Here is a 52127-nt window from a genome sequence, read left to right on the forward strand (position 1 = left end):
TTTTGAATGTCGTAGAAGTGTTGCCATTTGCTAATGTATATATCCAAAGCAAGATTCCGTGATATGGAAAACGTGAATGTCCTAATTGCATGAAAAGAAGATATTTTCTATTTGCATGTGAATAGATTAAGAAGTGATGGCTAAATAGGCACAAATGTTACATAGAAATTACACTTCAACTGTGTCTTGTCAATTAGTAGATTAAGGGCAAGGCTTGATTTCAATAAAATCAGGTATAACCAGGGAAATACACACCAAAAAAAAAAAATCTTAAAGACTTAAAGTTGATGGACTGGTCACTTCTGTTATAACTGTTGAGGAGAAAGAACAATGTTAAAAAAAGTTGAACATGGGAAGTGGACTTCCTGTAGTCAGGGAATGCTGTTTTCAGACCAACTGTATTGTGTCCATATAGCTTATTTTAACTTTAAAATACATTTTTTAAGTAGGACTATTTTCATATAAATATTTATTAAGCCTATGTTTATAGCAACAGGATTTTTAAATCAGAATTTAACACTTAAATCTTGAATGTAAAAACCTTTTACCTTCAAACTTAACATGCACACACGGGTTTCTGTTACATCCAGATCTTTGCAGTAGAATGACAAGTTACATATTGTCTAAAATGAAGAATTTCAGCAATTTGAACATTTTTGTCTCTCCAAGTCTATTTTTAAGAATTTTTGTGCTTTATTTTTAATGCTCGTTCACTAAATTTTAAACCAGTCTTTTCACGATCAGAAGAGCTTCTAACTGAAAAATTGCTTAGTCTTAACATCACTGCCAATGATGTTCAGAAGTTACCTCATTTAGTAATGTAACCCAACTTTAATCCCTTACAAAATTATTTCCCTGTCTTCTCCATTTGTTTGATCTCAATCCAGCTACTTGATGTGTTTTGTTACAAAGTGAGATTGTAAGCTCTTTGGGGCAGGGAACTACTTACAGTATAAAAAATATGCTTTTATACTGCGAGTATAAATACAGACTTAAATAAGATGGGATGCAATTCATGTACCCAGTTAGGATGAGGGACAGTGGGATGCATTTCTTAAACACCTGCAAAATGTTTTCCTTCAGATTTTGTGATTGGAGGAGCATCTGTTTTGTAGTTTGATTTGCCTTTTCCTTGTTCCTCCTACTGATTTGCCTCTTCGTTCCAACTACTTGGACTATTCCTTTTTCTCTCCATTCGTTGTCCACCTTGAAACGGCAGAGAAAATTTGCAAAATACAAACGTGAAAAACTGAAAAGCCACTTTTTTTTAATCTGTGTTTTAAGTTTCCAATGTAAGTTAAGTATTCTCAATGTTTTTGTACTTCAGGTGCCCCTCATTTTAGTTGCAAAAGATTTTATATACTACACAAAGTAGAGGATCTCTTATTACTGAAATTGTCTTACATGGGATAAAACAGAGTTGAGGTTATAAAAACTTAAAACTAAAGAAAATAAATTTTCAGCATTGTTTCCTGTGTGAGATGTCTCTGTCCCTTATGGATGGTGTGTGCTGGGTGTCTGTCCTCCATTCAGGACTAGAGCAGGTCAAGTTACTCTCCTTGGCTCAGGCATGCACAGAGTTTGTCTCTAAATGCAGCTGACCTTGTTAGAATCACTTTTTCCTGAAAATATGTCAGTGTTCTCTTGATTTATTCCAGTCTTAGTTTCATATTCACCTAGAAACTAGTTAGTTTCATGAAATGGTAATATATTGCAAAAACATGGTTTCAGCTCCCTAGTGAATAATAAAGATGCAGTTCTTACTCTGTGGTGAAGATTTAAAAAGTTCTCTTGTACTTTTTAAATGTATCTGTGTGCTTATGTTGTTTAAATACTTTATAATGCAATCCATGTACGGCTGGAATTTTAGAGCATTTAACTGAATAATCATTTTTAGAGCCGTACAACTTAATTTAATAAGCAAAATTCCAGCATGTTTTACTATACATATTGATGTACACTTGTAATACAGCTCTTCAGAAGGAATTACATGAAAGCTTAGGACTTCATTCCCTAGTAAAAAATAATTTTTAAATGCTGTGTTCTTTTAGTGTTTGAAATGAAAACAAGTAACTATAGCTGTTGTATAGAAAAAACATTTAAAATGCCTGTGCGCGTATATATAGTGTGTGTATATATGTGGTGTGTGTATATATATATTTCCCTACACACACATACACACACACACACACACACATATATATGTAAACAAATCAGAGTGTAAAGTGTTATAAGTAGTACCTAAGGAAAAGGTAAACCTTTCTTCAGGGGATTCTTTGAACTGACTGCCTTTCAAAGTTTGATTATGTATTGGTGGGAGGGTTTAATACTACTAAGTTTTCTTTCAGTCATATTTCCTTAAGTAATTTGGCAAAGTGACATTTAAAGGTACAATTCATGTTTTAAGATATTTGACATTAATGTATTCCAAACTGGTTTGACAATAGGCCTTTTCCCCAGTTTGAATACCCACACGATCAGTAAAGTCTTTCATTTAAGTTATTGTCAGAAACAGTCCTTGTTTCATTATAATACTGAATTTAAAAAATCAGAGTTAAAAACTATAAAATACTGGATCTGTGTTCTCACATACAGCATTATATCTAAAGTTTTGGGAAGAATATTAGTACTATTTGTCACTGAGGTTGACAGCACACAGTAGCATAGAAAGCCATATGAATTTTCTTCTGTCTCTGGGAGAACATGTTCTTTGCATTTTGGCCTGTGTGGATATTGAGAATGCTGAAAGAAGAATTACTTTGTTAAGCAGTAAAATGGTTCTGGCATTTTAACTGGTCTTGATTGAGTGATGTAGGAAATGAACAAAATTTCAGAAATAGTGAAAGCAAGCTCAAACTGACTTTCAGTAGTATATTTATGAAAAAAAACAAATTTTAGAAATACTGCTGTTGAACCTTACATGACTGGAGTATTTGTTTCCCTGTCTACTCAGGAGTTCACAGAAAATACAGCCAACTGTGCAGCATATCTAATTTCTCTTTGATCTGTCCTGCACAGCAACAATGCTGTCGTCTTTTGCTATAGTGACTTTTGTTTCCTGTCATCTAACTTCAGGGAGCTAACTGTATTTCTCTGGCTCAAATGAGACTGCATTTAAACTAACAGCAGAAGGTATGGTCCATGGAATGGAACAAATTAAACATATATGTCACTGTAGGTAACTATTTTTAATCTAGAATGTTTTCTGAGGAGCCTGCTGTCTTTCGCATCTACTCAAAAGGCAAATAAAGACAACCATTTGAAATAAGAGTTGCATATTGAGAAAGGAGACACTAAGATCAATGATGTGTCCTAGCACAGAGTTGGGGGAGGAGGTGGAATGTGCATTACAATAATTCCTGTAAATTGTACAATATATGAACACTTGTTAGGGAATTCTGAAGGTCTAGCATAAGTTTTGGGGGATTATCTGTGATTAACAGTTAATGAAGATTTTCATGGTTAGTGTACCTGATCCAAAGGCTAACTTAGGGCTTGTTTCAGGCTTAGCAAAAAGGTATGTATGACAGGTAGCTTTAGCAATATATGATTTCTCAGTAAAACTTGAGGGAGATATTTTTGGAACCCTTATGGTATCTCAAAAGTGTGTTTCATTAAACATCATGGAATTCAGCACTTTGTACAAAGTTCATGCCTCATCTTGCAGATCTTTCTTCTTAGACTGAATGCATGCTTTATACCAGTTCAAGTATGAAAATACATTGTTTCTTCCCATGTATTTCAGGAAAAAAAAATATGAAAGAAATTTATAGGAAATTGTAATTCAATGTGCGTGTTATCAGCAAACACAGAAATGAAGTGCCTCCAACTTTAACTTTGCCTTTTCTGTTATGTATCTGTCAACCTTTGAAGGAGCGGAGTGCTGCAGTTTACAACCAACGCTCCTCCTAGAGCTTCAACCCTATTTATGCTTTTCACTGTCATCATGAATGAATTCAGTGACCTGCTTTCTGATCTGAAGGAACCAAGAGGTCCCTTTGCTGTAGAGGGTTACTTATAAGGAATATATTCTTTTTCTTGCTTCATACTTTGTCTCTTGGTATAAAGTAGGTGCTGAAGCAAGAAAATTCCTGTGTAATAGTAGTATGGTGAATTTACATGTTGTTATTTTATCAGAATTATGAGGTTTATCATTTTGATGGGTTTTAGTTTCCTGCAAGTCTCTTCTATAGATGGACTCTCTAACCAAGGAACTGACTAAAATCTTTTAGGACTTATCATGTTCAAAGGAGTCAAATACTACTTAGTGAATGGCTTTTTTCATACTTTTCTCCATCTATAGCCTTTTCAAACAATATGCTGATGATTTAAAATTTCCATTTACAAAAAAACTATGCTTATAGAGTAGCAAGAAAATTCTTGTTTCACTTGTGAAGAAATTTTTATTCATTGATTTAACTGGGGTTGTATTTCAGCTGTCACAGTTTGGACTGTCCAAACTCGAACTGATAACAGAGCAAGTACTGCCAAAATTTGAATTAAAAATAGATATGTTGATTCTAAGCTAGAATTTTGAGTTAAAATAAGTCTTACTGCGTATTTGCTTAATCTGTTTAAATGAGGTAGAAATAGGGTTGAGATCTGCAATAATAGGCTTAATTGAAACTTTACTATGATTTTATGCTGCTTCCATATGTTTTCTATCATGGAAATTATGTGAATAGTAATTATTATCATGCCTTCATAGGGAGTAGCAAAATAATGAAATGCTCTCTCTGCACTATGAAAAGCAGAAGTCAAGTTGTAACACTTACTTTATGTAGTCATCCAAGTTCCTCCTAAGGACAGCATGCTGTAACAGAACTTATTGCAAATGTACCTATCAAAGATGAATAAATCAACCACATTAGTATATCTTTTCCTCCCCTTAAAACCCTTTTTTTCTTCCAATAGTATATTAATGCCCTGAAGCCCAAATTCCAGCATTGTTGGTATTTTGATGTGCAATAAATGATGACTATGGGTTGGTTTGTGCTCCAGGCAATCCTACAATGCTTAAGAGTGGATGAAGGAAGAACAGTGAGGTACGTGTCTGGGCCTTGAAACTCAATGCCAGTCTCACATGCTGAATTTTATTAAATGGAAATATAACTACAATTCTAGAGAGCTACCTCTCTTAAGGGTGCATACTGAAATGAAAATATTTTCCCAAGGACTGTATAGTGCTAGTTAAAAGTTGGCCATGAATAGTGTTCTTTAAAACTCATTCTAGCTTGTGATATGCTGTGCCACTCAAAACAGCCATTAGATTTCCAGTAAGAACAAAATTCGGCAGCAGCTTGATTACTGTTTTTTTTGTACGTGTCAAGTGCATTAAAGGCAAGCTGATCATTTTAAGAGTTACTAAGTCAGCTTTTCAGTGAAGTATACCATAAATACACCAGTTAACATGCTAAATTGTGCATACCTGCTGCCTTCTTTTCAAGCAAATCTATTTTGCATTGCTGAAGCCTTAAGATGAAGGTACAGCCTGCTGCAAAGTCTTAGGAGTAGTACAGTACATCTAGTTCTTGTTGCTGTGAAGCTGCATAAAGTCAGTAGTCTGTATATATTTAACTCTGGAGTTTCATATGGATTTACAATCTGCCTATAGTTGTTTTTAGAAAATTTCAGTACTGCCATTGGATCCTGTGGAATCAAACCTTCATTAAAACTATTTCTTCTGTCAAACAAGCCGTGAGACGTTCCTTTCAATTTCCAGCAAAATAAATGTGGTTTTCATTGTTGACCCAGAGAGACTTTAACCTGTAAACTACTGAGCTTGCAGGATAAAGCGTTGCTGCTGAAAAAGTTTGTGCATGTTTGGAGATGTAGACCAAACTTACTGAATAACTTGCTAAGCTCTGGGCTCACTTCACTCTGGAAATGTTTCTGTTAGTATATCTAAAATCTGCCTAGGTTTCAAGTGAGAGCAAAACAAATTGGCTGCCTGTAGAATCCTAACCAAGTTAGTTGGGATAACTACTTTCTTACTAGTTTAAAAACATTTCCTTTCTACTTTAATTGGATAAAGTATTCTCATTTCTCTTTGTAGACTGATATTTAGCATCTGTTTAAGATACATTAGCCTTTTTCCATTCTTGAGTAACGCTTACTCTAGTGAGGGGTGAAATGGTTTGTTTTTTATTAAGATCTTTAGGATCTTTATGAATTTCAAGACATTCTTAAATGCATCCCTTTGATCTCTTAAACCTTGTTTGATTTGGTAGCCTGATCAGCCCTTTGCTACTGTTCTGACTTAAAATGCTTATAACTTTTAGCCTGTGCAGAGTAAGAAAAAAACTTTTTTCCTTAACATATATTCTTTTTTTTGTAATACTAGTGAAAGTTGAAGTAGGTTCTGCTTTGAACCAGCTGAACTGCCACGTTTTAAAACTAAAACAGGAAATACTTGCATAGAAACTGCAAGAAAAAAGTATTTTTTCATTTTATATTGATTTAGATTGAAAATCCTTACGTAAAAATTGAAACAATGTTTTTGGTAGTCTAAATGATTTTAACCTAGAGTACTGGTCTTTCATACTCATTTTCTTCTTAATACCTTGTATCTTTCATAGGTGCATTGTAATTATAAGGGTACCATATTAGTGTTTCATATGTTGGCACTTACTTAACTCTTAGACTGTATTCAGCCTAGTTTATTTTGCATTTTGGCCTTTAGCTTACAGAGCTGCAATATTGCACTGATCAAGATGGTCTGTTTCCTTGCAAACTAAATTCTTCATCTTTCATTTGCTCTGTGACCCAGTCTTTCAGTTTATAGAAAAGCTTGCTTTGTTCTAGATTGTTCCATTTTTTGTTTTAATATTATTAAAGGCCTGTATACTGGAGTTGCCATTTCATACTGATCTTTGTATTTTCAGATTGGGGAGGGGAGGGGAACCCATTGCAATCTGTTACAATGATTATTAACTTTTTAAGATTCAAAATTTAGACCTGTCAGATCATTAGAAATGTCAGACGGACTTTTTTGGCCTAGAATAGAAATGTACAGTTTTCATGGAAGTATAATACAAGCTCCTGTCTCTGTGTAGAGCCTTATTTCAATGAAGTTCTGTACTAATACGGAAATCTGTCAAGTCAGGTCTAATTGCAGAGCTGGAGCTGCAGTCATTTTTGGTGCTAGACCTCTTGACCTGTGTTATCTTTTGCTGTTACAGATAGTCATTAAAGAAAAATCACAGCCTTCTAGGCATATGGGTCTGAAAAGTCAGCAATATGAGCAAAATTGGGGTAATGGCTCCCAGCTTAATCCTGTGCCTCAGACAGCAATGTGGTTTCCTGTCACTAGAGATGGTGGATACCATCTTAGCAGCTCTTTTGATCAGATTCTTGCTCGCCTATCTTAGCTTCTAGAACACATGCAGTTGTAAGATACTGATACTGGAGAAAATCATTTGAGCATTAACATGACATAGGATGGCTTAATGCTGCTTTCAGTGGAATAAAATAAACCTTTTCAGTGGAATAAAATAAACCTTCATAATTTCCAGTATTTGCATATAGCTGCTCTTACTTGTAAAGAGTTGCCTGGCAAGCCTTGCTCATGTGTCTGCTGTGTCTTTGTCATAAAATCAGAGTAAGTTGTTCCAGGCTTTAGCTTTAGAACAGAGGACCTGTGACTGGTGAAGGACAGAACAATACACCATAAAACAGAAAATTGCTTTGCAAAACTTGAGAAGAAAAAAATTATTTTTTAAACACGTGTAACTAAAACAGAGGATGATGACCTCTTCATAACTGAAGTGTTGCCCTGCAGCTATTCAGATATAATTTTCCCTGTAATGGAGAGATCCTTAAAGAGCCTATGTTCCTTCCTAAGTAAATACAGGGCATCCTGTCAAATCAACAATCTAAACTTAAGTTTAAAACTGTATCAACAGTCCTGGACGTCAGTGAAATATGTTCATTAAAAACATTTTAAATTGTGTTCTAGGAGAGCTCTGAAGTTGTAATGAAAATGTCATGTTAGTGGTTTCTGAAGGTGATGCATTTTATATATTCCTGCATGGAACAGGACTTTTCATTCACTCTAAGGCTGAATAAATTTTTTTTTGCTATGAAGTCAGTAATGCTAAGTTTCAATAGAGTAGGGACTAGCAGCTGAAGTGTAGCACTACCTCAAGTTTCACTGTTTTTTCTGATCACGTTTAAAACAATCTTTTCCTGCTCGCTCTTATCTAGAGATGAATTTTCTTTGATTAGAGAACAACAGAAGCTTGAATTCAAGGCAAGGATTACTTATTGTTAAAAGTACACAAATCAAAATGATGTAGTCATTGAAATGCATTCAGTTCTGAATTCTATGTACATGTTCCAATGTAATCATGGTCTCTAGGCATCTACTTAGCAAAAAGTAACAATTATTAAAAAATACTAGTGTGAGCGTTTCTATGTCTATTTTCTTGGTCATTTTCACTTTCTAGCACTTGCATAATAAACTACAGATCAAAAATATACATAAAACTGTAAAATAACTTTCTACTTCCTGTAACTGTATCGGGTGATTTACATGTTCTTATTTACCCTGTGGCAAGTCTTCATTCAGAGGTATCTTATTTTCTGTAGTCTCTTTGAGAATTAAATATAAACCTTTTTGCATTTGAGTAGGAAATATATCATGTTTAAAGTATTTGTATTAAGCTTTTAAAATTATTCATTAGTCTAGCTATTATAGTTTCTGTCAACTTTTTGGACTGGTAAACATTTTAAATATGTGTGTGTTAGTTACAACAATGGCTGTTACAATGATCATGGTAAAGTTTTTAAAGTAAGAAATATTAGCAATGCAATCAAACTTAATGCAGTAATAAATTATTGAGAAAATGCTTTTAAGGCTCTACATCCCTACCAGTTAAGTGTCTCAAACTCATCCTGTATGACAGATTTTAGTTATGAAAAGCAAACTTGGCTCATATATATTCACACCTCCCTCCTATTTTAAGAGCCCCGTGGCAGGTTATGTTTCTTGTATCTAATTCATAAACAAATATGACACTACTCCAAACTGAGCAGTGGCTTTCTGACACAGGTGAATGTCCTTTAAGAAGGTAAGGTAGGCTGCGAAACATTCGCTTGACTTAAAACAGGCATGGAAGCTAAACCCCAAGAACTGATAGGTAAGTGCCTTATCCGACTGCTATAGCTAGCCTCTAGGTGGACATTATACTGAAAAGAGGACAGTATACCTGAAGGCATGGACCAAGTCTCACTTCATTCAGGAATAATGTCTCACTTCATTCAGGAATAATTTGAGTTCTCTCTATATAATATTTCTGAAGTAAGGAAATATTAATGGATTTTCTTTATTAGCCAACAGCAAGATATCCATTTTATCCACAACAGAGCAATGTGATACTTAGTTGAATTAATCATTCAGTGACTTATCCACAGTGACTTCTACACATTGTTTATGTTAACTTGAAGAGTTCATAAAACTGAGCTATGTTCATCCACTTTCTGTATTTATTTGCATGGGTTAAAAGTGCCAGATGAAGCTTTAACAACTTGCAGATTCCTAGACAAAACAAAGGAAATGAGCTAAGTTGTAAGTAAAAACTAAGCCAGTAACATTAGTTTTTCAAAAGATTTTCATATTTCCTAATAGTCAGGACCTATTTAGTTTGGGACTTTGAAGACAAAAGCGCTTCAAGCAATTGTTTCACTAGTCAAAAATAAACAATGTGAAAACTCTTTTATAAATTCAGTTTTGGGTCAAAATTAAAAATTCAGCTAGGAAATCATCAAAAGTAATCTGACACTCTGGAAAAACAAGTGGCATTATAAGAATCTGCAGTTAATCAGGAATCTTTCCCTTTGAGACTTGCTTAAACCAATTATAAAATACATTGTTATTACTTACAGGAAATTAATATTTAATGTATTAAATGTGGCCTTTTTTAATTCCTTAGTAAATGTTATGCAAACTGTGTTGCAATTTTTCAAAACCCAGCTGAAAAGGATCATTAAGAGAAGTACTAATTTAAAACTGATTTTTCTTTGCCTTATGTGCTGGTTTATTTGTAGTTTCACTTTATTGCTACTCAGGATCCAGACATCATGCGCTTATTCTGAGAACAAAACCACCAGTCAGAGATTATTCCTGGGGTATGCCATTCATGTGGGATCAGTCAGATGCCTTCCTGAATGCTTACTTATCTTGGTAATTTTAAAAGGAAAAAATCAAACTTGCTTGCACTGGTGATTACAGTTCAGGCTTAGCTTTACATGAGGTCTCTTCGCACAGGACAGCGGTGAGAGTTGCTAGTGAAGATCCATTGCTCTCCAACTTTCTCATCTTGGTAGAATAAGCTCTAGTGCTGCTCTAGCTGGAATGCTGATCTTTGTACTCGAGACAATCTTTTATAGACTGACCTTCTGACCAGAAGAAAATACTTGGTAAGCAGTAGCAGGCAGTCTCCGCAAGTAGTTTCTGTGTTCAGCATCTGCTTACTACAAGACACTGCTAATAAGGACTCCAATCTAGGTGTAAGAAAAGAGGAGCACCATGGTATCAGAGCCAGGGAGAATCACCTAACTAAGCATTCTATAAATATTTATAGCACAACAAAGTTATTAATTTAATATCTGTTCTCACATTAAGTTTTTGTTTCCTCCAGATATTAAACACTGTTTTACTCGCATAATTTTATCTGAATAGGTTCAATTAACCCCCCTACTAAAGTCTAGTCCAACTCTTGCTCAGTGTTTATTTTAGTTTTACTGTCGGTATCAAAGATAAACTAAGCTGAATGTACAGAACTGTAAATGTTACATTATTCACTTTAAATGGTTACTATATACTTGCCTTATGTTTTACTACTGGTAACTACTGTAGCAAGGCCAGTAAGCAGCTATGTGTACAACTAATATTTTGCTGGGGAGTGGTACACAGCACGTTGTTTTATCTTGGTACACATCTTTCTTGCAACTCATGGCATCTGCTGTGATTTAGCTCCAGAAGCCTTTAAATATGTTATTCTTGTATGGGTTATTGTGTTTTACGTGTGCACATGGTTTTTGTGCCTGCACTAGTGGTTTGAATTGGTGCCGCTAGAGTGAAGCATAGGTGACACCAAAGCATGTATGGGCCTTGCAAGGCACTCTAAAAATGGCCTTCTTGGGTTCCCTTTTTCTAGCCTATTCATGCTATTACAAAAGTACTCATTTTACAGATTTAAATTACTTAAGTGTAGAAGTGAAGACCAGAGACAAAACATCATTTCCCTGCTAGTATCCTGTTAGAGAGGGAGGCCTATTTGTCATTTTAAAGTTTGCTGCTCCTTAATATTTATCAAATTCTATACAAAGACTGCTTGCCAATCTAAACAGCCATATCCATGGGAAATAAGATTGATTGTGTTAAAAAGTTGAATAGTAACAAAGAACAACTTGTTTCCTTTCTTTACTCTTCTTGAGGGTGTCCCAGGTTTACACATCTTTCAAAATGACACTGTAAATTTCCAACTTAGTAATTTCCATTTAATGTGGTAAAGATTGGTTTAAAAATGTTTCTGAAACTCTGTCCAAACAAAGCATTTGTGGTGGTTCTTTTACTCGTGATCCAGTTTGCCAACGTTTATTTGGCTAAATATGTTTACAGAAATAATATAGAATTCTATTGTAAAATATTTTTCACTTGCTACTGAAAGCCAGCTTTTCTGGCAGGAAAACAAACTTCATGACCTAATAATGTGGGATCGTGGATTTCTAAACTTACGTAGTTCAGCTATTCTGTTTAATTTTAGGCTATGTCATAGTAGTTTTGATGGCAGAGTTGTCCTGTGGGGATGCATGGAGTTTAAAAGCATGCTTTTGATGTCTGTAAAGAAAAAAAAATAATCATCATTTTCTTTGTAAATCCACACAGAACACGCTTGTCTTTTCACAAAGATTTAGCCTAAGGGGAGCACAGCTTTCAAAATATGTTAACATCCCACTGTTGAGAAGAAAAGTAAGAAATGGGTATCCAGTTTTCCACTTCAGACTAGCAACCTCTTGAGTGCTAGGTTACTGCAAGGGGACAGCTATTTTTTGTTCTGTGTACCTTTTTGAATCCATGGTAGTAGTTTTAAATTAGATCTGCTGAGCTAATTTCATACACTTCTGGGAACAATTATTTCAGGCCAATCTGGAATGTAAGAGAAGGCTGGTATTTCCAGACGTTGCTTTGCTTAGAAACCAAGTCTCCATCCAACATCAAATTTCACATTCTTGGGATAAAACCCTTGTGGTTTCCATTAAATTGAAGACATTGCATTTACAGTGCATCTACTGCAAGTGCTTCCAGCACAGAGGAAGAGAATCACCACTGCATCAGAACCGAAGATGTGTTAATTAGGATGAAGAAAGAAGCTCAGCTCCTCCATCAAGATGTTTGTGTTCCAAAAGCCAAATGATGTGAGCATAGACACCTGCATTTTTGATGTTATTTCTTATGTGCAATATGATCTGTTATCCTTCCCAATTATTGTATCTGAGAGTCACTTTATTTTGTGTTGAAATTGTCTCCAGTATTTTGAACATCTTGAACATTGTTTTTAAAGAGGTCGATACAATAGTTTCTCTGCTGCCATGTTAAACTAGATGCATCTTTTGTGTCTTCAAAAGCAATACTGAAAGTATGATTTTGGAGCAGTATCTTTTCCCTGCAACAAGATTTCTAAGAATTGTATAATACAGAGTAACCATAAATGTAATGGAGAACAGAAAGAAACATTTTGTTAAGAAATTTTAAACTTGTTCATAGCAAGACCAACACATTCTCAGGAGCCAAGAAACATGCAACTAGCCCCAGTGATCTGTGATATGAAGTCTTTCTAGATTGGCACCCACAAATTAAAAGATATCAGCTGATCTGCAGCTTGTTTGCATTTCCTTGAACAATCAGTAGCCTGTTATGATCCCTTGCTATGAGCCAAATGGAGCCTAGAGATGTATTTAGATTGTTCTGCTTTATTGATGCATGTATGTCAAATAATCACTCCCCCCCCCCACCCCCCATTTACAGTGCAGTTACGTGGGGCCTGGCCTGATGTCTTTTTCCCACTATCAAATGTTTTACGCTGCATGCTGACTGGTACTTCTCGGAGGTCAATAGGAGCATTTGTTATGTACTCATTCATATCAAGTATTCATTCCCTATTAAAAATATATATATATATAGTGGGAAGAAGGCCATGAGAAATAAAGCCCATGTTTTGTGATGACTATAATGAGATTGCTTGGAGCATAAATCACTGACAGCAAATTTAATTACTTATAATTAAAAGGGAATGGATTTCCCATCATACATGCTAAAACATGTTCTATATTAGCAATGCTAAACATTCTCTGAACTCAGAATTCAATGTTTGCATATGGAAAAAAATGATTAATGTGTATAATATTGTACATGAGTGGTGTCATATTTGATAGCATGAGGGCTGATAAAATGCAAGTAGATCTAGAAGAAACTATCCTAACCCACAGTAAACCTGCTTGCATTCTAGTGCACTTCAGGATAGTCTAGGCCAGATTTGGCTGTCATCCTCACTTTTAAAAAGTGAGCTCCATGCCTAGCTTCCCTGTGATGAGTAAGTTCTGAGTAACTCCTGTCTAGAAAAAAAGTACTCTCAAAACATGTATTGTATCTGATGTTCTTCCTGGTAGTATGTATTTACACAAAGGAATAGTTGGGGAAATTACCCGGGTGAAAACAGGAGAATTGATTTCTCATAAGAATCTTGACACTTCATGTGGACAAAGCATTCCTCCATGACTGCTCCTATTATAGGACAGAAGTTTGGTTTTATTGCCTTTATATGGAAAATGTGTAATTATTTTATCTTTTATGTGAAAGAGCAGATTGTGATAACCCATGTGTTCAAAAATCATGAACTGTGTTTCAAGAAATACAGAAATCAGAGAAAGATGCCAGATTCTTTGACTTTTGGAAGGTAAAGAATTTGAGTTAGCATTTTTAAGTTTCTCTGATGAGTAGGACTAAAAGTTTAAAAAAGACATTTTTAACATAATGTGGTTTCAAGAGTTTAAGCGAACAAAAAATGCTAAGTATCACACTGATGCTGAAAATGTACTCTTCAAAATCTTTGAATATACTATATTAGGGGTGAAATCCTTTAAATTACAGCCTAACCATGAATGGGGACCAGTAGGGATACTGAATAAATATTAATAATCTATATCAGTATAAAATATGGAGAAAATGACATATTTGTCAAGTCTCAGTATGTTGTGTATGGCTTGTGAGGATCTAATATGCCATTGAACTCCACAGTAATACTCCCCTTTGTTACTGATTTAACTAAATTTGCATAAAATGATGTTTCAAATTTAACCAAGTATTTCTTTTCCAGGTGACCCTGTTATTATGCTTTTTCTCCTTGTACCTTTGTTTTACTGAGTTGTAAAATACAGTTTGCTGAATGCTAATGGAATTAAGTCAGCAGGCCTTGATAAATTTGTTTCTATTACTTCGCACAACTGAGATTACTTCAAAACTACAATATACTCTACTCAATGTGGATATTATAGCCTTTGTATAGATTTGTCATTTGAATAAACTCACTGAAAAAATCTATTTTCAGTACTTACTCCTTCATGTTAAAAGTTATTTTTAGAGTTCAATATATTTTCCTAAACAAAAGATCTCTGGCTGTTTGAATAGTTTGCCTTACTATTTTAGAAGAAAGAGGCAGTTAATTTAATACTACTGATTCTTATCTTTTCCAAATCCCCTTTTATTAGACACTTTGCTTTTCTCTTTTGTTCCTCATTCTTGTCTTCTGCTTTTTGGTTCATTGAGGTTCCACAGCTTTATCTTGGAGTGAGGTAATATAAGTTGGTGACACAGGAAACAAGTCTCCTTGCAAGCACCATATCTGTTGTCAGCTAAGTATAGGGCTGGAACTGTTCAAGGTTAATATGTTTTCTTCTCCATGAACAACTCGTCAAACAACAAGATAACAGAAAAGGAGTTAGTTTTCTGAAGACGCTTATGGCCTATCTACTTTTATAATTACAAGAGACTGTACACAAACATGTTAAAGTAGAATTTTCTTTTCTAGGCAAGAGTCTAGAAATGTGTTCGGTTTCTTACCAGGTAAATATGAAGACAAGCTCATTCTCTCAAAGAACTTGTTACAAAATTTTCTTGTATGTGTCTGAAAATTAACCATCATGCTGCATTAATGGATTGTGTGAAAGAGGTACATTTGTTTGCAGGAGATGAGAGAATTTTAGTTTCTTAATTATTTGAAATGAATGTGGTGGTCTTGCCTTCTGATTGCCTGCAGGCTTAAGATGTTTAAAGAAAAAAGTGCTAATTTCTGTATCTTTCTAAAAAAACTGTTAAACTTGACAACAATATTTGTTTTTATGTCCATACCTTGAATTAAACCTATGCATTACATACGTGCACAAATTGCAAGTATTCATAATGTGGAAGTTCAGTATAGACCAAGTCTGCTCAGATGTAACAAACTGCAAGATCAGGAGTGGGCTTTTGTGGGACAGAGAATCTTCTCAGTTCTGTATAGTAATGGTTAGTAGACAAGATGTATTTTTTTTCCTATGTTAGGTGAAGTGATTGTAGAGACTTTTAAAAAAATTTTTACTTCTCAGCTGGTGCACAAAGAAGAGGAAAAAGGGACAATCAAAAGGTCCACACTACTAAAAAAATATTTTCACCAATATGCTTGGGAACTTACAGGTTGTTTGAGGGGGAAAGATTGACTTAGCTTAAAGTCCCACTTTTGCAATCCAAGCAGGCAGCTGGTCTAGTTCCAAGGAATTTCACAAAATTTCTGCAGAACTGTAGGGATTCACTTGGCAAATCTGAATGCAAAATCAGATCTGTGTTTTACGTGATAGTCATATTTGTGCAAGTGTGTTTGGAATGATAACACTATGGCCTGTTTAAAAAAAAAAAAAAAAAAAGCAACCTCACTTGTGTTTTGCTTCTGTTTTCATTTTCTCAATATGCATTATGTCTGGAGAAGCAGTTCAGTGTTCTGTGTGGATATATGCAGTTTTAAAGCATTTAAGGAAACACTGCAGCCCAGCAGTGATGGGCTCTCATCACTGAGGGCCTAAACAGGGTAGGAACTCAGTAGAGGCAGCATTTATCTCTAGTTCTCTCCTGTGCACATTCCCCTTTCTGCTGCTTTGCTGATCTTGTTTGATGTACAAGCACTTCAGGGCAGGACCTTGCTTTTCTGTTTTTATAATATTTTTTTATAATGCTTGTCTCGATGGAAACAGGATCTCACAATGCCAGTGTTGATGTTGAGTTCTGCCTAATGTTCTTAACTTTTACATCTGATTAAATTGTCAGTCCTGGGCATTTACATGGTACCGATGATAAATGTGTTTCTTAATCTATGAATCCTGAAAAGAAGAATTGTTTACAGGGGACATTCATTTTTATTCTTGTTATCCCTGGGTTTGGGGGAATGTAACTGTACCTTAAATCAAAACTCTTTATGAGCAGGACTCAGCTTTAGCGGGGTCGGTCTGACAGTATTTTCCCCTTACTTTCATTTCTTCTGCTTTGTTGTTAACATAGATATCTTAAGACTGCAATCAGATATACTGTTCTGCCTCCAGTGCAGCCAAAGGGTAAAGTAGCCATTCTTAGGTTGGCCCCACTTACTCTTTTCTTCCTCCTAGTCTCAATGTTGCTGTTTTCTTAGATCTGCTGAAAAACTTAAATCTGCTGTTACTTAAATCTGTTCTCTCAAAAATGATCTGCCCATGTCTTCATTTTATCCATATAGGCCTTGAAGTCCATCAGAGATCGCATCTGTAGAGAGCAGTCCTATTTAACAATATCTGACAAGAATAAGGAAGCAGAGCAATTTGTTTTAAGTCATTAAAACAACAATTTAAGTGTTAAGCAGGATATTGTCACCTTTGCTAGCCACTACCTCCACAGTCTTCCTTTCTGTAAGGAGTCATGGCAGGAAACATCTTGTCTTAAGGAAGCAAAATTTACTATTGTCCTCCCCTTCTTATTAGTCAGGATTACAGTCCCAACTAGAAACCATGCCATTGGTTATATGTTACATAACCAAGATAATCCTTGTTTCAGTTCCTTCAAAAGCTCAGAGAAAAATGCAATAATTAAGACATGTTTCTATCTTTTTTTTCTTGGATATGTGACATTTGCTTCCAGTGTATATACATGTTAACACACTTAAATTTGTTATCTTAAAGTCTCCCCAACATTGTAGGAAAAAGTGAGGTAAAGGGTTTTACAGGGTGCCTGCCAATGGGATGCACTGCATCGCGGGGTATGCTGACTTTGACAATGTTTCTTCTAGAATGCAACTCAGCTGTTTGTTCAAGGATTTGTTTGCGATCTTTCTCCATATCCCACAGTCCAACCATTGAGTCTTGTACAGAAGCTCTAATTAGGCTAGATTTTATCAGAAATCTGAGCGCAGCTAACAGACGCAGCAGTTTGCGCAGCAGTTCACGCAGAAGGGCGCGCGAAGGGACCTTCGTTTCTGTTCCCTGCGGTGTACGTTTCCTCAAGTATGGTTGTGACATGCCGCACAGCGCGTTCCCCAGCGGCTGTTGGAGTTGCTGTGTCAGAAGCTTGGACCCGGACTGACCCTCTGACAGTAGATGCAGCCCTACAGGTCTCAGGCTGCAGGGAGTGCTTGGGGCCTCTCCGGGAGGCCTGGGCTGGCAGCCAGCTCTCCTGCAGGAGGTGTGCTGCTGTTGGCGAGCTGTGTCGTCAGGTAAGGGAGTTACGGGAGGAGGTCAGTAGGCTGCGCAGCATCCAAGAAGCAGAGCAAGAGATAGACAGGGTATTCTCGGAGACTGTGCAGCTTCGGGAGTCCCAACCCCCCACAGCAGTGGAGTTGCCAGAGGGCTCTGTGCCGTGTGAAACGGTACATCATAACACCATAGAAGAAGGCTGGAAACTGGTCACTGCTCGTGGGAGGAGAAAGGCTCCTACTCCTCCCGAAGACTTGAGGCTGAAGAACAGGTTTAGTGCCCTCCAGGATGAGGAGGAGATGGGCATGGCTGCAAGGGAAGTACCTGGGACAACACACCCTGTGCCTTGCCGGAACGCCCGGAAGAAGCGGCGGGTGATTGTTGTGGGGGACTCCCTGCTGCAGGGGATGGAGGCATCTATCTGCCGACCTGACCTCTTGTCTAGAGAGGTTTGTGGTCTGCCGGGGGCTCGTGTGAGAGATGTCATGCAAAGACTGCCTAGGCTCGTCCATTCTTCGGACTATTACCCACTGCTGCTCTTCCATGTGGGCGCCAATGACACCAAGGGCAAACTGGAGACCATCAAGCAGGATTTCAGAGCTCTGGGGATGGTGGTCAAGGGTCTGGGAGCCCAGGTCATCTTCTCCTCAATCCTGCCAGTGAGGGGGATGGATGAGAGGAGGAGGAGATGGACTTTCCAGGTTAACGACTGGCTGCGCCGCTGGTGTTGGCAACAGGGTTTTGGTTTCTATGACCATGGGACCCTGTCTGAAGATCGACAACTGCTGCGGAGAGATGGGATCCACCTCACGAGGCAGGGCACGCGGGTCTTTGCCAACAGGTTGGCCAACCTGGTAAGGAGGGCTTTAAACTAGGAAAGATGGGGGGAAGGGGAGAGTAATAGTGCCAGGGTAGTTGGCAAAAGACTGCTCAAGTCGGGATGCCTCCAGCAGGTGAATGCAGCCAGGGAAGTGCGCATGGGATGTGGCTATGGAGGACCCTCTTGTATCCCTCCTGGGAAACCTGCATGCTCAATCACCTCGCTGAAATGCCTGTACACCAATGCACGCAGCATGGGGAACAAACAGGAAGAACTAGAGATCTGTGTGCGGTCGCAGGGCCATGATCTCATTGCCATTACAGAGACATGGTGGGATAGCTCGCATGACTGGAGTGCTGTCAGGGATGGCTATGTGCTTTTTAGGAAAGACAGGCCAGGAAAGCGAGGTGGTGGAGTTGCTCTTTATGTGAGAGAGCAACTGGAATGTATTGAGCTGTGCCTAGGGGTGGATGAAGAGCGAGTCAAGAGCTTATGGGTAAGGATTAAAGGGCAGGCTAGCATGGGTGACACTGTTGTGGGTGTTTACTACAGGCCACCTGATCAGGAAGAGGAAGTCGATGAGGCCTTCTACAGTCAGCTGGAAGTAGCCTCACGATCCCAGGCCCTGGTTCTCATGGGGGACTTCAACCACCCTGATATCTGCTGGAAAGACAACACAGCTAGGCACAAACAGTCCAGGAGGTTCCTGCAGAGCATTGGTGACAACTTCTTGACACAGGTGGTGGAGGAGCCAACAAGGAGAGGTGTGCTGCTGGACCTCGTACTAACAAACAAAGAAGGACTGGTGGAAGATGTGAAGGTCGGGGGCAGCCTTGGCTGCAGTGACCATGAGATGGTGGAGTTCAGGATCCTGCGAGGAGGCAGCAGGGCACTAAGTAGGATCACAACCCTAGACTTCAGGAGAGCAAACTTTGGCCTCTTCAGGGACCTACTTGGAGGAATCCCATGGGTTAGGGCCCTAGAAGGAAGGGGCGTTCAAGAGAGCTGGTTAATATTCAAACATCACTTCTTCCAGGCTCAAGAGCGGTGCATCCCTATGAGTAGGAAGTCAAGCAAAGGAGGTAGGAGACCTGCATGGATGAGCAAGGAGCTCCTGGCAAAACTCAACCAGAAGAAGGAAGTATACAGAAAGTGGAAAGGGGGTCAGGCCACTTGGGAGGATTATAGAAACATTGTCCGAGTATGCAGGGATGCAACGAGGAAGGCTAAGGCCCGTTTGGAATTAAATCTGGCAAGAGATGTCAAGGACAGCAAGAAGGGCTTCTTCAAATACATCAGTAGCAAGAGGAAGACTAGGGAGAATGTGGGGCTTTTGCTGAAAGGGGTGGGTGTCCTGGTGACGAAGGATGCAGAGAAGGCAGAGTTACTGAATGCCTTCTTTGCTTCAGTCTTCACTGCTCAGGCCAGCCCTCAGGAACCCCAGACCCTGGAGGCAAGAGAGAAAGTCTGGAGAAAGGAAGACTTTCCCTTGGTGGAGGAGGAGTGGGTTAGAGATCATTTAAGCAAACTTGACACCCACAAATCCACGGGCCCTGATGGGATGCACCCACGAGTGCTGAGGGAGCTGGCGGACGTTATTGCTAAGCCACTCTCCATAGAATCACAGAATCACAGAATCACTGAGGTTGGAAGGGACCTCTGGAGATCATCTAGTCCAACCCCCCTGCTCCACCAGGGTCACCTAGAGCACATTGCACAGGATTGCATCCAGGCGCATTTTGAATATCTCCAGAGAAGGAGACTCCACCACCTCTCGGGGCAACCTGTTCCAGTGCTCTGTCACCCTCACAGTGAAAAAGTTTTTCCTCATGTTAAGATGGAAGTGTCTGTGTTTCAGTTTGTGCCCATTGCCTCGCGTCCTGTCGCTCGGCACCACTGAAAAGAGTCTGGCCCCATCCTCTCGACACCCTCCCTTCAGATACTTATACACATTGATAAGATCTCCTCTCAGCCTTCTCTTCTCCAAGCTAAACAGGCCAAGCTCTCTCAGCCTTTCCTCATAAGAGAGATGCTCCAGTCCCCTAATCATCTTTGTGGCCCTTCGCTGCACTTGCTCCAGTAGTGCCACATCCCTCTTGTACTGGGGAGCCCAGAACTGGACGCAGTACTCCAGATGTGGCCTCACCAGGGCTGAGTAGAGGGGGAGAATCACTTCCCTCGACCTGCTGGCAACACTCTTTCTGATGCACCCCAGGATACCATTGGCCTTCTTGGCCACAAGGGCACATTGCTGCCTCATACTTAACATCATCTTTGAAAGGTCATGGAGAACAGGAGAGGTGCCTGAAGACCGGAAGAAAGCCAGTGTCACCCCAGTCTTCAAAAAGGGCAAGAAGGAGGACCCAGGGAACTACAGGCCAGTCAGCCTCACCTGCATTCCTGGAAAGGTGATGGAGCAACTCATCCTGGAGGCCATCTCCAAGCATGTGGAGGACAAGAAAGTGATCAGGAGTAGTCAGCATGGCTTCACCAAGGGGAAATCATGCCTGACCAATCTGATAGCCTTCTATGATGGAATGACTGGCTGGGTAGATGAGGGGAGAGCAGTGGATGTTGTCTACCTTGACTTCAGCAAGGCTTTTGACACTGTCTCCCATAACATCCTCATAGACAAGTTCAGGAAGTGTGGGCTGGATGAGTGGACAGTGAAGTGGATTGAGAACTGGCTGAATGGCAGAGCTCAGAGAGTTGTGATCAGTGGCACAGAGTCTAGTTGGAGGCCTGTAGCTAGCGGTGTCCCCCAGGGGTCAGTACTGGGTCCAGTCTTGTTCAACTTCTTCATCAATGACCTGGATGAAGACACAGAGTGCACCCTCAGCAAGTTTGCTGAGGACGCAAAACTGGGAGGAGTGGCCGATACACCAGAGGGCTGTGCTGCCATTCAGAGAGACCTGGACAGGCTGGAGAGGTGGGCAGAGAGGAACCTCATGAAATTCAACAAAGGGAAGTGCAGGGTCCTGCACCTGGGGAGGAATAACCCCATGCACCAGGACAGGTTGGGGGTTGACCTGCTGGAAAGCAGCTCTGCCGAGAAGGACCTGGGAGTGCTGGTGGACACCAAGTTAAGCATGAGGCAGCAATGTGCCCTTGTGGCCAAGAAGGCCAATGGGATCCTGGGGTGCATCAGGAAGAGTGTTGCCAGCAGGTCGAGGGAGGTGATTCTCCCCCTCTACTCAGCCCTGGTGAGGCCACATTCTAGAGTACTGTGTCCAGTTCTGGGTTCCCCAGTACAAGAGGGATGTGGCACTACTGGAGCAAGTCCAGCGAAGGGCTACAAAGATGATTAGGGGATTGGAGCATCTCTCTTATGAGGAAAGACTGAGAGAGCTGGGCCTGTTTAGCCTGGAGAAGAGAAGGCTGAGAGGAGATCTTATCAATGTGTACAAATATCTGAAGGGAGGGTGTCGAGAGGATGGGACCAGACTCTTTTCAGTGGTGCCCAGTGACAGGACGCGAGGCAACGGGCACAAACTGAACCACAGGAAGTTCTGTCTGAATATGAGAAAAAACTTTTTTGCTGTGCGGGTGACAGAGCACTGGAACAGGTTGCCCAGAGAGGTTGTGAAGTCTCCTTCCCTGGAGATACTCAAAACCCGCCTGGATGCAATCCTGTGCAATGTGCTCTAGGTGACCCTGCTTGAGCAGGGGGGGTTGGACTAGATGATCTCCAGAGGTCCCTTCCAACCTCAGCGATTCTGTGATTCTGTGATTCTTGTGCCTTCAGCTGGAAGTCATAAACTCTCGAATGACCATTGTTTAAGTACGCACACAAATGTTACACAAATCACTGCCAGCGTAGCAGCTATGGCTTCATTACTCAACAGGAGCTGTTGGAGGCCACTTAGAAATATCAGATAAGGGAATCATGATTCCCTAGAGGGGATGCAAACTGTAACACTTCTGCCTGGATTCAGGTTTAAATCACAGTCTCAATCTTCCTTACCTCTCTTTTCCTTCCCTCCTCCCAACACTACAACAGCTCAGTATTTCATCCTGCTTTACAGCCATGACATCCATTAAATATACATAGTTAGCATTAAAAGTACTCTTTAATCTTACAGTGTACCTGCATGCTGCAACTCTGCTTTGGTTCCAGCTTTGTCAGTCACTCGAAGATGCACCCAGGGGTCAGCATTAGGGCCCACTATGAGGTCTAATGCTTGCCCTGCAGAGACAGTTCTGGTAGCAATCAGTATTTGGTTCTACAAAGTAAGGATCTGGTTTGACAGTGGCGGGCCACTGCGACATGATGATTGCTACTTGCCTTTTGAAGGGCTTGATTTTTTTTTTAAGGAAAGCAAGGAGGTTCTTGCCTTGTTGCTCCTATCAATTCACAAAGTGGATGACTGCATTTCATCACTACATTCACTTAAAACAAATGTTATATCCCTTAAAAGTTGCTACTACACAACCCCAAAGAACGTCACAATAAATTGCATCTTTACAATAAATGTTCACTTAGCATTAATATTTACAGGACCAAGGTGTTTATCTTGGACAAACACTATAGTTGCGCTCTGTATGAGAAAGATGGCTTTATACTTCATAGCAAGTTCAAACACTAAATAACTGACAGAAAAGAAGTGGTCTAATCTTGGTTTGCTTCATCTGCAGCTTCTTTCAACCAAGCTCTAGGAAGTGGGTCAAGATAGCTTATTACTATGCAAATTACAGCCAAATTTTCATTCATACTTTTTATTAAAAAATTTAAGAAAAAACTTCTCTGAGCCAGTGTTAACTTTTCTCTTACTCCCTAATTCTCTTCTCCAAATTCCACTATGAATCAAATACACCCCATATCATCAGGATCATTAACCTGAAAAATGCTAGTTATTATTTATCATATTATCCCCTTTGACACTTTTCCTAAATATTCATAGCTGTAGAAATATTACTTCCTGCTCTTTCAGCTGTGTTTTTTTGTTTTGTTTTTTTTTTTAAGAAAGGCAGAAATACAATGCCAGCAATACAATGCCTGTAGATACAAAAGGGGAGTTTGTGACACCCATTTACCTCTGAAAGAGGACATGCTTTGCTTTCCAAGCTGTTGAAGAATCCTGTGGGAAGCAGGGGTGCTTGCTGCAGTGGTGTGGGGACAGGGTGAGCACATGCAAAAACAACTGCACGAGTTGCACCCTGGGGTCCCAGTCAGGTTTCGACACAGGCTACAGCTGCCCTGCAGGTGCTCAACTTCCAAAGGATGTGAATCTCTTTCCCTGCATGAGATAGTTCTGGTCTTACCTTGTGATCGCAAGTCACCAGTATCACTAATTCTTGGCAGACATGGAAAAAAGTATTTGAGGCTGTACTAGGCCAAATAGTTCTTAGAAGATATAGGAAAGCATTAGCGCCACTGTTCAAAGCTCCAATAATATTTCATCTGTGTTGTGTACAGTAATGATAAAAACAGATTTAATCTAAAACAACTGCAGAAGGACTCCAGGGTAACGGTGTCTGTCTTGCCAGGAGAGACTAAAAGTTTTGTTTGTTTAGCCTAGCAGAACTATCACTGCTTTTCTACACAGCAAGTTTGTTTAATGAGCCTGTAAGTAAATGGAGCTCTTCTGGCAATATCACTTTCACCTTATGAAATTATCTTTTTGTATCACTTCAGCGTTTTCTTGTTGCATTGCCTGATGAGCAGCCAATGCCATACAATAGCTTGTTTCTTTAAAATCCCAGGACATATTCCATGTCACTTGGAAACACATCCAGAAGTCTGCATGGAAACCATAGTGCTAACAGCGAAAAGTTACTGTACAGAAAAGGATAAAGGCTTAATTATTGGTTAAAGCATGAAAAAAGCCTGGCCTCATTTTGTGAGGAGTACCTCATATTCTAGTTCTCCAAAGTTCTCTTTGCATTTCACAACATTACAGGTGTGCATCCAGCAGCAGACTGGGAGTTGTATGTAATTTTGTCAGTATGCAAAAGCTCTAACGAATCTCACAAAGGAAGGCGATGAAGTCATTAAAAGAACAAGACTATCCAGAAGAAGAGCCTGGGATCCTACCGGTTAACCATTGAGATCTGCCTGGTAGATGAGGCAGGGAATATCAGTATTTAAGGCTGAATTTGTAGCCAGAGCACACCAGTATATCATTCTATTCCCTGTTCCAGCGTGCAGACTTGGAGCTACGTGTATTCAGAAAGGAGCTGGAGCTAACGGTATGCAGTACTCCTCTGTCTTGTGGATGAAGAAGCTGCCTCTCCAACTTGGCATCTTTTATTCCCTGGCCACATGCCTACTTTGGACAGATAAAAAGCTTCACCCTGAAGTAGAAGGATAAAGATTTTACTCTTTGTAGAGTAAGTATACACAGTATGGAATCTGAATGTATTATCTAAAAGCTGCATGTAAAATAAATCTAGTACCAAAGGCATATTTTGATGGACCAATGTTAGAATTTTGCATCTAAAAAATAGCCAGGGATTTTTTTCCTCTGGCTGTGAACACAAAGATACTAATTTATACCAGATTACTTCTAACATAGGAATGACTGCTATTGCCAGGGATTTTGTTTAACAGCTCTTGTTTTATTGCTCAAACACTCCATGGCCAGTTTGTGTTTGCTCGCTGGCAGCCTGATTTATGAACCTTTGGTCAGTCAACAACTCACTGAAAAAAGTATGTTGCTATGTGGGCAGAAAAGCTATAAGCAGAAGCGCACACACTTTATTATATGGTTCTTCCCCCTCCTACCCTTGAAATAACTGAAAGGAGAAAACTTTCATTAATGTAAGGGAACTTTGCTGCAAAATAAAGAAAATGAAATTTGTTTATATTGGATTTATTGAACAGTAACTGCATTTATCCAATTTTGGATTTTTCACAATACTTAATCCAATTATGTGGACTGCTAGCATGTATGATAATTCTAATTTTGTGACATTTTACAATTATTCAAAGTAGTGGAAAAAGTCAAGTCTGCAAACATTCAGACCATGCAAGAATTCATATCTTAACATAGCTGAACAGATAGCAACTTCTCTAAATAAAACACATCATGTATTTAAAATGTCTTACTTTTATTAATAATAAATTAATAAAAACTGAATGGCATCACTGGTCAACAAAACACACTGAAGATAGTGCGCAGATTGTCTACATATCGATCAGAAAGGTAACACTGCTACCTTGATCAAAATTGGAGAAATACTAGTGAACTTATATACATACATCACTTTAGACATATGAAGAACACCAAGCAGAAGAAATGTACTTCCATGTTTCCCCCATTTTTCATATTAAATAAGGCAATAATATAAAGCATAGCATCACAGCAACATAATTAAATCTCTAGGTACTGAGTCCTGACACAATGCCATGCTCAAAGAGGAATGCGTAAAAATAAACACCTGAATTTACACTTTGATTCTTTGTTGTGTAAAATAAAACTCTAGATTCCACTGGTAGGAGAAACAGAAGTAAAGTTCCTGGGAGAATCCAAATCAAGAAAGCTGGGCTTTCAGCCTGTGGCACTATTTGGAATATCTTGAGCATCTGCTAAATGCAGTTTTTGTCTGGAGCAAACCATTACGGAATAAAACTTTCACATATCGGTAAGGGACAAACAAGATAGCAATGTTACAGAAAACTATGCTACACTTAGGTATATACCAGCGTAGATAAACAGTTCTGTTGCAGGACTAAGTCCCATGCTAGTTCTTAACTAGTAAATCAATCTTCCTCAATGAGATTTAAGCATTACAAACCTCCAGAGTAAGCTGGCAATTCAAGGAGGATGCCAGAGGATTTGTATCATTATTATATGATATCATTATCACATTCCACTTGCATTCTTTATGAGATCTAGCCTTAAACAGCTTTTCACAGACACAGAGGATGTATATCCTAGCGCAGTATCCTATGTCCCAAACTAGAGTCCCACCCACTAGACTGTCCTTCCTCAATGAGTAGGAAGCTTGTAAAATCAGAAATAGCTAGACTATAGTACAGACAGTGTATCACCTGTTGACTGTATTCATAGGTCATCAAAAGCACAATATAGAAGATAAATACCATAGTCAGCTTTGTCTTCTGGACGGGCTAAGAGCACACGTGTTCAGTTACCAAAGCTCAGTTGAAATAATTGACTCAATCATAGTCTGACCCTAGAAATAAAAAGTTAGGTTACCACAGCATTCACAGCAAAGCCAGTAATAAACAGCTACGCATATTTTTAGAAAAACTAAATGGTAATAGGAGTCATTTATCAGTGGGACAGAACACTTCTGAATACTACAGAAGGAATATTGCTATGTATGTCTGCTTCAGAGTTTCTCAGCAAAATATATGTAAAAAAAAAAATCTGCTTCTGATGGGCTTTGCCATCCACTGTCAACATGTTGTCTAAAATGTTGTACCAGCTAAATAAATTGCCATATGAAAAACAGCCTGTAATTAAAAGTGTTAAGATCCAGCCATTTATATGTTGGAAAAACTTAAAGTCCATGACATATTACAGTACTAATTAAAAAGAAGGGATATTATTGAAGAGATTTAACTCCTATGAAGACACAGTTACTGGGGAAGTATACTATAATTCAACTATAGCTAATAATTATGTGAAATAGACATTTAAGAAAAAGGATACATAGATGAATTCAGTTCTTCCAGCTGCAATATAAATGTAGAAAGTATCAGAAATGGTATTTCAGTTAGTCAAATAAATGCAACAATTGTGCTAACATGCTGAAATAAATATATTAAAATGGTGAAATAAAAATTAATGATTATTGGCTTAAGTGGAAATGTTTATTACAAAAAGCAAAGCAAACTTGCACTGAATTCTACACCAACAGAGCTAAGTACCAAATTAAATTTAAATCTAGGTATCTCAGGAAATTTAAAGAAATTTTAACAATTTTGTTGTTTACAGAAATAATACACTAATGAAACAAGAAACTGAAAGTCTAGAATAGGTAGACCGAAATTTCCTTGTGATGCGTGGTCTCCCCTACATGTAGGGCTGATAAGCCTACATCCTCACATAGTTTATTGTTACACTGCTCTAATCACCAAAACTAGAAGCAACCTATAAAGAAAGAAAACAACAAGGTGCTGTATTTTCTCAAAACCAATATGAAGCAACTAAGGCTTATGGCTTGGTTCATTACAGACCTATGTTTTCCTCAACTGTAAGTTTCACAGCATGTAGGTTGAATCATTACCCATCCAATAGAGTGTTTTATTCCTGAGCCTAGTTCTGTGGACAAAGTTCCATGTCTTCTGCCTTCCCTATACTTACATCTGATAGCAGCCTATCCAAATTGGAGTCACTGGCTAGTTTTCTTTTATCTTCAGGGAGTTCTTCCAGCTCCCCGTAGAGCTCCAAGTTGAGGCGAGCAAGCTTCTCCTGCATGCTCCGCACATGTTCCATCTGCTCTATGGAACACTCATTTCCTAAAAGGCACAAACAAACAAACAAAAGAAAAGCTCTAGAGAAAGAAACCTGAAGGAGCAAATGAAGGTGTGAAGTCATAACCCAACATGACAAAAAAAAAAACCATCTTACAACTCAAACTGACATCAGAGAAGACAAATTTAAACATCGGATTTACTTTCCACACAATTTCATCCTGTTTTACAACTGAAGTTGCTGTCCTCCCATCTGATACTATACTGTGCTGAATTTATGATAACCACCAATTGTACTACACTGATTTTTAGAGTATACGGTTGCTGGCTATGGTCTGAAATTGTCTCCTATTAGAAAGGTCCTGTATTTTTAAATATAAATGTGATCATAAGAAATCTTCTTCCTACTTTTGATTATTCCTGGGGTTTTCTCTCTTGTAACTGATGTGTTCTATAACAGACACCTTTCAGCTTCTCTTGTACAATCAATCTGGAGGTAATGTGACATGCTGACCTATCACTAAGCTTGCAAAAGTATATACGCATCTTCTTACAGAGTACAGAAACAATGAAGCAGAAAAGTCTCCCATAGTTTTTTTTAAAACCTCCATCTACTGTTAGAATAGTAGAATATATGGTTCTGAGGTGCAAGGAGTCACTCACGTTGGTAAAAAGCAACTTGATTTGGATTCTATAAAAGTCATTGCTGAGATTTTATAGACTCTCAGCAATGACTTACAGGTAGTGTACTAGGGTTAATATGCTGCAAAATCAGGTGCTAAATGAGATAAAATAATTTCTTATTACATTTATACTATATATAATAAGTGTTTTTAAACTCAGTATCTTAAATCTATAAGCCAAGGTACTGTCCTAGGTGTGCCATGTTGGTTGGAAGGCATAAAGAAATTGCATTTGACCCAGCTCACACTGAAGCTAAGCTCACGGTTAACAGGATGACCATTCAAAAATGCAGTAAGATCTATTAAGTTATGTTTAACTTAATTTCATACAGCAGAGACCAATGTTACAAACTGCCAATCTGTTCATACAGCACATTTGTTTGCAAAAATTATCATCATATAGCTATAAAAACAATTATTATATAAAGACAATCTATGTATTTACCAAATGCTTGAAGTTTGCCGGAGTGGAAGTCATTCAGGAGACTCAGAAGTCCCCTTTCCATTTCTTGGACATCTGATACATCTGTGAGGAAAGAATGCTGGATTGGTGCCGCCTGGGCCCCTTTTGCTTCCCCTCCTGGAGGTTTGGCTTTTTCTTTTATTACTCTAAAGAAATTAAATGATTAAACAAAACAAAAAATTACTTCCTGTTTTTCCTTCTACTGAAAATTTAAAATGTAGGACGACTCTACAACTGGGCTTTAAAAATGAAATGGAAATTATAGATATTTTAGTTACTACTTTGAAATTAAAAAATGGATCACAAGTTTGTCTTAACAATAAAGAATAATATCACTATCTTGACAATGTGATATTGCAAAATGAAGGATTCCAACTATCTGCCTTCCTGTCAGTAGAGGCTCTGAGGAGAGCCACCTTAATAATCTAACAGGGACCATTACCCAGCAAAGACTAAGGGGGCATGAGGACCTGACATATACAAAAATCAACCAAAAAGCATGTGAAACTCACTTCAGTCCTGAGAGAAAAACCCTCACCGCTCATACACTCCAGTTGTCACATACCACTCTACTCTGGAACCTGTGTGGAAAACCATTCATTATAACCTATATGAGAAGATGGCCTTGCCTTCAGATAAATTTTCTCACCTTCAAACAACCTCCAAATTCTGCTAAACTCACCATCAAAAGCAAACTCCCTGTACACTAACACATACCAAATAGAACTAGTCTGTGCCTGAACAAATGTTAAACTAGATTAAAAAAATCTCTACAACTCCCTACAGAAATAAAACCATCAAAATTTCTAGATCCTAGAGACATTTTCTCAAAATGTATTTAAGTTTACTCAGTGCACCATGTGCCAATGGAAACTATGTGTATGAAACTGAATAATCATTATAAACCCAAGGGAACATGCAATCAATATAGAAACAAAACACACAATTACCAGCAAGAATTACTATACTCCATCTCTATAGGCCATCCAGAGATGGACTGTCAGGCTGCATTCTAACCTAATACCAGATGCTGGTAAAAGGGCATTCTTCATCCCTAATTTGCCCATTCATGTGTGCACATAACCTTCTTCTCACATTGAAATGGGCAATTCTGCAGCCTCCCAGTGAGTCAGTTCAGAATCTGATTCAGTGAAGAACACTTTTTTTTTTTGGTAACAAAATTACTCTTGCAACAGATCAGGTAACTGAACCACCTCATCTTGAAGCAAAAAGACTGGCAGATCCAATGTAAAGAAAGTGGCAACAACGCAATAAGGAACAGGAGGAGGCGCACAGTACTTTCATCCTGCCAATACTGGATCCTTCAAACAGCCTGTCGGTGCTCAAGGGGACAGTTCAGTGTTTAATCTTCAGCTACTACTTACAGGTCAATAAACTCAGCTGGCTCTCTCCAGCTAACATTTCACATTCAAATCCCTCTTCGTTCATTTATCTGCTGTTTCTGCCACAGCCAAGAAATATAGCTTCCCACATGCAAGAAAATTAATATCCTCAAACTGAAATACATGCATCATTAATAACATGCAAACTACTTCAAAGTGTTACTTTCTGAAGAGCTGAACGCCTCTCTCTGCATATGAGTATGTCCCGGAAGCTACTGCTGCCCTCAGTGATCGTTCCCCAAACGAAAACCAGCCAGAAATTCCTTTTCTGGCTCATCCTATTCAATTCATGTCCTTCATTTTCTGTCCTACTTGTCAGTTCTAACCTTGCAGTCATGTTGTAATACATTTGTTCCTCAGAGCTGTACATCTAGGGCTCTGCTACCTCCCATTTTACAATGACCAGATTTGTCATGTTTGATCACACAGTCTTGTCTTTCACCAGTCACATCAGGCAATCATCTGTCCAGCTAAATCTTTATCAGTATGAGTGCACATTATGTAACATTTTATAAAGCTTACAAGACGAGTATGTGTATGTCGAGCACCTTTTATTTCTACTGAGTAACTATTATACTGCATTAAAGAAAACTGAGTTGTTAAAAAAGACAAGTCATCAAGTATTTTCACAAATCTGAATTTCTTTCTTTTCATTCTGTCTGACCCAATCACTTAGGCTGCTGGATCCAATAGTCTGTCCTGCATTGGCAGGTTTTTGACTCTAACGTTGAGCTTGTAAGATGCTCTCAAGCTTACCGTTTTAACTTTGGTTTTTGTACTGTAGGCTGCGGTGCAGGATTTGAAAAGGCTGTACTTTTACTGACGGGCACTGAGTTTTTCTTGGAGTTAGCAACCTGAACAGGGTGAGCAGTGGATGATTTGGGGCTCCTCCTCTTGATTTTCCTTTCTTCCATTTCTTCTTATTCCTCATTTACTGCATCTAGACTAACTTCTTGTCCTCTGAAAGGAAGAAAAACAGTTACAAAACATCCAGTAAACCTCACATTTATAATAAAAGCAAGGGGAAAACAGGCCACTGCACAGAGAGAAATTTTCTTCAAAGATCAGCAGTCAGTCATTTCTTCAAACAAGAGAATCCAGTTTTGGGGAGAAGCTGCCCAGGCCTGTCTGATCAGCAAAAGAGGCAGGAATTAAAATTTTCTGCATTGGCTTCAGCCTACAGGTACCTACAGAATTATATCAAGCTTTGTGTCTCATGGATTATTACTAGAAAACACTGTGACTCTTCAAGTATAGGAGAATCAAAATACTAAGAAATGACGGTGGCATGTGGCTGCTGTTTTACTCATCTTTGCCAAACCACCTCCTGGGGGGGGGGGGGGGGGAAGCATAATCTATCTGAGATGGTACTACTCAAAAATCACCTGGCTTGGGGGAACGCCTCCTTTGACAACCAAAATCAAATTGAGAATAAACAGGAAATTTCAGACACACCAGTATAAACCCCTTGGAATTATTACTGACCCACCGAAGCCAGCTCATTCCAGCTTCCCCACCACTGCAGACTCCGGACCCACAAATGCCACAAGTCGGAGCAACGACTCTTGTATTTTAATGAAAAAAAAAACTATATTACATCACTCTTTTAATAACACGGTCACTTGTGACCCTGGGCGCCACGGTTCGCACGCTGCCTTTCCCTCAGTCCCAACCGCTGGCACCGCCAGGATCCCAAAGCAGCGGTCAGGAAGAGGTTGCAGGTCCCGCCTCCAACCGGCAGCCCCCAGCTTGTGAGGCAGCCGAGAGGGGCGCTCCCGCCCGTCCTCCTCACCAACGGCCGCCGAAGCGCAGAGCCCCGCCCCCGCCGCTCGCTACCTGTGGGGAGGCCCCGCCCCCGGAGCCCCGCGCGTACCCCCGGCCTCGCCGTCCCTCGCTCCTTCCCCCACGGCAGCGGCAGGGCTCAACCCGGCGCGCTGCTCACATGACCGCGAGGAGGGGCGGAGCTGCCCGGCCGGCTCTGCGCTATGCATTGTGGGAGCCCCGTTCCCTCCCTGCCGCAGCGCTTCTGTGGCGGGCAAAACAACCACCATTCCCAGAATCCCCGCGGCAAGAAGCGGGCGGACCGGAAAGAGCGCGTGAGAAAGGCGCAGGCGCGGGGGGGGGGGGTGCCTCATGCGCATGCGTGAAGAGACGTGCCCCTCTCCACCGCCCGCTGCAAGGGCGGGACCTGTAGGGGCGGGGCTCGCGGGGGCGGGGCCGTGAGGGGGCGAAGTAGCCGTTAACAGCTGCTTACAGTGAACCCGCAGGGGGCGGGGAGCTGTCCCACGGGAGCGTGGCTCCCCGCAGAGCAGGGAAGGCGGCAGCATCCTTCAGTGCGCTGAGAAATAGCCGGGGTGGTACCAATTCCTGTTGACACAGCTGCTTTCAACATGAGCAGCTGTTTCTGGCTTCATGTCTACATATGGCATTGCATTAATAGCGATTATAATAAAAGTGTGCCAATACTGTCGATACAAAAGCTTTGGGTACGGCACACTCAGTGTGCTACAACTTGAAGCTGTCAATGTCCGTCCTTTCCTGTGCCAGCTGCCTCGCCAGCCTCCCTGGCCTGGCACCGGGGCTGCAGCTCCAGGCACTCCCCGGCTGTCCCTGAGGAGACTGACTTCCTAAACCCTCGCAGCCGGCTTTAGCCCACCGGTGCAGAAGCCATGTGCTGCGTGCACGATGGGCAGCTGTGGGCTGCGTGGCTGTCCGCAGCCTGAGGGCCCTCCGGTTAGCAGTCTGCAAAAGCTTTTTCAGGCTCATGATGGGGCTGTGAAATGTGGGGAAAGCCAGAATCAAAACAGCAAAGAAATTCTGTAACTTTTTAGATGTCTAAAATGAAAGGTTAGAAAATGCATCGTATCTCCTTGGCAGTAGAGCATTCCATATCACATATGACTTCTGGGGGGGCCTGTCTTTGTCACCCACAGAGATACAGAAGCTCAAACATGAACATTTTTGTAGGTTTGAAGGTTTAGTTTGATGCCGGATTGATGCTTGTCAATGACAGTCTCTGTACTCCAGATGGCAGCATCAGTTCACACTCTTGATGTCTTTATACCTTGGATATTTTTTACCTTTCTCATTGCTAAACAGAGTAAAAACTTCTTTAAAAATAGCTATTTGTATAACAATTATTTTCTTAATGCTATCATAGTAATTATATTTCCAGTATTTGTAATTGCTTGCTTTCTTGTTTAGTAGAGTTTGACAGAGTGACAAAGGTATCTACAAGTTACTCTCTGATTTAATTACAAATATAGGCCCCAAATGATAAAAGAATTTGCAGACGGTCCAGTTAACTCTGTACCAATGTACTTGGAGGATTACTAATGGAAGTTTCAGGTGGTAACCTAGAAAATCATGTTCCAGAGAATATTCTGCATTCTGTTTTTATTTACGGGTATGACTTTTTCTTGTCATTTCAGAAAGAAACACGAATAATTCTATGTTAGCCTAAAAAAAAACCATGGTGTTTTTTAATCTAAAAATAGTTTCCCAACTTCCCTAATCTCTTTAAAGCTTAAAATCATATCTTTGAAGAAAGTCATGGGATTCCATTACTGATGACCTGGCATCCTTGAGACCAGTGATAGGGAAAATGTGAACCAAAGATATAAAGTCAAATTGAAAACAAAAAGAAATTAGTTGTAGAACGTGATGTTAGTAAAAGCAAGCTTTTGGTCAAAATTACTTTTTACAGAATTGATTTTAAGACATTCTTTTGCTTCCATCTGTTCAGGCTTTCCAAACGCAATTTTTTTGTTCTGATCTATTTAAAAGACATTGCCAGCTTTAGATCTTGAATATTTAATAGTTTCTTTTATATCATATATATTAGTATTGCTTTTGTGAAAGCATTTTGCCCCAAATCTTCTTTATTTCTTAATATTTGTTCTCAATATGTATGGAACAAAATTAGTATAAATCTTTAACTGTGACTCATCTTTCCAGCTTAGAGGTGGCTCCAGTTCCTCACTCCTTTCCTAGAATCCTTGCTCATTACAAAACCGCTGAGCAATTTCCTTGGTGCTGAACTGAATAGCTTTCTTAGAACTGTAAAAGAGTCAGCCTGCAAGTTGAGGAAGTATTTCTAGAGAAGATGGTGGGTTAACCTAGTGATAGCTAGAATCTAATATTCTTAAAGAAAAAAAAAGACAAACTATATTAGAAATGTAAGCTCAGTAGAAGAAGGGAGACATGAAGAGCATACATGAAATTTAAGTATATGCTTAGTCCTTGATACTGTGTTGCCTACCTTTATGCAGGGGTCAGAGAGCAATAGGTTGGGTTTCACTGGTCAGCTTTAGAGCCCTGAGAAGGCATGACACAGAATCACAGAATCACAGGGGCTGGAAGGCACCTCTGAAGATCATCTAGTCCAACACCCCTGCTCACAGCAGGGTCACCTGGAGCAGGTTGCTCGGGACCATGTCCAGATAGGTTTTAAATATCTCCAAGGATGGAGACTCCACAACCTCTCTGGGCAACCTTGTCCAGTGTTTGACCACCCTCACAGTAAAAAAAGCTTTTTCTTACCTTTAAATGGAATTTCTCATATTTCAGTTTGTGTCTGTTGTCTCTTGCCCTGTCACTGCATGCCACTGAGAAGGGTCTGGCTCCATCTTTCTTTGCCCCATCAGGTATTTATACACATTGATAAGACCCCTATCCCCGAGCCTTCTCTTCTCCAGGGTAAACAGTCCCAGCTCTCTCAGCCTCTCCTCATATGAGAGGTGCTCCAGTCCATTAATCATCTCTATGTCTCTTTGCTGGACTTGCTGCAGTGTGTCCATGTCTTTCTTGTACTGGGGAGCCCAGAACTGGACACAGCACTCATATACTAAGTACATATGCTGAGTAAAGGGGAATAATCACCTCCCTCAACCTGCTGGCAACTCTCTTCCTAATGCAGCCCAAGAGGCTGTTGGCCTTCTTTGCCATAAGAGCACATTGGTGGCTTATGCTCAGCTTGTTATCTGCCAGGACCTCTGAGTCCTTTTGTGCAAAGCTGCTTTCCAGTCCATACTGGTGCATGGGGTTATTCCTCCCCAGGTGCAGGACTTTGCATTTCCCTTTGTTGAATTTCATGAGATTCCCATAGGTCCATTTCTCCAGCCTGTTGAGGTCACTCTGAATGGCAGCACAACCATCTGCTGTATCACCCAGTTTTGTATCATCTGCAAACTTGCTGAGGGTGCATTCAGTCCCATCATCCAGGGCATTCACGAAGATGTTAAACAGTATTGGCCCAGTATAGATCATTGGGCTGCATGACTAGTAACTGGCCTCCAGAGGGATTTTGTGTCTGTGATCACAACCCTCTGAGCCTGACAGTTCAGCCTGTTTTCAGTCCACCTCACTGTCTGCTTATCTAGTCCATACTTCATCAGTTTGACAATCAGGATGTTATGGGAGACTGTGTTGAAAGCCTTGCTAAAGTCAAGATAAACAATACCACCTACTCTTCCCTTGTCCAACATGCTAGTCATTTCATTGCAGAAGGCTATCAAGTTGGTCAAGCATAATTTCCCCTTTGTAAATCTATGCTGACAATCAATTTCTTGTCCTTCATATATATGGACATGGCTTCCAGAATTATTTGCTCCATCATCTTCACAGGGGTTGAGGTGAGGCTGACTGGTCTATAGTTCCCCAGATCCTCCTTCTTGCTCTTCTTGAAGATAGGAGTGACATTTGCTTCCTTGCACTCCTCAAGAATCTCCCTCCATCACCATGGCCTTTCAAAGATAATTGAGAGTGGCCTCACAATGATATGGGCCAGCTCCCTTAGTGCTCACAGGGGCATCCCACCAGGTCCCATGGACTTGGGTAAGTCCAGCTGTTTAAATGCTCCCTAAACCGTTCCTCTTCCACTGAGGGTAAACCTTCCTTGCTCCAGACTTTCCCATTGGTCTCAGGGCCTGGGATACCTTAAGGCTGATCTTATCAGTAAAGACCAAGGCAAAGAGGGCACTGAGTACCTTGGCCTTCTCCTTGTCCTTTGTCACCAAGTCACTATTCCCATTCAGCAGTGGGCCCACATTTTCCCTACTCTTCCTTTTTCTGCTGATAGACTTGTAGAAGCCCTTCTTGTTGCCCTTCATGTCTCTTGCCAGATTCAGCTCCTGGTGAGCTTTGGCTTTCCTAATCCCCACCCCTGCCTGCTTGCACAGTATCTCTATGTCCTTCCTGGGTCACTTCTCCCTGCTTCCACCTCTGGTACACTTCCTTTTTATGTCTGAATTTATTCAGAAGCTCTTTGTTCATCCATGCAGGCCTTTTGCCAGCTTTGCTTGATTTCCTGCATGTGGGGATGGATAGTTCCTGAATTCAGAGGAGGTGATCCTTGAAAATCAACCAGCTGTCCTGGACCCCTCTTCTCTCCAGGATGGTATCCCATGGGATTCTTCCAAGCAGGTCCCTGAGCAGGCCAAAGTCTGCTCTCCTGAAGTCCAGGGTTGCGATCCTGTTTTTTGCTTTCTTCCCTCTCATGAGGAGGAGAGCTGCCAAGGCTGCCAAGGCTGGAGGAGGAGGGCTGCCCCCAACCTTCACCTCCCTGACCAGTTCTTCTTTGTTTGTAAGTACGAGGTCCAGCAGAGCATCTCCCCTCATCAGCTCCTTGACCCCCTGTGCCAGGAAGTTGTTGTCAATGCACTCCAGAAACCTCCTAGATTGCTTGTGCCCTGCTGCATTGCCCTGCCAGCAGATATTGGGGTGGTTCAAATCCCCCAGGAGGACCTGGGCCTGCAAACATGAGGCTTCCTCCAGTTGTCTGTCCTCATCTACTTCTTCTTCTTAGACATCCACCACATTGTTGCCAGTATTGGACTGCCTACTAATCCTGGCCCATAAACTCTCATCTGGCTCTTCATCCATCCCAAGGCAGAGCTCCATGCAGTCTAGCTGCTCGCACATACAGGGCAATACCCCCTCCTCGCTGCCCGGCCTGTCCCTTCCTAAAGAGCTTGCATCCAGCCATGGCAGCACTGCAGTTGTGTGAGCTATCCCACCACATCCTGTGATCCCAATGAGATTGTAGCCCTGCAACTGCATACAGACCTCTAATTGCTCCTGTTTGTTCCCTTTGCTATGTGCCTCAGTGTACAAGCACTTAGTGTATAGGCACAGACAGGAACCCAGTTATGCTGATTTCCCAGAAAAGGTGAGAGCTCCTGCCATATGCTGTCCTCTTGGCACCTCCTTATGTGCGACCATACACTTTGGTGGGCCCCCTTCTGCCTTGTTTTGTTTTCAGGGTCTCTCTTGTCCACTACAGTGGAGACAACAATTACTGGTCCTGTGAAAATAATGAACATTTTAGACCAGAGCAGAGTATTTGCTGAAACCTTACTTTAAGAGGAGGTAGAATAAACTTCCCTGATTCTGACCAAACTCAGTCTCTTCCCTTCTCTTCCCTTCCTTTTGCTTCCTTTCCTTTTCCTTTCCAAAGAAACTCTGCCAATAATCACTTCTATTTGCAAAGACTCTTCTTTTTTGGTCTTCTTAATTCACAGGATTTATGTTATGATATATATTATGAAATTTAGTCCAAACACACCAGAGTAATACACAGCTGGAAGAGTGTTGTGGGATTATTGTTCATGAAAAGTAGACAGACCTCAGTCTTTGAGATTTGAGGTTCAGAAGATCCTTGGAAGGTAGTAGGGATAAATAACGGTTTTCATTAAACAAGAAAGATCCACTGTTCTGTCACACAACTTCATTCCAGTCATAGATGGTCTCAGGGGGTTTATTGATCCAAGCTCCACATTAAATAAGGAGGACTCTGTTGCTACTTTTAGTTTGAAGTAGCTGTGTCTTCTCTGATCTTGATTCCAATCTTGAGTTAATTAGCAGGAACTTAATTTTCAAGGCAGGCAACATTAGCAGGGAGTGCCTTCCTAGCAGCTATAATTAGTAAGTTCAGGCCCCCCAAAATCTATTTCTTGTTGCTGTCTCTGTTGCAGAGGAACTCAGACAATTGCATTTCTCGTCATTATTTGTCTCTTCTGTGCTCCTTATCTTTGATGACTTTTTTGACTTAAATGCTTTGCAAATCTTTCATTGCTATGGCTGGTAGTTTGTCTGAGTTTTTTTTTTTTCCATCTGACAATAGTTTGTTTCCTCAATATTTGCGATGAGATTTTAGTTTTTACCTAAGAAACATGCTGCTCATAACTGGATGCTTTCTGATGCTTTTCACACCACATGTGAAGGGCAATATAATCTGAGTCATCCAGACTGGAAGTATTGGCCAGTGGCTAGACTGATGTTTGCAAGGGTATGGCTCAACATAAAGCTGTTGTGTGGCTTAACAGGTGTGCAGTGAGGATGTGTCCCTACCTCAGTCTAGACCTTATGTAATGTCAAACAACTGATTTTCCAGTTGTACACTGATCTCTTAATGGATTTTGAATTAGACGCAAGGTGCTAATAGATAGTGCCTCATAAATACTTTTATGGGACGTTTCTTTTGTAAGACTCAAAAGGCCACTTTCAGTCTGAAAATTGCTGCTGTCGAAGATTGCATTTGCAGTGAGTCTCAGATGAAAGACAGGGAACCAACTGTCCACTGAAGATCATTCTGCAGTGAAAGTAATTGCTCAGTAGCAGGATATAGCTTGTGTCTGAAGAGCTGAAGCAGCTCTGATACATCATGAACAGTCTGGTTGCAAGCAATCTGTATCAGAGACTATCACTGATACACTGAAAGCTCACGTGGTAATCTTGGGAGGTTTAAATGCAAGCTTCAAGTGTTGTAGGACAAAAAGGCACACATGAGAGAAAAGGATTTGTAACACTGGAGAAACATTAAACAAAAAGGTGGTGCTGTAAGACTTAAGGGAAAGGCACAGAAACAAAAATGCTTGTTTACTGTCTTTTTGATTCCTTAATACCAAAGGCTTCTGATACCTGGCTTGGCATACCTTACAGGAGAACAAGAGCTAGCAAAATTCACAAAGGCTTTAGGCCAGCCATGAATTCTCAGCCATAGGGCTGCCCAAGTAGAATCCTCATTCACTCATATATATAGGAAGTCTGCAAAAATGGGAAAAAGCAAGTCTTACAGACACATTTTTGTAGGCATTTGGGAAATTTTTATGAAATAAATACTGTTTCTGTAAAGAAAATTCTGAAATGTTTGTGTTCATTCAGCTCTGACCCTTTCCCTCATGCTCCATAAACAAGAAAATGTACCCACCTTGCAGTTTGTATAGTGGTTTTTTCTGTGGTTAATGATGTTCTGTGTGTGCAGAATAAAGCAAAGAGGTTTAACTATTAGCATGGAAGGTGACTAGACTTTGTTTCTACCAAAGCAGTTGAAATATAATATATTGTGGCTTTTTTATATTAATAAATGGAAATTCTTTCCATCACAAATGTAAATATATTTTATCAAATTAATGTTATTTTCATATTCAGAAAACAGTTGGATCCCCCAGTCAACCCTGCTGCAGCTTAGTCTTTCTAATGAGGGATCAAGTAGATTAACTTAGTTACTCATATAAAACAGAATATGAACAGTGTGCAATTTGCCCTGGGATACCTCAGAAGAACCCTACAATGCAAAGCATGCAGGTAATATTTTGCTCCAAGTACATTTGTTATCACTGCAGTACATGATATTAGAATTATTATTAAAATTTTTCTATTACTCACTTTTATATCTGATTTAGCAGAGCCTACAAATACAGATAATTGGAAAGACATCTCTTAGACTTTATTATATGTTTACATAGTGAAAGTAGTTTTATGGTGAATAATTAATTTCTTATAAAAGATAATAATAAGTTAAGAGCAAATAATCAAAGGTAGTGTGGTCCTGATTTGATACTACAAATTCTGCAGATAACTGTTGGCTGGAATCAAATAATGATGTTGTACATTCACTAAGAAAAAAGTATGTTTTGAGTTATCTCCACTTAGATGAGCTTTTGCATAATTTTGTATTGTGGTAATGATTCATAGATAGGAAAATGCTTTTTCTTCCTTTATAAGGCTTTTCTCTGACAACACCAACAAGCATTACATTGGTTTATATTACATTTGTATATACTTGCTGACTGAAGCCCTCCAAGGGTAACAGTGTTTTAATAGGAACAATTTTATTGTTAAAGAAGCAAATTACAAAGTTAATTGAATCTGATTTTATTTACATGTATATCTCATTACAAACTAGAGACTCACCTTTGAAGATGCTTTGAAGAACTTCAAAGAAAAAAAGTCTCTAGTTTGTATTGAGATATACATGCAAATAAAATCAGATGCTTCTTTTTGAAAGGCCTATTCAGTTAACATGAGGTGGCAAGTAGGTTCTAAAGGCTTCCAAGAAAGTGATGAAAGCTTCTTGTTCATGTTTCATCTCAGATGTATTTCATAGGGTAGCACCCTGTACTCATGGAAGCATGAGACTGCTGTAGTATCACCTTCTGAAAAAATGCATAGTATGAGGCATACCTGTTCCTACGAAGTAAAGTGCTTATTTCCTTATTATGACTAGCAGCATAACAAAGTGTGTGTGTATTTATCATCCAGGTAAATGTGCAGGACAATGTAGCAAAGCTGAAATGAGACATAAAGAAAATGAATTCACACTGTTAATAATATGGATCATGTGGAAACACTGGAAAAATGTGGATGTATATATATACACATAATTTGGATATCTGAATTAATATAAGCATATATAAATATTTAGACTTCTATATTGTCATTGATCTATATTATATTCTATATTATTATTGCATCTCTAACATGAATTGTCCCACTGAAGTCAGTACTATTACACATGAGCACGACTAGTTTAAAACCTCCACCAGTAATTTGTGTGTGCCCAGTGCTGGCTTACTGCAAAAAATCAATACTTTGTTAACATTTTCCAAAACATTAACTATGTGACTTGCTTAAAAACTACAAAAATCTTGTGCCAAAATATGCATGTTGAATAAACTATCTCAGGCCAGCAGGATGGTGATTCAGGCAACCACATGGGACTAATGAGGGGAGGAAGGAAGCAGAACAGAAGAGACTTGCAGAATCACTCAGAAAGCAAGATCTTCTAGGTTACATTTAAGCCTGTTTCTGAATAGGATCACTGCTCAGTGTTCCCTCTCAGTTTGCCCCAGTTTCCTACCATACACCTACATCTTTAGCTCCTTGCTACTGTTCTCCTGCAGTTCTGCTGCAGCCTTTCTAACTTCTCGAGATCTCTGTTCTAGTCATGCCTCCTTTCCTTCTCTTTGCCTAAGTGGATCTTCAGTTCTCTCCAGCCATGCTTTGGCTCCTTGCTCTAATCATTGTGTTCTACTGTTGTCCTACTCAGTCCCTAACCAGCTGAGATAATCTCCCTAGGATCTGGGAGATCCCTAGGAATGAAAGCTGAGTCTACTTATGCTGGCATGTTTGATGAATTCCATGATATTGTTAGCAAACTGTAAGAACACAGACTGTAAAAGCAGCTCCATTGGTAAGAGCATATGTCCATGCAGCACAGTGTCCTAACTCCAACTGCAGCCAATAGCAGATGCCTACAGAAAACTATAAGAAGGTGGCAAACATATATGATGCTGTCTCTAATTACTTTTCAGCCTTCAACAAATTTGTGGCTCAGATGTTGTTTCTATGAGCGTAGTAATGCTCAGTGGGTTTAGCCTCTGTGAACTTATCCACTCTCCCTGTGAACTCATGGAAACTTTTAGCATCCACAGTGTTTTTTGGCTGGGAGTTCCACAGCTTAACAACACATCATATGACTAACCACATCTCTTTGTTTGTTGTTAAGATACTGAGAAATCAGAGATTACTGTTATGCTGCAGAAACCCCAAGAATTAGGCCTCCCAACAGGATGCATCTACTCTGTGTCTCTTAGAAGCCAGATGTCAGGGCCCTGAGAGCATTAATAGGCCTGAATGGCCCTGACCAGCTCCACCTGAGACCCTTCCAGCCACTGCCCCCACTTCCATGTGCCCAGGAGCCCATTTCAGCTCAGGCCTGGGCCTTCAGTCCCTGACTGAACTATGCTGTAGGTGTCTCTATCCTCAGCCCTGTCTCCAGTTCCTGGTGGACCCTTTGGACATATATTTTATTTTGCCTCCAGCCCTGTCTCTGGCCCTGTCTCCTGTTGCTCTTGACTTGCTTTCCCTGGACCTAGGTCATTGCTTACCATGTTGGGGGCATGACAGACCCTGTTACTGGCTCCTGGCTCTCCTTGTTGTGCTCAAACCCTGTGGGACATCATCCCATTGATGAGGGTAAGGCCTAAGCTGGGGCTGTCTCCACACTTTGTTTCCCAAGGTCTTCTGGGCATCACCAATTCTTTGAACAGTTCTCCAGAATCTCCCATCTTTCTTTCTGAAGGCACCTGTCTAGATTTACCTGATGAATAGGAAAAAGCCCCTGCCCCCAAACTTGGATAGTGAGCCCTCTTCCTTGAGTTTATAGCATTTTTCTACTTTAAAAGAGGTTATTTTTTGTTGCTGAAGGTAATCAAAAATGGTTCTAAAATATACCAGAAATATGATTGCTGCTGAAACTTTCTTGTCTGTGGCATGCACAAAGGGAAGGAGCAGCAGTTAATTCATATTCTGTGTTTTAAACAGATGAAGATGAAAAGATGCCAGACCTTTTGTGGAGATGTAACTGAACCATTACTACTGGAATTTTCTGGGGTGGGGGGGGAAGAAGAGATCTTTGGGGTTCTTTCCAGCTGTTTCTGCACCTATTAAAATATCCTTGGAAAAAAAGCCTGGAAAGTAACCTTGGGTTTCTGAGTCCTGAAATCTATCTAGTGTCAGCAAGAATCTGTGACATTCACTGGTAATATCTGATTCCTGTTTAGTAGCTTCCCAGTGATGATGCTAGTGTTAATATCAATTCCTTCTTTAACTTAGATGATAGAAGTCTGTGCTGAGGATCTAACAGTTTGATGCTAGCCAATGCTGCAGGCAGGTGCCAATATAGTGCATCTTTTTGGAGGAGGAAGGTGTCATGTCCCGCCTTCAAAAGGGGTGGGGGGGGGAGTGACTCAGATTCGCAGATCTGCTTTGGTGTGGACTAAGGCAAGATAACACTCAAGGTCCTTACATAAGCATCAACTTTAATGGAACGAATATCCTGCAAACATTGGCCCTCTCACAGTTATATCTAAACCAAAGTAGGCTTTGCATTACTTAACAACTTTAAGAGAAGAAGAGAGAAAGAAGTAAAGAGATAGGGAGATCACCAGTTCTGGATCCAGCATCAGACCTGCCAACAGAAATGTTCAGCGTAAAGCACCCATCTGGGGTTTGTGCATGCCTCTATTTATTGCCCCAGTGCCTGGGCTTCCACAACCTTCTCTTGCCCCAGTTCCAGGAGTGGTTGAGACACCAGTCAATCAAGAGAAGTGACACCAGGCCCCTCCCCATGACTTTCTGGGGCTTTCTCCCCTTTCAGGAACCTTCTTTTGGGGTGTTATTTGGGCTCACAGCACAGCCATTCAGGTCGCGTCCCTTACAGAGGGCATTTTATATGCCTGGAAAATTATTTTGAAAGAATAGTATTAATGTGTTCCCTTATTAGTTTGGATTTAAGATTCACATAATCATTGAAATAGTGGCTGGAAAGCACCTCTTGAGGTCATAGGATAATTTAGGTTGGAAGTGACCTCAGGAGGTCCCTAGGTCAAAGCAAGGTCAACTGTGAGCTCAGAGCAGATTGCTCAGGGTTTTATCCAGCCTGGTCTTGAAAATCTCCACGGATGGAAACTGTACAAATGTCCCGTAGTCCAACCTCTTGCTCAGAGCAGGACTATTGGCCACACCAGGTCAAGTGTGGCTTTGTCTGGCCAGGTCTTGAAAAACTTGAAGGGTGGAAATCTCTAGGTAACCTGTTCCAGTGCTGACTACCCTCCTGGTAAAGAAGTTTTTCCTTATACAGCTTTGATTTGACCAGCTTCTGTGTATGTATCATGTCAGAATTTTTAGTTAAATAAAAGCATACTAATTTTCCACATGTTCCATGTCAATTGGTATAGAAGGTATTGTATAGTTGCATTTGCCTTCTTTGTGGTTTGTTTCAGGATTTAAATATTTATACCGTGTATTAAGATCCTCCAAAGAATAAGCATTGTGGAACTGCACATTATTTCTTTTAATAACCCTGATGCTACAGCTGGAAAAGGAAAAAGTCTGTCATTGGATCTGTCAGCACACCCACTATTTCAGATATGTACTCAGCATAGTCCTGAATCTTGTACAGTAATTTTTAAGGCTCTCTCAGAGGTGTAAAACCAAGATTAGTGAGAAATGCACTGGAGGTTCACCAGTGTTTAATACATTCTCCTTTAGAATTGTTTTAAAACCTTTTCCATGTCTTTAAATGCTGGCATGTTGTAAAATGAGTAGGGTTTTCGGAAGGATAAGACTGCAAGTCACTTACAGGGAACGTTGTGGAGGGAAAGCAGGGAGGGAGAAGACTTTTTGCACAGGGGGATTTCTAATCCCCTTGCTCAGACACTGTTCACATGTTAAAAAATATTATAATCAAATGATTCCATCTACCAAACTGCATTAACATCCATTTATTAATTTTATCATAAATAATCTTTCTCACAGTACTATCCCACTGATAGACTTGAGAGAGAGCTTGGACAATGTGGCACTGATCTTTCAAATGTTTGCATGCACATTCAATATTAGACAACAACAAATCTCATATGTGCTTTTAAAATAAATCAAAATAAATCTTGGGAAAGTCCTTCATCCTTGGGAAACCTGAATTATTTTAGCAAGTACTCATTGCATTATATATTTAACCATGTTTATAATTGTTCCAAGATCAGCAACATGATGTTTACAGGTGAGCAAAACAAAACTCCTGTGAACCAAAGTGTGTAGTAAATTTTAGAAACAAGAACAGAGCAGAAAACACTTGACAGAAGACTTTCTTCTATAAAGCTGGGGACTTGTTAATGCAGAGTATGGTTTCTGACATATATTATGGAAATGATATGTGGAAAGGATTGTTGCATTTTATTTAACCTTAAATTCATAACACCTGCCCTTGGCAGGTACAGCTGCCCTTTTCCCCTTTTAAAGATAGAGGAAATTGAATATTGTTTATGATTAATTCAGCACAAGATAGAATATGCAACTTGTATCACAAAGAACCAAAGTACATCTTTTGTTGTTTTCTGTAGCCTCTTTTTTTAAACTGTTCAATAATTTATCACAAAAGGGCCATAATGGAGTGAGACCTTTTCAGAATAAAACAGTCCTAAGGCAGCAATTGAAATAAAATACTCACTTCAGTTGGTTTAATAGCTTGGCTAAATGCCTACTAAAATTGTTTTATTTTCCTTGCCAAAGTTTACATTTAATATCAGTAGGATAAACTACTCTTCACTTTCCCCGTATGAAATGCCACTGAACAGTATTGGTAGCTCAGCATAAGTACGGGCTCCTAACCCAGGAGTTCTGGGGAAGATCCAGCAAATAAAGTTTAACTTTTCAAGGCAATTTCAGCCTCACCTCTAGTATGCACATACATAGGCTTGTGGGCATAGTCATCTGCATGCACCTCTGAATATGCAATCATCCCCTCGATCCCTCTGGTGAGAAACTCTGTACAAACTCAGGGAGCAAATAAAGACAATCCCTTCCACAGAGATCATACAACCGGTGGATACAAGACAAAAGGATTAAAAAAAAAGGAAACAATTAAACAACCTGGATCTATATGATCCACCAAGGTTTAAGCACAGCTGCAGCCTAATTTCTGTCAAAGATTCTGTGGGCATCACAGGCAAGGAAGATTTTCAGGGTGTTTAAGGAAGAATTTGTAGGTTAATTTGTTGACAAATCTTCTAGCTTAAAAGCAAATGATGCAAAGTTATTTTCTTAAGCCACACAATGTTTTTATTTGGGTTATGATTGCATGTAAAACTTAGATCCCTTTTTTTTGGTAAACTCCATATGCAAAATTATAGGCCTCATTTGGAAACTTTGATTCAACTCAAGAAAATCCAATATTTTTTCTAGGTGAGAAGATTTGTGAAGATTATGTCTGCAAACTGTGAAGATAAGAAGGTAGACTTCCTTTACTGCATATGCTGAGAGCATGAAACACAGCTTCCAAACTGAGATTATTAGTTTTGTATCGAAGTAGGACAGCGAGTTGCTAGCAGTCTGCAATTCTTCCTGGTCAGATTTGCATTTGGCCTCAAATCTCTTCTCTGAGTTGCTTTGTAAAATGAATTCCCAGAACTCTTTCCCCCTTTATAGCTTGGTGACTTGGTAGAAATACAATTGCTACGATGTCTTTAAAACGTTAAGTGACTATTTGTTCCAGGCTGGAAGATATATTGCTGAGTAGTTTAACTGGCTGTGTGACATCTCCCAAAGAGACACTGGCAATCTCATTTGTAATTTCAGACTCTGTTTTGTTAGGCATAGACAAACGCAGAACTAAAAACAAGCAAAGATTCCTTCCCTAAAGAGGATTGATGTATACAGAAATATTTGTATAGGAAAATGTTTCTAAACAATGCATAAACTAAACAGTATAACAGTTTTCTTTTTAATATGATTTTGCTCCTGTAACTGTAATTAGCAAAGGAGAAGTTGAAGTTTTAAAGCATCCTTTGCAGTGGAGACACAGAGGAGCAATAGCAGCAAGAGGTCTCAGTTCCACAGACAACATCTGTGGCTGCGTGCACCATATTCCTGCATAACAAAGATGGTTTCTTTCGCAAGGTATTTAAAACTGAAATACATGATAGAATACAATGGTCATGTTCAGTACTATTCCACTGAAGACAACTGTATATAGCCTAATTTTTAATTAAAGTATGGTATGGTAGATATTAATGAGAAGACTTCTATTTGAAGACCTTAAATTCATCTTAATAGAATAAGAAGTTTAAATGAGACCTCCTTATCAAAGTATACTTAAAAAAAATCTATAAGGAAAGACTATGGCTATAAAGTTCAGTGGAAAATAAGTACGTGCATTTAAAACTTTTGGTTTTGGATCACAGTAACTGCGTTAGTATGCAACTGCAATTATAACCATCATTAAATATAAAGCATAGAAAAATCAACACATTAAAGAGTCAAACAAAGTGCATCATTGTGAAAAGAGTGTTTAAAGTGTTTTCTATGTAAGTACAACCAGGGATTAAATTTGAAAACATTTCTGAAAGAGAGCATAAGGTAGTCTCCTGGAAGGAGGCTCAAATACAGTCAGCAATTTTTTCTTCTAAAGAAGCTATTCCTTGGGCTGAAATTCTTTAAACTTACTTTCATCCCAGAGGAGAAAATTTTAAGAAAAGCTAGAACAGAACTTTTTTGCTATATTTTACTGTATTTAAAAGTTGTTTCCTGTGTTATTAAGCAAATTGTTATGTGGTTTTTTTTGTCTTGCACTGACTAAAAAATGGTTTTGCTAGAAATGCTTAAAACTTAGCATACTCATAGTCCTCTGAGGAATGCATACTCTGCCAAGTTTGAAAACACTTGGAATAGAAAGAAGGTCTGAGTAAATCTTGCATACTGTGCTACATTTTTTACTGATTTATGAACAACATGCTGATGCTTAGTGTGAGCTGTACAGTTTGTCTGATCTGTGCAATGAAATAAACACAGCTGCATTTATTACAGTGATTGCATAATCACATATTTTGTACCCACAAACTTTTGGGAATATTCAGATAGCAGTATGTGCTAAAAGTCCTAATTTCCTTTATTTTCTCTAATACCACCCTCAATTTATTTTAAATTTTATATAAGTTTTTTTTTTTGTACAAGTTGGAAATTCTAATATTTATGCTTCTGCAACACCAGTCATTCAAATTGTTTATACTTCTTATGAAGTAGTGGTATTACCACCACACAGGTCATAGAAAATACAAATGTGCCAGCAGTCAGAGGTATCACTTTTAGTTGCCTGCTTGGGAGGTGTATAGATCCTCAACTGTTGTTTCATGTAGTGCAGACTTTGCCACTCACTGTAATTTCTCGATAGCCATAAAATAGCTTTGCCCTTTAGTGTCAAGATTCCAAACCAGTATTTTGGAATTTGAAAATATTTCATTGTAAGGCTTTTTATTAGCAATATGCCAGTCTCTGAGATTCATAGGGTATATAAACAGAAACACTGAGCTTTGCAGCGTGAATGCATTGAAACTCATTCCAACCAGTCAACAGGTAGGCGAAATTATGCAGAGCACATGGTAAGATTTGATAAGCTAAACAAGGCATCAAGATATCTTTTAATGATCTAGCATGGTGGTAGATTCTTCCCAAATAAATATATTTAAAAGTCAGTTTAAAACCAAAAAAAAATCTTTTTATGGAGTGTAGCAAAGAAATCACACTGTAAATATCCAAAACATGAATAATACACTGAATTTATTTAGGAAATATTTTGTCATTGGCTTTTTTTTTATCTGAAGGATTTAACAGGCACCCAAAACATTTAAAAATTTGAGGGATGACTTCAGGCAGTGGCAGAGCCTTTTGCAGATTGCTGAGCACAGCCCCTCTATAATTTAACAGCGACTGGTTCATCCATGGTGTAGATCACAGTGACAAACTATGCTAATTCGCAAGGAAGAGAATGGGAAAATCTGCATGGGTTGATGGATGTTCTGCCATGCTCTGCATCTTTTCAGTGCCTGAAGCCTATGTTCTGTCTGTGAGGCGCAAGCTGCTGCAAAGTATCAAAAATCATTTGTCACTGACTGGCATACCACTCATCTGTGTTCATCAACTGAAACACAACAGGGCTGCACATTTTAAAAAAGTGGTGTACACAGTTATGACAAGTATTTTGCTGTAGTTGTAGTGACTGAACATGGGAAGCTAATACCTTGGGAAAAGTTGAGTCTACTTTCGTGAACAGTACAGTCTGTATATTAGGGGAGCAATTTAAGTGGCTCCCCTTCACTGGATGTATTGTTTGTCCTGAGCCATTCATTTGGGAACATAATCAGCCTAGTTAAAAGAATGCAATTTCTAGTCTTGTTTGACTGAATTGGTTTTGAACTGTTTTAGGTTTTTTTAGTTAAGGTATTTACTTAATGAATCGAAATGTAAATTGTGTAATTACTTAAAGGGATACCACATATAACAATTAGAGATGATATAAATGTAGTCAGTATCTTAGATAAATAAAAATTTCATATGGAATTTACAAAAGCTTTCAACACAAACTGTTCTTATTAAAGCTAGGGACAGCAACAAAAGACTTTGCTCAGCATTTATAACATCTCCATATGCTGAGTCTGATTTTCAGCCTGTGATCACTCCAGCCTTTGTTTTTCCAGATCACATTCCTATCCTACAGTGATTTGTTGTATACATACTGGTAGCTACGTAAGTCAGTAAGAATTAATAATTATTAGTATTTAGATTACTGTAAGTCCTTGTGAAACAGAAGCCTAAACACTTTTTCAGTTAAAAAAAGAGGTAAGTTCCTTTATATCAGAAGTTTTTTTCTGCCACATAGGAAGTGAGGAATTCACTTTGTTGAAAGGCACAGAAGTGCACTGCCTCAACCAAATGAAGAAAATTGGTATGGCAGCTCTAGGAGTAAAGTTACCAATCCACTGAGATAATCTCTCAGCAACTTGGTTTCTCTATAGGGAGAGTCAGCTTGGGGCTGTTTCCATTTTCCAAGAACTGGAGTCCTAGAGGCAAGTTGTCTCTGAGCCCCGCACTACCATAGTAGCTGTCATCTCTTTGCGCTGTAGTTCTGTTGAAAACAAGGACCAAAAGTATCTAATCATCACTATATGCTTTGAGCTCTGAGGGGGGTGTAATGCTATACTCATGTTTTCCTAGGCTCTATGATCTCTCAAATGTTTTTCTATTCACACCCTAGATTTTTCCCCACCATTTTGTTCCCCTGAGAATAATACTACATATTGTTGTGGCTTGAAGTGCAGATAATGAGAGCAGATTTTCCTGCAATTTCTTCACAGCATGTCAGCGGCCTCATTTTATGCAGCAGAGCTGCAGCAGGTCTGCCTTGAGAACTTGAGATGCTTGCCAAGCAGGCTACAGAAGTTGAACTCAGAAATGGACTTTCTTTTCTAAATTCACAAAGTATTTTCTCAGGCATTTAAAGATGTTCTTCAAAATTGGTATTATTACGTACCATCTTTACGCTCTTGCCTCTAATGATCAGCTTCTTTGTCCGTTCAATGGAAGTTATTATGGTGTTTCATAGCTTCCCTACCATGCTTAGAGGGGAACACAGCTTGGGAAAAAGACCTCTGAAACATTGTTTTCAGCTGTCATAGATACTTGCACAAATTGAAGGTACTCACTAGAAGCAGAAGCTTGATTTTTTTATTATTATTTCAAGAATAACTCAAAATACCATTTTATATAAATCACAGTATTAAAACCCATAAATATGTATGGTTTCAGATTAAGCATTTTTACTCTGGTTACTAGACCTTTTATTGTGGCTAAAACAGCAAAAAATATACAAGAACCTGTAAGCTTCTGCTGCAGATCTTATATGCTACATGCAAGAAAAGTGTACAAAGTGCACAGATTACATGTCATATAAGTATCTCTATCAGCTTGTGTCATCTGTTGAAGCCCAGCCCTAAATCTTGTCCTGCCTTTTTCAAATTCTAATTGTTATTCATTTAATGCTAAAAGATCTGAACTCTTCCTACAACTCCACTTCTCTATCCATAGCATACAGTTTAATGAAGCAGCTGAGCCAATCTAATACTGTATACTGTCAAAGAGAGGTGTCCCTGCTCCTTCAATTTCCCCTGCTCGTTCCTGACCATGTCCTACAACCATTTTACTTGCACCAGCTCTGGCACTTGCTAAATCTCTCAGGAAGCTGATTCAATTTACTAAATCAGCACAAACTACTCAATAAGGTAACAGACCAAGCCTTTGCTGGGTTGGTGAAATGAACTGGCTCAGCACAGAGACTGCTAAGTGTGAGAGCAAGCCCGGGAGGGACTGGACCATGCATCTGTGAGCAGGAATGGACAGAAAGAAGTAGGAGTGGGAGAGCTCTTCTTTTAGTGGCAAGGAGCTATGAGGTCTGTTTGGTTGTGTTGTTGAATCATACCCTGAGGCCATCACAACTACTGCTTCCTTCATGATATCATTCCTACTGCCGTTAGCGTTGATTGTTCCATTGCACGATTGCTAACATGGCTTTTATCCAAAGATAGCTGTGTAAAGACAGAAAAATGAGAAGGGGTTTGAGAGTTTTTAAGCTGGCAGAACATAGTGTGCTGATTCTTGCACTTGTGTAGATCTGCAGAGCTCTGTAGCTCTGAAAAGCACAGGGACCAGCTGGCAGAACAACCCCCCAGCTCTAAACCACAGGCTGGACAGATTAGAAGAATAAGTTAACTTAATGTTAGGATTGAGAAAAGAGAGCAGGGACAGAAAAATCACTGGAACTGGTGCACAAAACCACTACCCTTCCTTTAAAATAGCACTCAAGAAAATACTAAACTACTCTACTATGAAAGTATAAAGGAATAACCCCATGCAGCAGTACAGGTTGGGGGTTGACCTGCTGGAAAGCAGCTCTGCTGAGAAGGACCTGGGAGTGCTGGTGGACACCAAGTTAAGTATGAGGCAGCAATGTGCCCTT

At 39.6% G+C, this 52127-nt stretch overlaps 1 protein-coding gene and 1 long non-coding RNA gene across 8 annotated transcripts; both read right to left on the reverse strand.

Moving 5' to 3' along the window:
- Window positions 1–461: 461 nt before the first annotated feature.
- On the reverse strand, window positions 462–9901 carry LOC106497967 (uncharacterized). The gene is made up of 3 exons (XR_001294874.2): window positions 9884–9901; window positions 4776–4840; window positions 462–1206 (listed from the first exon to the last, which is right to left on the reverse strand). It is a non-coding gene; the product is annotated as an uncharacterized lncRNA (long non-coding RNA).
- Window positions 9902–23644: 13743 nt separating this feature from the next.
- CCDC28A (coiled-coil domain containing 28A) lies at window positions 23645–32446 on the reverse strand. 7 transcript variants are annotated; one of them, XR_010883744.1, is made up of 7 exons: window positions 32373–32446; window positions 31256–31459; window positions 29079–29242; window positions 27841–27995; window positions 27187–27209; window positions 26613–26987; window positions 23645–23805 (listed from the first exon to the last, which is right to left on the reverse strand). XR_010883744.1 is itself a non-coding variant. In XM_067293660.1 (6 exons), the coding sequence occupies exons 2-6, from the start codon at window positions 31411–31413 to the stop codon at window positions 26059–26061; spliced, it is 555 nt and encodes a 184-aa protein (XP_067149761.1). In that variant the 5' UTR covers window positions 31414–31459; window positions 32373–32446; the 3' UTR covers window positions 25600–26058. The 7 variants fall into 7 exon arrangements, 6 of the variants coding, with proteins under 6 accessions (XP_067149761.1, XP_067149764.1, XP_067149762.1 ...); XM_067293660.1 differs by lacking the exons at window positions 23645–23805; window positions 26613–26987 and adding an exon at window positions 25600–26113; XM_067293663.1 differs by lacking the exon at window positions 23645–23805 and having other exon boundaries at window positions 25600–26987.
- Between the last annotated feature and the right edge of the window lie 19681 nt (window positions 32447–52127).

Source organism: Apteryx mantelli, chromosome 3 (assembly GCF_036417845.1).
Source record: "Apteryx mantelli isolate bAptMan1 chromosome 3, bAptMan1.hap1, whole genome shotgun sequence".
NCBI lineage: Eukaryota > Metazoa > Chordata > Aves > Apterygiformes > Apterygidae > Apteryx > Apteryx mantelli.

Excerpts from the sequence above, each read along its gene's own strand:
- CCDC28A (XM_067293660.1), bottom strand. The coding sequence starts at position 31,413 with ATGGAAGAAAGGAAAATCAAGAGGAGGAGCCCCAAATCATCCACTGCT. Across the intron at positions 29,243-31,255 it reads CAAAAACCAAAGTTAAAACG|AGTAATAAAAGAAAAAGCCA; the intron begins GTAAGCTTGAGA and ends TAATTTCTTTAG. Across the intron at positions 26,114-27,186 it reads GAAGAACTGAATTCATCTAT|ACAAAAACTGCATTTAGCAG; the intron begins GTATCCTTTTTC and ends GGTTTGCTCCAG.